The sequence below is a fragment of the Mobula birostris genome, chromosome 19, assembly GCF_030028105.1.
Source record: "Mobula birostris isolate sMobBir1 chromosome 19, sMobBir1.hap1, whole genome shotgun sequence".
Taxonomy (NCBI): Eukaryota; Metazoa; Chordata; class Chondrichthyes; order Myliobatiformes; family Myliobatidae; genus Mobula; species Mobula birostris.
In genome coordinates this window covers 68,712,445-68,784,533 of record NC_092388.1, presented here as the reverse complement: position 1 = coordinate 68,784,533, position 72,089 = coordinate 68,712,445, and the positions used below count along the sequence as shown (strand labels likewise).

The window sequence follows — 72,089 nt, the reverse complement described above, 5'->3', positions numbered from 1 at the left end:
TACGTACCCCGTAACTGGGTTGCCAAACCAGCAGAAATGGACCACTCAGTTGGAGTCTGGATTACTGGAACTAAGAAAGTTTTATTAAAGAAATAAGCAACACAGTACTCTAATAGTAAGGATATAAATGCAACAGGTTAGCAATGAATAAACACACATGTACACAGAACTAGGATAATAGGATCAATCAAGCTCTATCGCCGTCTAGGGGTAAATGACCAGTTTCAAGTGACGCAAAGTTCAGTTCAGTTCACAGTAATCACTGTTGTGCCATTGGGGGCGGGTGGGGGGAGAGAGAGAACGAATGAATATTCAAATCGGATTCCAAACAGACCTTCGATATTCCTCGCAGTCAGCTTTCGGGCGAGCCCTTTGTAATGTCTTCTGAGGTCACCGACTGTGACCCCTCCGTTCCAGACACGCTCGTTCTTCAGCGGTGAACCCGGCACCCAGGCAAAGGCGGACACACACCAGGTTCCCGCCGACCGTATCTGTCCACCCTTTGCGTCTATGGCTGGTCCCGCAACCAGACCTCCAAAACTCCCACCGACTTGTGGGGGGGGGGCACACCACTTCCAGGGTCTCATTACCTCGTGGTGTCGTGTGTGTTGTCTTAGCGAACCTGCCCCTTTTTATCCCCCTGCTGGGGTATCGCCTGTCCATCACACTTCAAACAGTTCAGGGTTCAAAAGGAGCCGGTCTTGACAATACTCAGACCGGTGTCTCCTTCCGTTAAACTCTCTCGTCTCTTCATTAACATTTCCAAATGCTGCTCCATTGTCTTACTTACCTCTCTCTCCTGAAGACAGGTGGCAGATCAACTGATGATCCCACTGGTGATAGCGCAGGACAGTTAACATCTTAGTCTATGTGTACTTTTGTCACCCTCTTTCGTCACACCCCTCCCCTTTAAGAATTTTTACCAAGGTAAAAATTATAAGCATGAATACATTATTAGATACATACAAATATACATCTTCAACAGCTATTTGGCTAATACAGAGAATTTTAAGTTGTCAGCACCTGGACAGACAGTCAGCAATCACACTTTCCATTCCTTTTATATGTGTTATTTTAATAATCCTCTAAACCAGGCTCCAACTTAGCAAACTTCATAGTGGCCGAAAACACTGATGAATTGTGATCAGTGTAACCTCTCATTGGGTTTCATCCCAGACCACGATAACAAGGGTCGTCCCATCCCGACTTAGTTTTCTCTCGCAAGGGCTTAGTAGGAGGGGAGGGGTAGTAACCACAGAGTTATTGCAAGACTTCCTACAGTACCCCACCAGTACTCCAAGAGCCTTCTGAGGGCCCTCTTGTCCGTCGGGGTTGGGATGTCAGAGATAGACCGCTGCCAGCTGCCCCTGTGTTACCACAATTCCCAGATAAGTGACCTTCGCGTGGCCGAGCTCAGTTTTTTCAAGGTTCGCTATCAAGCTGGCTTCATTCAGCCGTATTACATCGCCAATATACACTTCTGTGTTCCTTAGCCCGTTTGTCACTGAATTAATCATTCTATAGGGGTGTTGCTCACTAGGTTGACCTGATGCGACAACAGCCCCATGTCCCAGCTCTTTGCATCGCCTCGGGACATCTAGACCTACGTACGCGTGCCAGTTAATTAGCCTTCCCATTGGCCCGCTTTGTTCGGGGGTTAGGTGAGAGACCTTATCAGCAAAACAGGGTCAACACAATAGACATCTCCCATCTGGTCGGCACCACACCTATCTTTTCAAAATGGGTCCTCCCCTTATCAGGTGGCAGCTTGGCCTCATTAATTTTCATGATATCACCAGCTAGATCTGTTCTCTGACCGTGGTGGGCTTTTAACATGTTAATAGCCTCTAACTGTTTTAACTCACGTCTGCAATAGTCAATAACATCCTTCCTCCTGTGCAACCAGTAAACCTCTTTCATGATTCCGCCGACTGTTTCCCTCCCCCCAAAATGTCCACCGAGGGGTATCTTGTGGGACAGGTTAAGAATCTCATCCCTATAAATTTTTGGCACCATCCCCCATTCCTCATCTGCAGGTACGGTACTTGGTCTCCCTTTCTTCCTTAGCACTCCCTCCTCCACACAATAGCCTACTGGCCCTCTTTGTAATCCTGCTTCAGAGAGAGCTGTTTCCTCGTCTCGCTCCTGTGCCTGTATAAAGTCCTTCTTTTCTAATGATAGATCTACCTTAATTTCCCCACTTCCTCCTGTTTCATTATGCTCCTTCTTTTCACTTTCTACCCCCTCCTCGTACAAGGCTGGTAGAAACGTCTCAGCAGTCTCTCTGGACATACAGCGAGTCACTGCGCAAACAGGATGAACCTGTGAGTCCATGGGCGGGGCCTCAATGCTGGCAGGCTGACCTGTCAATCTCACTGCCGTGAACACAATTCCCCCGGCGAGGTCATTACTGAGCAAGACTTCCACGCCTTTCATCGGTAATTCGGGCCTCACCCCGATCGTGACTAGTCCAGAGACCAAGTCGCTTTGTAGGTGTACCTGGTGCAAAGGCACTGCTTCTGTCCCTTCCCCAATACCTTTGACCCTGACCTCCCCAGTCTGGGTCTCTGAGCTAAACTCTAATACACTCTTCAGTATCAATGACTGACACGCTCCCGTGTCTCTCCAGATCCGCACTGGAACTGGTTTTAACCTCCTTCACCGACACCAATCCGGCCGAGATAAACCTCTGGCGCCCTTCCTGAACTTTGGCAGACCTGTCCTCTCCTAGCGGTTCATTTACCAGCTCGATACAGCCAGTCAAAATCGCCGTTTTTCCTTTCCCCGTCTCCTTCTTTGTGGCAAAGCACCTGGACGCAAAGTGTCCGACTTTCCCACAATTATAACAGACGACCCCAGGAGACTTCCTACCACTCTGCTCCTGGTCTACCTTATCCTTCTCACTAGTCCCCGGCTTACTTACTGACTTTTCCGGCGAACTCTCCCCGCCGTCCTGACTACCCTTCTGGTAGCCTTTACTCGGGGCAAACTTCATTTTATGCGTCAACGCGTACTCATCCGCTAACTTAGCAGTTGCGGCTAACGTGGCTGCCTCTTTCTCATCTAGGTAGGGTCTCATACCATCAGGGACACAACCTTAAAACTGCTCAATCAGGATCAGCTGTAGCAGTCTGTCATAATCCCCATCTACCCCTTTCGAGACGCACCAACGCTCACAATATGTCTGCATCTCACGGGCAAACTCTAAATACGTGCGGTCCCACTGCTTCCTCGCATTTCGGAACCTCTGTCGGTATGCCTCCGGGACCAACTCATAAATCCTGAGGATGGCCTCTTTCACCACCTCATACCTCTGGGCATCTTCCACAGACAAAGCTGAGTAAGCTTGCTGGGCTTTCCCTTTAAGTACGCCCTGAAGCAAAACAGCCCACTTATCCCTCGGCCAGTCCTGACTTGCAGCAACTTTTTCGAAATGGAGAAAGTACTGATCCACATTGGTATCGTCAAATGGGGGAACCAGCCTAACCTCCTGGGTCGCCCTGAACCCTCCACCTTGGTTCGGCATGGGCCCCTGCTCTGCCATCATCTTTAACCTCTCCAGCTCGAATTCCCTTTCCCTCTGTTTCTCTTCGTGTCCTAGCTGCCGTACCCGGAACTCGTGCTCGAGTCTCAGTTTTTCAAGCTGCACCTGTACTACGTCTCCACCAGGTTTTCCCATTGATACCACCTCCAGCTCCCCTTGGGGAAACACACCTTTAGATACATAGTGCTCTACGATAGCTCTGTGTATCTCCTCTCTCCTCATTGTCGACTTCCCCTTAACAAGATTTAACCGTTTGGCCACAGCTGCCAATTCCGCTTTCCTGGCATCCTTTAATGCCTCCAAGGTCGGCGCCTTTATAAATTCCTCAACCTCCATTTCTGCTGTTTGTCTTTTCTTTCTTTCAGGAATTTTAACCCAATCAATTTACCCCGTCCCAAATTTAGCGTTCGAAATCGCGGACGAGAACCCCACTTATGTTACATACCCCGTAACTGGGTTGCCAAACCAGCAGAAATGGACCACTCATTTGGAGTCTGGATTACTGGAGCTAAGAAAGTTTTATTAAAGAAATAAGCAACACAGTACTCTAATAGTAAGGATATAAATGCAACAGGTTAGCAATGAATAAACACACATGTACACAGAACTAGGATAATAGGATCAATCAAGCTCTATCGCCGTCTAGGGGTAAATGACCAGTTTCAAGTGACGCAAAGTTCAGTTCAGTTCACAGTAATCACTGTTGTGCCGTTGGGGGCGGGTGGGGGGGAGAGAGAGAGAACGAATGAATATTCAGATCGGATTCCAAACAGACCTTCGATATTCCTCGCAGTCAGCTTTCGGGCGAGCCCTTTGTAATGTCTTCTGAGGTCACCGACTGTGACCCCTCCGTTCCAGACACGATCGTTCTTCAGCGGTGAACCCGGCACCCAGGCAAGGGCGGACACACACCAGGTTCCCGCTGACCGTATCTGTCCACCCTTTGCGTCTATGGCTGGTCCCGCAACCAGACCTCCAAAACTCCCACCGACTTGTGGGGGGGGGGCACACCACTTCCAGGGTCTCATTACCTCGTGGTGTCGTGTGTGTTGTCTTAGCGAACCTGCCCCTTTTTATCCCCCTGCTGGGGTATCGCCTGTCCATCACACTTCAAAAAGTTCAGGGTTCAAAAGGAGCCGGTCTTGACAATACTCAGACCGGTGTCTCCTCCGTTAAACTCTCTCGTCTCTTCATTAACATTTCCAAATGCTGCTCCATTGTCTTACTTATCTCTCTCTCCTGAAGACAGGTGGCAGATCAACTGTTGATCCCACTGGTGCTAGCACAGGACAGTTAACATCTTAGTCTATGTGTACTTTTGTAACCTTCTTTCGTCACACGGTATATTGTGAACACGTTCAGAAGTATCATGGATTCTTGCACCTGACAGTCAAGCTACCATCCATGTTTCTTTTTCACGTCCACAGAATTGGTTATCTGTCCCCCTAACAATCCATATCCCTATTACTCCTGCCATCCTCTTCCGTTCCCTACCTTTCTGAGCCACAGGGACAGACTCGGTGCCAGAGGCATGGCCGCTATTGCTTCCCTCAGATAGGTTGGCCCCATCAACAGTACTCAAAATGGAGTACATATTTTTGAGGAGAAGCATTGCATCTGGGAATCTCATTTTTGCCCCCAAAACCTCCTGTCTATTCCCCTATCACCACAGCATGCATCTTTTGCCCCATTCCCTTCTGAGTCACAGAGGCAGACTAAGTGCCAGAGACCTGACCACCATGACTTTCCTCTGTTAGGTCAACCCCTCGACAGCATCTAAGGTTGAGGGGTTGGCCTCAGGGGTGCTCTTCACTGGCTCCTTAACCCCTTTCCTCTTCCTGACTGTCACCCAGTTTCCTGTGTCCTGCACCTTGGGTTTAACTATATGTCATATCTACCATCCCCTCAGCCTCCCAAATGATCTGGAGTTCATCCATTTCCAGTTCCAGCTCCGGCAATCGAGAATCTCCGGAGGGAAGGCCCCAAATCCTTGGCTTTGCCTGTTGCTGGCGGCCGGGGTTGGGGTTGAAGCGCTCGGCAGAGATGGTGCTCGGTGCTCGGTGTCGGAGGGTTGGTCGGAGGCTCGAAGTTTTTGGACGGACTCAGAGCCGGACTGTGGTCGGGTGCTTCCAGGATGCTGCATCGGCAAGTTTGCGGAGCTGGAAGCTCATGGCAGAGAGAGTTTTCTTCCTTCTACTGTCTGCGTGAGATGTTGGAAATTTCGAGAGACTTTGAGACTTTTTTTTTTACGGTGCCCATGGTTTGTTCTTCTATCAAATTACAGTATTGCTTGCACTGTTGTAACTATGTTATAATTATGTGGTTTTTGTCAGTTTTTCAGTCTTGGTCTGTCTTGTGTTTCTGTGATATCAAAATGGAGGAACATTGTATCATTTCTTAATGCATGCATTACTAAATGACAATAAAAGAGGACTACGTGACCTCATAATCTAATCTAATATAATCTAAAAACTCCTTAATGCAGCTGGATGTACTTCTTGCAGTTGTGGTGGTCAGGGACACTAGCCAACTTCCCTCCCTTTCCACATCCTGCAACAGGAGCATTCAGCTATCATGCCTGACAGTTCTACTGTCCTAGTTGAGCAGATATAAAGAGAAGGAAAAAGACTTGACGAAGGATCTCTGCCTGAAACGTCGACTGCACCTCTTCCTAGAGATGCTGCCTGGCCTGCTGCGTTCACCAGCAACTTTGATGTGTGTTGCTTGAATTTCCAGCATCTGCAGAATTCCTGTTGTTTGAGCTTTTCTTTCCTTTGCTTTCTCTGTGTGAAGCCTCTCCTTGATGAAACCTCAAAGAGTTAAAGCCTCAAGATCACCACTCTGAATATGTCCACTCCAACAATGGCCGCTGTGCTTCCTGCAGCCTTCCTATAATTTGCTCTTACGAATCAATCCCAAACGCAGAGTGGTCGCTGGTCAAAGCTCTTTTTCTCTGCTGCCATCTGCTGCTGCATTTTTATCTTGGGGCAGTGGATCTGATTGAAGTCCTCTCCTCTCCAAACTTCTGATGTCTGGATTGGCCGCTGGTGAAAGCTCTTTTTCAATCGACATTGTTTTCAAACCTATCAATTCACACAGTTATCTTGACGATACCTCTTCCCACCCTGCCTCCTCTAAAAATACTCATCCCTTTTCTCAGCTCCTTTGTCTACACGGCATCTATTCCCAGGGTGGGGGCTTTCCTTTACAGGACATCAGAGATGTCCCTCTTCTTCAAATAACAGGGTTTCCCTTCCTCCACCATCAATGCTGCCCTTGTTAATATTCAAACAACAAAAACAGGAACTTATTTCAGTTTAACAATTTTACTTTCTCCATTCGTGCTTAGTACACTTGGCTGCCGTTTTCTTACCCCCATTCCCCTCCCTCCAGTATCTCCATTAGTGAAATTTCCAAGCCATTTTTCTCCACACTGCGTGCGTGCATGCATGCCGTAACAATAACAGCAGATCCTAGAGATTTTAGCATCACAATCTTTGCATCAGATGTTTGTGCATTAGTAAGTGATTCATTTGTAAACAATGTTATATGGCATGCTTTTACATCTTCAAGTTTGTTATTTTCTTCAGTTGGCTTAACTTGCTCAGACAGTAGTTTGCTTTAAATACTTTGACAAGCAGCACATTTCAGTCTCTGGCCGCACTTGTGCCAGGTAATGATGCCCTCGTCTGGTCACTCTGGAACCTTCGCTTGCCACTCTCACTTCTGCTCAGAGAAGTATGTGCTTTCCTGACTCAAACTAATTCCAGCTGTGTCCTGGGGGCCTTTTCTCCAAAATTCCTCTTCAGTGCTGATTTCACAGGTGCAAGGGTAAGTTCTGTGCAGGGAGGTAACACTAGCTGTCTGTCCTTAATCTAGACTAGCAGTGTCCAGCAATTTAAAACTAATACTACATCTGGAAGTTCCATTTTGTATTTACACATGCGACTGTATTGTGTTCAAAATCAATAATATAATCAGCCATGTAAGTAGAATTGCCTCTAGAAATTGTGTCAAAGTATGAATATGCCTTATAAATTCGACCCTTTTCTTTCTTCAGAAAACTGAGTCAGAAGCAGTAATTAGCGAAGTCAACTGCCACCTTAGTTCAAGTCCTCCACTGAAATTCTCACCCCAGTCTCTTGCACTTTTCCTGAAAGTGACAGTACAAATGCAAGGGCTTGTTTCTTCTTCTCAAGCTCCGTAACACGAGTCTATATTTCAATTTCACTTTTCCAGATTTTGTAAGGCTTGCTCTCGTCAAATGCCAGTGGGATCCTTTCATTGGAAACCATCCTCTGCTACCACTGTCAACGCTCAAACAACAAAGACAAGGTTTTCTTTCATTTTAACAACTTTAATTTATCCATTCATGATTCATACACTCCACAATTCTCCCCACCACCCTGGTGCACATGCATAACCTGGAAAGTGAACATCCCAGCTAAATGTTTGCTTTGCCCAAATGAACAGAACTCAGCAATCTCCCATCCTCTTTATATATTTAAAACAATTAAATGCCTAGATATATTAATTTTACCTCTAATTGTTAGGCATGATTAATTTGCTAAGATTCCCTTTACCCTTAATTAGTGTCTTCAGAATACTAAAAAGTAAAAAAAGTTTTTATATGTCAGCTCAAAGGTCATTTAGGATATGGGAATTAATTCCAGCACTTGAATGTCCTTTAGGATATGGGGATTAGTTCTAACCCTAGATGTTGATACAGTTCTTTAGGTACCAAATATTATTAACCCTGTATTAACCCTGGATGTTGATACAGTTCTTCAGGTACCAAATGTTATTAACCCTGTATTAACCCTGGATGTTGATACAGTGCTTCAGGTACCAAACGGCCTTCAGCAGCACAAGAGCTGGTGCTCCCTTCTTTGTGAGACTGTCAGCCAGCTGTTCCTTTCTGTTTGACCATTTCAATTGATGAGTTTTTGGTGCTTGGATTAGTATCCTGATCCTGTTTATCTCTAGATGAAGCCTCTTCTCTGCAACTGACCTAGTGGATTGATGGCATCAACCAGAGAGTATTAGACTGTAACACGAGCTACTTGTCGAATGATCTTCTATGGGTCACCATGGACAAGCTCAGAATAGAGTGTGTCCAGATAAATAGCACTGACAATACCTTCAGACATTGCAATAGTTTCCTCTGCTAGCGTACTACGTACAGCTCTTCAGATCCTTTTTGATTACCAACAGAGAGGTGAAAATCTTCCCTCTTCTCCCATTACTATGATTAAATACCACCTCCCCGAGTACCTCTGTCAGTGAGGTTTCTAAGCGAGCTATCACTGAAGACCATGAACCTCAGTGAGCCATCTTTCCCAAGTGTTGAAACTTCAAGATTACTTTTGCAGAATGAATTTTCCACACTATCTCGTTTGCCTCATGTAAAGTTTTTACTGGGCATTGCCTGTGCTGGATGCCAAGTTGCAGGTATCAAACATGATGTCAGGTCTGCTTGGCCTTGCCACCCACACAATCTGACTCTTTGATCTGAGTTTCTTCACTGAGGGGTGCATCCTGCTGGCGGGCACGTGAGGATTCTCGGCGGATTGTCCGGAGATTCCTTATGTAGCTTCCTTGGTGCAGTTGTACTGTTTCATCAACAGCAGGGATGTCTTACCCTAAACAGCAGAATCTGTCACGCTCCCCCCGCCCAACCTGACAAGCTCACTCTAGCTGAGGGATAACTGTTGTGACAAAGTTTTGTGAGCCTCCCATATGAAGTTATCTACACGATAGGCAAGTATTCCAATCGCATGATATTCTGAACCTTGCCAGTAAAAATCAGTTGGACCCACTTGTGACATCTTGCCACCTGTTTTCAACATTATTTCATTGATGTTTTTATACCAGTAGAGTGATGCATCTGCTAGACCATACAAACACTTTTCGAGTTTCCCCAGTGTTCCCTCATTTCCGGCTTCAGTTGGGAGTTGAATGTAAATGTCTCAGGACAACTCCATTCCTTGTAAGAATGTGGATTTTATGTCTATGGGATGGGGTTGCCAAAGCTTTCGGCATATCGCTGAGAGAGGTTGTCGGAGAGACTCTGATGCACATGTTGATGAGTCTTTTTGGAGTTCTTTTATGTTCAGTTCCTCTTGCCACTCGGCATGCCTTTGGAGTAATTCCTGTCAGGGTTTCTTTCAGGGTGCACACCATCTAGTAGACACCATGTTTTTGTCAATGTCTCTTCTGACTTCCTCAAACACTCCAACTACTGATTTCGTCCTGTTTTGCAGATTCAAATGACACCTCCTTAGTTAATAGGACATCTTCATCTCGGCATTTCTTGAACTTTGGGCATATTGCTGGTGTCTTGCACAGTGAAGATTGATGTAAAATACTTACTGAGGTCATCCACCATGCCTTTTTTCCCCTAATACTACCTCTCCAGTATCATTTTCCAGTGGTCCGATATCTATTCTCACCTCTCTTTCACTCTTTTATATTATTGGTTAGCTTACCTTCATATTTCATCTTTCCTCTCCTTTTTAGTTGCCCTCTGTTGGCTTTTGAAAGCTTCCTACAACCTTTTGCTATATTGTATGTCCTCTCCTTTGCTTCTATGCCGTCCTTGACTTCCTTTGTCAGCCACAGTTGTCTCAACATCCTTTTAGAATACTTCTGCTTCTTTGGGATGTATCTATCCTGCACTCTCAAAATTGCTTCCAGAAACTCCAGCCATGGCTGTTCTGCTGTCATCCTTGCTAGTTTCCCTTTCATTCAGTTTAGGTAAGCTCTTCTCTCATGCACTGTTTCTTTTTACTCCACTATAATACTGATACATCTGATTAGAGCTCCCACACCCCCCTCAAACTACAGGTTAATTATGATCATTGTTCCCTAAGGGTTATTTCACCCTTTTTTCCCTGGTTAATTTCCCTTAATCTGGTTCATTACACAACACCCAGTCCAGAACTGTCTTTACTCTAGTGGGCTCAACCACAAGCTGCTCAAAAAGCCATCTACAAACCAAGCACCAAGCTGCTTTTCCCATTCTACCTACATATTGACATCCCCCATGACTATTGTAACATTGCTTCTTATACATGCCTTTCTAACTGCCCTAGTAAGTTGTACCCACATTCTGAATATTGTTTGGAGGCTTGTTCAAAAGACCCATCGGGATATTTTTACTCTTACAGTTTCTGTAACTCTACCCACAAGTATTCTACATCATCTGATGATATGTCATTCCTTTCTAAGAATTTGATTTCCTTATCACAACTTGACTCCTCTTCTCCCCCCTTCTTTTCTAAGCTCCAGAGCCAGACTCAGTGCCGGAGACCTGGTCACTGTGGCTTTCCCCTGGTAGGTTCCCCCTCTCCCAACAGTATCTAAGGCAGTGTACCCATTATTTGAGGGGCACTCTGCACTACCTGCCAATTACCTTTCCCTCTCCGGACAGCGACCCAACTACTGGTGTCCTGCAGTTTAGTGGTGACTACTTCCCTGTAGTTCCTACCTATCACCTCCTCATTCTCCTGCGTGAGCCGAAGGTTATCCAGCTGCAGTCCCAATTTCCCCAGCAAGGTTTGCAAGGAGTTACAGCCGAATAGATTGGGTGAAGATATAGTTGTCAGGGAGGTCTCCCAGAGTCCCTCATCTCACACAAACAACACAAATAGAACTGAAAAAATACCAAATCCATTTTAGTGCAAAGTGATCAAGGTGATGCGAGCGTAGATAAACCGTAGTGACTAGGGTTATGTCAGTAGGTTCAAAAAGTGAATGGTTGAAAGGAAGTAGCTGTTCTTGAAGCCAGTGGTGTGGGACATCAGGCTTCTGTACCTTCTGCCTGATGTAGCTTTGTGGAAATAGCACGGTGTGAGTGGAGGAGATCATTGATGTTGGCTGTTGTTGCTTTGAGGCAGTCCCTGCCGTAGATACTAGTGAAGGTGGGGAGTGATGAGCCTGCGATGTATTGGGCTGAGTCCACTGCTCTCCGCAGCTTCTTCACTCTGCATATTTGAATTGCCATTCCAATCGGGGACTTTGTAAGAAAGGTTTTTGAATCATTGATCTGGAACAGGATTAATGGTCACCAGGAGGAAAATGGATGAGTAAGGCAAGCCAATGTGGATTTGTTGAGTGCAGATGGTGATTAACTCTGAGGCAGTGATTAGAACACTTGAGTTGATATGGTTTACATGGACATCCAAAAGGCTTTTGATAAATGGTGCATTACAGGCATATCAACACAGTTAAAAAATGTGCTGCAAATGAGACAAAGTTGGCAAGGTAACAGCCTACAGAGGATTGTGGTGAATTATAAACATGAGAGTTTGTGGATGATGGAAATCCAGAGCAACACACTCAGAATGTTGGAGGGACTCAAGTACGGAAATGAATAAACAGTCAACATTTCAGGCTCAGACCCTGTGCTAGTTGATTCATGAATTTGATGAATTGTTTTTTTCAGATTGGAGGAAGATGAATAGAGGTTTTCTTCAAGGACAGTTTTAGGTACATTTTTAACAATCTGTGTAAATTATAATTACCTAGACCTGCAGGAGCAGATGATAATTTCTAAATTTGCAAATATTCCAAATCTATTGTGACCTGTGAAGATGACAGTGATAGATTACGGCAGGATATGAACAGGCCAGTGGGATGAGCAGACACATGACAAAAGAAGTTTAGGGTAGAGAAATATGAGATGATTCAGTGTGGTAGGAAGAATGAGTTGAAGTAATATACACTAATGGCCATTTAGTTAGGCACAGGTACCTTCTGTACCTGGCAAAGTGGCGACTGAGGGTAGGTCCATGCACCTCTGCTGCTGTACACATTCACTTCAAGTTCCAACCTGTTGTGCATTCATGGATGCTCTTCTACACACCACTGCTGTAATGCATGGTTATTGGATTTACTCTCAACTTCCTGTCAGCTTGAACCAGTCTGGCCATTCTCCTCTCTCATGAACAAGGCATTTCCACCTACAGAACTGCCTCTCACTGGATGTTTTTATAAAATTGCACCATTCTCTATAAACTTGAGAGACTGTTGTGCTTGAAAATCCTAGGAGATCAGCAGTTTCTGAGATACTCAGATCATACTGCCTGGCACCAACAGTCAAAGTCACTTAGATCGCATTTCTTCCCAATTCTGATAAATGCCTGAACAACAGCTAAACCTCTAGACTATGTCTGTATGCTTTTGTGCTTTAAGCTGCTGTCACGTGATTAGCTGATTAGACAGTGCATTAACATACTGGTGTGTCTAATAAAGTGGCCACCTAGTGTTTGTGGAATGATACTTCCATGCACTCTGCCAGAGGAGATGGTTGAGGCAGGTACAATAATAACTTTTAAAAGACAGTTGGACAGGAAGATGGAATGGAAACATTTGGAAGGTTATGACCACATGTGGGCAAGTGGTCAGTGAGGCAACTTGGATGGCAGTTGGGCAGGAGGGCCTGATTCGTGCTGTCTGACACTTTGACTCTCTAGTCAGAGGGTTTCCTGTGGTTTTTCCTCTCTAAAAATAGGTACACCGCGTTGGATGCTTCAAGGACCAAGCCTGTGATACCTCAGATGGCTCTACTGGATGGCAAGGGGAAGGAAAGACTGGCGAGCTATAGTGTTGGTGTCTCGATGGTGAGAGGAGCCGGCAGGCATTTCTATGGCCATGAACAAGAGCCCCAGAAGGTCTCTTGCCTCCTTGGAGCTGCAGGCCACGCTGAAAGGGGATGAGCCAGCAGTCATGCTTCATGTTGGTACTAACAACAAGAAGGATGAGACCCTGTAAAGTGAATTTAGTGAAATAGACTGTTGAAGATCAGGACCTTCAAGCTAGTAATTATTTGGGTTACCTCCAGTGTCACATGCTCGTGAGGTCAGAGGAATGTGTAGTTGAAGGGTCGAGGCAGAAGAGAGAGCTTTGGATACTTGTTTCATTGGGACCGCTTCAGGTGAAGGTGGGACTTGTAGAAGCAAGACTAGTGCACCTGAAGTGGAAGGGGACCAATATCATTACAGGGAGGTTTGCTCAAGCTGTTGGGGAAGCTTAAACTAATTTGGCAGGGGAATGTGCCATAGAGCAGTAGTAGAGGCAGGTGGGAAGCTGTTGTCAAATATAGAGTACAAACCAGACCAATATACGAGTAGATGGGAGCATGATAAGGTGGACAAATTAAAATGCATTATTCTCAAATGCAAGGGCACTGAAGGCAAGACTGCTGATCTTAGCGTGTCAATCAGCACATGGAAATACAGTAATTTTATCAGCTACAATTTTATCAACATGGCTGAAAGCAGGCTCAGTTTTCCATGGTAATAAAGTTTCGGGTGTGAAGAAGCATCAGGAAGCAAGAGAGGAGAGGTAATCACAATATTGATCAAGGACAGCATTACTGCAGTGTCCAGGGATGATGTAAGGCATCTATCATTGGGCAGGAGTCCCACACCATGAATTTTATATATTCAGTTCTTGAACAAAACAGAACAACACATCCCATTTTGATCACTTTGCACTAAAGTAGACTTCATTATTTTTCTAACTATATTCTTTCTTGTAAAGTTGTAGGTATGTAATTTATGTTTAATTTATGTGTTTCTTGTAAATGTTCTTTATGTGTTGCTCTTTCCTGTTATGCTGCTGCAAATAAATTTTTCATTGCACCTGTGCTTGAGGTATTTGTGCTTATGACAATTGGCCCAACTTCCCTTGAAGTCTTGGAAGGCTCTTCCAATGAAGCCAAGTGATAACTTTGGAAATAAGAAATGGAGCTTCACTTTTCTGGACACCATCCAACAGTAAGTGGGAGTTAAAGGAGCAGATATGTAGACAGCTCACAGAGAGGTGCAAGAACAATAGGGTTATAGTTCTGGGGGATTTTAACTTCCCCTAAATTGATGGCAAATGCCTTACAGCGAGGGGTTTAGGTGGGGTGGAAATTGAAAGTGCATTCAGGAGTTTTCATGGTTGAAGAAGGAGAAAAGGGAACATGTCAGATCTGGGTGACTGAAAAGAGGAGAAGGAAATGAGTAAAGCAAAGAAAAGCTTTGAAATATCACCGATAGACAGATTGAGGAGAATTTGGAAGTTGCCCTCCAAGTCATATACCATACTGACTGAAGTAAATCACATTCCTTCACCAGCATTCAAAGTCCTGAATGCCTCTCACTGAAAGCATTGTAAGTATTTCACACCTCAGTGTCCACAGTGGTTCAATAACACAGCTTAATGCCACCTTCTGTGTGAAATGGGTTGAAAAATGTCTACATTAATGTGAGAAATATCAGGCTGATGAATTTAGAGCATGGATCAATACATGAAACTACAACATTGTGGCCATTATGATGACAGAGATGGGGTTGACTGATGGATGTTCTGAGATTTAGATATTTGAAGAGGGACAGCAAGGGAGGTAAAAGAGGTGGAGGGAGTGGTATTGCTAATCAGGAATAGTAGCACAGTTGCAGTAAGGGAGGACATTGTGGAGGGATCATCTCTCAGTCAGTGTTGATGAAAGTCAGAAACAGGACGGGAGCAATCACTCGATTGGGAGTTGTACTGTATAGCCTACAGTATAATAGGGGACTACCTTATGTTTTAGTAACACGACATTGAATGCACTATTAGGTGCAAATTGAGCATGCACTATTAAGCGCGTATTGATCTGTACGTGTGTGCCGAGTTCAGTTTCTACCAGTAAAGAACCATGAACCTTAGCTCCCGTCTCCAGTGTTTTTATTAATAGCATTGTTGTGTAACCAGGCCACATACACAATAAATTGACGACGAGGTAAATGAACCTACATCTTATCAGTACGCCAGGTCTTAGTTAATAATGACACTCAGAAGAAGAGCGCAAGGAATGAGCCAAGGAGCGGGAGAAGGAGGCAGAGCGAGGCCGCGAGTCTGAAAGGAAGCAGGAGCACAGCCGGGGTCGGGAACGTCGGGAGACCAAGAGTCACAGTCGGAGCCGCAACACGTCCAGCCGAGACCACAGCCGGCTCTGACCCCCAGGGGCTGAGGGTCTGCCTGCCCCAGAATGGAGATAAAAAGGAGTGACAGACACATCTAGATAGACTATGGTATTAATGAATTTGTGGCTAAGTTTGCTGATAATATAAAGAAAGGTGGAGGAGCGGGTAGTGTTGAGGAAACAGAGAGTCTGCAGAGAGACTTAGATAGTTTCAGAGAATGGGCAAAGAAGTGGCAAATGAAATACAATGTTGGAAAGTGTATGGCAGCTCATGGGCTGTATTCCCTACAGTTCAGGAGAATGAGAGGGGATCTCAATGAAACATTCCAAATGTTAAAAGGCCTGAACAGATTAGATACGGCAGAGTTATTTCCCATGGTAGGAGATTCGAAGACGAGAGGGCACGATTCAGAATTGAAGGACGTCCATTTAGAACTGAGATGTGGAGAAATTACTTTCGACAGGGGGTGGTAACACTGTGGAATTTGTTGCCGTGAACGACTGCGGAGGGCAAGTCATTGGGTGTATTTAAGGCAGCGATAGATACGTTCTTGATTAGCCAGGGCACCAAAGAGTATGGGGAGAAGGGAGGGGAGTGGGGATGACTGGAGGAATTGGATCAGCACATGATTGAATGGTGGAGCAGACTCGACAGGCCAAATGGCCTACTTGTGCTCCTATATCTTATGGTCTTATGGTCTCCGCAGCCTTCTGTGGCAATGAATTCCACAGATCATCCCTCTGACTAGAGAACCTCATCTACATCTTTGTTCTAAAGAGACGCCCCTCTATTTTGAACCTTTAAGACGACGGAGGCAAAGGATAGGGAATTATAAGCTATTGAACTGACCAGTGTTTGGAAGGATGTTAGGGTCCATTATTAAGGATGAGGGTTTGGGGTACTTTGATACATGATGCCAGAGTGGATTCCTTAAGGGGAAATCTTGCATGATAAAGCTGTTGGAATTCTTTGAGGAAATAGTAGGCAGGATAGACAAAGGAAATCAGTGGATATGTTTACATGGTTCTTCAGAAGACCTTTGACAAGGTGCTGTACCTGAGGCTGCTACATAAGGTAAGAGCCCATGGTATTAAGGGAAGTTATTAGCCTGGACAGGAGATAGTCATAGCCATACTTTATTGATCCCGAGGGAAATTGGTTAAGTTGGCTGACTGGCAGGAGGCAAAGAGTGGGAATAAAGGGAGCCTTTATGAGTTGGCTGCCAGTTACTAATGATGATCTGTGGTAGTTGGTTTTGAGACCATTTCTTTCACGTTGTATGTCAATGATCCGGATAACAGAATTGATGGCTTGCAGGCAGAATTGGTAGTAAGGAAAACAAATACAATATTAGCATTCATTTCAAAAGGACTAAAATTTAAAAGTAATTCATTGATCAGACTGCATTTGGAGTACTGTGAGCAGTTTTGGCCCCTTATCGAAGAAAAGATGTGCTAGCTTTGGAGGAGGTTCACAGGAATAATAATAGGAAAGGAAGGTTTAACGTATGTTTGATGGCTCTGGGTCTGTACTCACTGGAGTTTGGAAGAATGAGGGCTTATCTGATTGAAACTTATTGAATATTGAAATGCCTAGATAAAATAGATATTTAAAGGATCATTTCTATAGTGAGGGCACAGTCTCAGAATAGATGGATGTCCCTTCAGAACAAAGAGGAGGAGAATTTCTTTAGCCAGAGAGTGCTGTATCTAGGGATAGTCAGCTTGTCTCAGTCTCACTGCTTGGATCAAATCTTTTGAAGTGATAACTAACTGCATTGATGAGAGGGGTGCAGTGGATATTGTCGATATGGACCTTTGACCAGCTTCATAGCTAATCCACTCCAGAAGATTATAGCCCATAGGATCTGGGGCAGGCTGCAAACTCGCTTGGTCACAGGGGCAGCTGAAGGATTAGAGGGGATATGGGGGGGGATGGGGTAGCGATTGGAGTTTGGAAAACACTGCCTGAGGGTGAGTGGAGACAGAGGCTCTCATAAACTTTAAGAAGAAGTTGGATGAGCACTTAGGTCACCAAGACATACATGGTTGCAGGTCAAATGTAGGTAAGCAAATTTAATGTAGATAGGTGCAATGGTCAGTGTGTTCATGGTAGGCTGAAGGCTATGGTCCATACTGAGTCCAGGAATCAGTCCCTTTCCTTTGCCTCCGTGTAGTGTATTGTCTATGTCATGTCAATCATCTCCTGTATTGGCACCAGCCCTAATCCCCTCTACGCCTACACTGCAGGCAATTTACAGAGGAGTGCATCAACTGGAACAGCTTTGTGATTTGGGATGTGTCCAAGGCTAATTCCTGCAGTCACAAGGGAACGTGTAAACTCTGCACAGACTGGATCAGAGATCAGGCTCAAACCTGGAGTCTACAGCTGAGACTGAGTAACAGAGGCCAATGTTCATGATAGATTACCAAAGCTTTATAGATAGTTTCTGTTTTGCTTCTTTTATTGAGATGTACTAAATATTGACAGATGAGCAATTAAATTATTTCAGCCTTGTAACATTACTGTTTATAAGAAATTGGCCAGAATTAAAGGCAAATCTGCAAAGTCCTGTGTGTATATTGCATTATACAATCTTAGAAACCAATTTGCATTATTTACCATAATAAATAGAATTCTAAACAGTGACACAAATTAAATTTTCTGTACAGAATCTGATACATTTGGGTTATAGTTATATTTTATGATGAATATTCATATTCTTCAGCACTGCGTCGACCAAAATCCATCCATCCCATGTAATCTCTATCAGTTATCCTGTGGGGCAGGTCCTGTTTCTGCAGGGCTCCCAGAGAACCTGACAAAGACAAAGACAATATTACATATGCAGGATATTGTACTTACTCTAAATTCGCTTCATTTATTGTCAGAATCAAACATTGAAGGACTGGAGGCTAACACATGCTGAGCTAGATTTCCCATGATGCCGGGGAAACTGAAGCCTGGAGGAATTTTGGGAGTCTAAACCAATCGGTGTTCCGAGTTACTGGTGAATTTAGCTTCATTTACCTTGTCTCAAAATAATGATCTTAGTTATAAGTCATAAGGGGAAGGAAATAGAGAGTTCCAACTATTTCTGAGGAAGAATAAAAGACGTTAATTTGAGATCATTGAGTCTGAAAGAAAATACGGAGAGCTGGTATATATTTTAATTCGTAAAGGATTGAAGATGTATGTGTTCAGATCAGTCTTTGTGGTTTTGTATTAAATCATGCAAAGTTAATATGCAGATACAGCAAACAGTTGGCCAGACAAATTGTATGGTGACCTTCAATACAGTGAGATCTTACTACAATTTATAAGCCCCCAGGGTCTTCCTGCACTATATAGGCCCCTGGTATGAGAGTGCATCTGGAATATTGTGCAGAGATGTGTTCTCCTAATGCAAGGAAGGGTAACATTGAGATGGATAGAGTGCCGCCAGGATGTCAGACTTAACCTGTGAGGAGAGATTAAGCAGTCAGAGCCCACACACTCTCCTGAGGTGAGAAGAATGAGATGCTATCCTCATGAAATGTTCAAGATCATTGCTAGGTGTTTCTGTGTGGAGTGTTTATGTTCTCCTTGTGACTGCAGGGCTTCCCCAGAATGTTCCGGTTCCCACCCACATCCAAAAGGTGTGTGGGTGCCAGGCTCGACAAGAAGCTCAGAGACCTCGGCCTTCACCCTGCCTTGTGTAGCTGGATCCTGGACTTCCTGTCAGATGGCTGGCAGGCAGTAAGAGTGGGCTCCCTCACTTCTGCCCCTCTGCCCCTCAACACAGTTGCCCCTCAGGGCTGTGTCCTAAGCCCCCTCCTTTACTCTCTGTATACCCATGACTGTGTCGCCACCCACAGCTCTAATCTGCTAATTAAATTTGCTGACGACACTACATTGATTGGCCTAATCTCAAATAATAATGAGGCAGCCTGCAGAGAAGAAGTCATCACCCTGACACAGTGGTGTCAAGAAAACAACCTCTCCTTGAATGTCGCAAAAACAAAGTAGCTCACTGTGGACTACAGGAAGAATGGAGAAAGGCTAACCCCTATTGACATCAATGGATCTGGGGTTGAGAAGATGAACAGCTTTAAATTCCTCAACATACACGTCACCGAGGATCTCACGTGGTCTGTACAAACCAGATGTGTGGTGATAAAAGCACAACAGCACCCCTTTCACCTCAGATGGTTGAAGAAGTTTGGTACGGGCCCCCAAATCCTAAGAACTTTCTACAAGGGCAGAACTGAGTACATCCTGACTGGCTGCATCACTGTCTGGCATGGGAACTGTACCTCCCTTAATCACAGGACTCTGCAAAGAGTGGTGGGAAGTGATGTGAACTTCCCACTATTCAGGATATTTACAAAGACGGGTGTGTAAAAAGGGCCCGAAGGATCACTGGGGACCCAAATCACCCCAATCACAATCTATTCCAGCTGCTACCATCCGGGAAACGGTACTGCAGCATAAGAGCCAGGACCAACAGGCTCCAGGACAGCTTCTTCCACCAGGCCATCAGACTGATTAATTCATGCTGATACAATTATATCTCTATGTTATATTGACTGTCCTGTTGTACATACTGTTTATTATAAATTACTATAAATTGCACATTGCACATTTAGACAGAGACATAATGTAAGAATTTTTCTTCTGCTACTGAGGCCTGCATCGGTCAGGGTCAACCATGCATACTGCCCAAGCCAGGGCAGTACGATATAGGGAGCAAGCTGTTGCCCATGTAGCAAGCTTCCTCTCTTCTCCCTGCTGGTGAACCCGTACAGTTTGGCAGGAACTGCCAGTCAGCACTGAACTCAGTGTAGGACTGCCTTAGTGACTCCAACTCCAGATTTTTCCTTCGGGGTTTACTCCCAAAGCCTTCCCCGTGAGTAGGCATAGCTGCTAGGCAGCGGAGGTTTGAGATCAGAGTTTTCCTTCTCCTAGATGAGCAGCCAACCACAGCTGACAATTGGGTCCTCCCTCTGCAATTGGATCCTCGACTTCCTAACTGGAAGACCACAATTTGTGCAGATTGGTGATAATATCTCCACCTTGCTGACCTCAGGGGTGTGTGCTTAGCCCACTGCTCTACTCTCGCTATACCCATGTCTGTGTGGCTAGGCATAGCTCAAATACCATCTGTAAGTTTGCCGATGATACAACCAATTTTGGTAGAATCACAGATGGAGACTTGAGGGTGTACAGGAGCGCGATATGCCAACTAGTAGAGTGGTGTTGCAGCAACAACTTGGTACATCAGTAAGATGAAAGAGCTGATTGTGGACTTCAGGAAGGGTAAGACGAAGGAACACATACCAATCCTCATAGAGGGATCAGAAGTGGAGAGAGTGAGCAGTTTCAAGTTCCTGGGTGTCAAGATCTCTGAGGACCTAACCTGGTCCCAACATACCGATGTAGTTATAAAGAAGGCAAGACAGTGGCTAGACTTTATTAGGAGTTTGAAGAGATTTGGTATTATCAACAAAAACTTCTATAGAAGTACCATTTAGAGCATTCTGACAGGCTGCATCTCTGTCTGGTTCACTGTCTGGTATGGGGAGGGGGGCTACTGCACAGGGCTGAAAGAAGCTGCTGAAGGTTGTAAATTTAGTTTGCTCCATCTTGGGTACTAGCCTACAAAGTACCCAGGACATCTTCAAGGAGTGGTGTGTCAGAAAGGCAGTGTCAATTATTAAGGACGTCCAGCACCCAGGACATGCCCTTTTCTCACTGTTACCATCAGGTAGGAGGTATAGAAGCCTGAAGGCACACATTCAGCGATTCAGGAACAGCTTCTTCCCCTCTGCCATCCAATTCCTAAATGGACATCGAACCCGTGAACACTACCTCAGTTTAAAAATATATATTATTTCTGTTTTTGCATGATTTTTAATCTATTCAATATGCATATATTGTAATTTATTTATTTATTGTTATTATTTTTTTCTTTTTCTTCTGTATTATGTATTGCATTGAACTGCTGCTGCTAAGTTAACAGATTTCAATAGACAATAGACAATAGGTGCAGGAGTAGGCCATTTGGCCCTTTGAGCCAACATCGCCATTCACTGTGATCATGGCTGACCATCCACAATCAGTATCCAGTTCCTGCCCCATCCCCATAACCTTTGATTCCGCTATCTTTAAGAGCTCTATCCATCTCTTTTTTGAAAGCATCCAGAGACTTGGCCTCCACAGCCTTCTGGGGCAGAGCATTCCATATATCCACCACTCTCTGGGTGAAAAAGTTTTTCCTCAACTCCGTTCTAAATGGCCTTCCCCTAATTCTTAAACTGTGGCCTCTGGTTCTGGACTCACCCATCAGCGGGAACATGCTTCCTGCCTCCAGCGTGTCCAATCCCTTAATAATCTTATATGTTTCAATAAGATCCCCTCTCAGCCTTCTAAATTCCAGAGTATACAAGCCTAGTTGCTCCAATCTTTCGACATATGACAGTCCTGCCATCCCGGGAATTAACCTTGTGAACCTACACTGCACTCCCTCAGTAGCAGGAATGTCCTTCCTCAAATTTAGAGACCAAATTTCACGGCACATGCCGGTGATAATAAACCTGATTCTGATTCTGACGAGCCCCATCCGCCTGAAGCGACTGGTTTTAAGATGCCAGTAACCCGCCTTTGCCCCTTCACCCATCAGTAGAAACGGTTCCACCGGGCTTAGTAGCTAAGCCACATATGAAGGCCAGGAGCCGGACTTGGTTGTCAGAGGCTATTTGAGGTGCACACCACTGGGAGTATTTAATAGGTAGTGGGAGCTTGTCCGCATTACTACCCCTGATTATAACAACCTTAAGGAACCAAGGATTTTTACTCCTCATGTATATGAAGGATGTAAGTTATAAATTCAATTCAATTCAATTCAATTTAGAGTTCAATCCCAGCATCCTCTGTAAGCATCTCTATACGTCCTGCCCGTGGAATGCCTGGGTTTTACGCAGGTGCTCCACTTTCCTCCCACACTCCCAAGATGTACCGAGTAGGCTCATTGGTCATTGTATATCATCCCATGATTAGGGTAGGGTTATATCAGAGCTGCGGGGGTTTGCCGGGCAGTGAGGCTTGAAGGGCCAGAAGTGAATTAAGTGATTTCATTAAGTGAATCAAGAGACAAGGGGGTCAGTGCCGGAACTTGATAGTAGGGTGAAGATCAGCCATGATCATATTGAAGAGGGGTGCAGGCTGTAAGGCCCATTTTGTATGTTCTTACAAGACCCCAAATGTTTAAGCATGTAGGTGCCAGCTTTCCTGAAGGCTGACAGTGGAAGATAGACCAGCTGTTTGCAAAGATGTATTATATGACAAACCAGGCCTTTGTAAATGTCTGTGCAAGTGAAGTCCACAAATTTTCAGAACATTTGTTTCCAGTGGAATGTACCAAGAATTGGGCAATGAATTTCTAGTTTACTCTCTGTTGATAAATTAATAATGAGCGGTAAAAGCAGAAGGTTCTGGGAAATACTCAATGGGTCAGGCAACATCTGTAGACAGAACAGAATTCATAGTTCATGACCTTTCAGCAGGACTTTGATCAGAATGCAAATGGACCTCAAATCGTATATACTGCCTGACTTGTTGAATATTTCCAGCACTTTCTCTTTATATTCACAGATTTATAACTTCTGTAGTATTTTCCTTTTCAATCATGAGCCAAAGTTTATTTGAAGAAATATTAGAAATGACTTTCTCCTCAGTTCTTCAATGCTCAAGTAACTAATCCATATTTTTCATCATCCTTACTCTCTAAGTCTGATCCCACTTCTGTATTCAGTATTAATCCTGTGCCTATAAAACAGAAGTGGTTTTTGAATTAACTGCCTTGAGCTTAATGCTATGGATTTTGTCTGCAATCCTTATGCAGGTTTGAATGGAAATAGTCAAAGTTTGCCAAAACAGGCTGCCTGACGTTCCAAGAACAAATTAGTTTTTAAACATGTTAACTTTTTTAGTTGAAAGGTTTTCCTTAAATTTGATATTTTTGTGGGTTTTGAAGCATGCATTCCCTTACAGCAGGAAAAGAGGCTACTTAGCCCATTAAGTAGGTGCCAACTCTCAGAGTATTCCCATCAATCCCATTCCCCCAGTTATTCTGTATCAAAGGACTATCAACTCTTTGATTCTCCTACCAATCACCAATCATCATCATCATCATCATCAGGTACTGTGCCCAGTTTGAGCTTTGACTGCCGTGGCCCACACACTCCTGTTTTGGGTCAAGTGGATCAATTCATGGGTATTCATTTCCAGTTCTCTGGCTGCTGTCTCCATCATCATTTGTCTTTGCCTTCCTTTTGCTTTCTTCCCTTCAATCTTTCCCGTAATTCCCAATAATCACCAATACAATGGGGATAACATACAGTGGCCAATACACCTACCAACCTAGAGGTATACAGAAATTGCTGGAGGAACTCAATCAATGGAGCAAACTGAAGAATCAATGTTTCAGGTTGAGATCTTTCATCTTGTGTGCACCCAAAATGTTGACTGTCCATTGCCTCCCACTGAGTTCCTCCAGTGTTTTTTTTGTGTTGTTCCAGTTTGCGGTATCTGCTCTCTGTTGTGTCTCCAACTCACCAAGCCACACGCCGTTAGGATGTGGGAGAAAACCTGAGCGCCCAGGAGAACCCACACGGTCACTGGGAGAAGTTGCACATCCCACACAGACAGCACCCAAGATCAGAATCGAACCCTAATCTTTGGCATTGTGAGGCAGCAGCTCTACCGAGTCTACGACTGAGGGAACGAAGATTCTAAGGGTCTGCTCATTTCAGGCTGATGAGGCCAAACGTTCTCTCTCAAGATAATGGTGAGCCTTTGTAACTCTCTTCCTCAAGGGATGATGGAAGCAGAGCCTTTTAAGGTTAAACCAGGAGTGCAAGGTTACTGCGGTGGGGGTACGTAGATTTGATATTCTATCAGATCCTTTTGCTTCCATCTCGTATATTCACAGTTTAGGCAGAGAGAAACTTTTTACTCTATAAAGTTTCCAGCCAGAATGCTACCACAATTCCGAGATGGATTAGTAATGTGTTGTCATCTTAGCTAAACACATTCATGATTTACTGAGGAATTAAACAAAAATTACTTTCTTCTAACCAGATGGTACAAATGCAATTTTATTCCCCAGGCACAAAACACTTCTTTTGTCCTTCCAATGGGAGAGATAAATGATGGCAAATTAACCTTGAAGATGGTGTAACATTCCATATAAACATGATTGACATTTTAATTTCCTTTAGAAACATGCTCTTGTAAATTGGGTTTCCTGGCTATTGCAGAGGTTGAAAGCAGAGACTCTTTCTTACAAGGTGCAGAAGACAGGAGCGTTTGCTGACATTATGATACTTCTCCACAGGTGCAGTTTGGGAAATGTAAGTGAGCACTTAGTGTCTGTGCTCAGTTTGCTAAGTGAAGAGGAGAGGGTGGTAACGGGGAACAGAGGGTGTAAGGTTAGTGAGCGAGAGGGTGCTGCAGACTCGAGCCCATTCGACTGTTTGGACGTCAGGAGGGCACTTACTACTTCACTTAGCTCCTGCTCCTCAGAAGTCTCTTAAAGAATGCCTGGTTAGTCCGCTGTAGGCTGGAGAAGCTGTGCCTGTGCCAGCAGGAGCACACTTGGGACTAAGCTCTTCTGCTTTAAGCCTGAAGGCAGATGTCTCATACCCTGTAAACTTTGGGAGCCAACACTCATTGGAGGGAAAACGAGTGGGTGGGTGGGGGGGCTGCAAAATGTATCCCTTAAAGTGTGATAAATGCACAGAAAAGGAGAAAAGTGTATGGGACCTCCAGTTCCTCCAGTCCCAGCATAACACTGCCAGTGCTCCCTCGGAGAACCTGTCCCCCAGTGACACCAAAATATGTTGGCTCTGATGTCCAAGAACACAGACCATTTGGTGAGAATGATTCAACCTAATCTGAGGCCCCAAGCAATTTTGGAGCAGAAGAGGAACCGGGCCCAGGCACTTCACCCATTCAAGCCTGTACTTCCATTCAATGAGATTACTTCAGTCTGTGTCTATGCCCTCCTTTAAACTAAATCCCTGAATACCCTCAATGTACAAAATTCAACAGATATGGAGTTAACAACCGGCCTGGGAACAATTTCAAATTTCTGTTCACTGTCCCAACCCCCATCCCCCAACTCAATATTTAGTTGTGTTTCCAAACCTTGGTCCTGAATGGTGAACCGCTCAGTTTTACATTCTGTCCTCTTGGTCCAGCTCTCTCAATTGTTTCCACTCTACCAGCTGCCCTTGATATCTTGGAAACCTTCATCAGATCACCTATGAGTTCCAGAGAGGATGACCCTAGTTCGTTTGACCATCCCATTGAGATCCTGCTTTTTAGAGTGCTTTGGAGGGCATGGCTGGGGGGAAAGTTTGTAAATTGGCAATGGAACACCAAGGTCAAAGAGAAAGTTCATTTTGGTATTACTTGCAAGGTTACGATCACAGAACTGACCCATTGTACCAGACCAATAATACTAGCACATAACAATTAGTCCATTTTCCTCTTACATTGCACCCAATTTTTCTAGTCTATTATAATCATAGTTAAAGTGGCAGCATAAAATGTTTACCCAATCATATTTAATCAAATTTGGCTTTGGGTTTCAATTTCTATGCTTAGAGAAAGATTCTACTTGCCCACATCATTTTAAGGTTCATCATTCTTTACTGAAGTCCCTTGTCTGGGTGTTACATGTCTGCAAGAAGCAAGCAGCCACCTTCTCACCTGTAAGCATCTCTAATCCTGGGATATTGTCAACCCTTGGATCATGGCTCTTCCACTTTGGTCAAGAACTCATTGACACTCCAAGATGGTTAAAATCCCTCCCACAAGGACATCTCAAAGTCTCCTAACCAGAAAAACTCACTGAAGAATGAATTTGCCTTTGAAATTCCCAGCCTTACTGCATGAGAGATGCCTAACCCATCAGCACCTGCAGTTATAGCTCCTGCCTGCATCATTTCATTGACAGCTGATCCTTCTGAGACTTCCAAGGTTTCATGGAATGGAAAATTCAGGATCAAAAGAAGAATGCTGGATACTTCCTGAGGCAGTATCATACGGGAGCAGGAAACTGAAGAATTCATTACGCAATTTGGTGATAACATTTAGTAGGAGCCAGAGTAATGTGCCAGACTAAAATTTCACAAGCAACAAGATCCCAGTGGTTGCTTAGAATACCAGAGTCCACCTACAACTGGACTGAGCATAGAACATAGAAGAGTACAACCTAGCAACAGGCGCTTTGGCCCATGGTATTGTGCTGAACTAATTAAACCAGTAATTAAATGCCTAACTAAATTAATCGCCACAACGTTCAAGTCCCTCCATTATCTATTCATGTACCTATCTATCATATTTACCTCCATTGCTCCTATGGCAGCATGTTGCAGGCAGCCACTATACTCCAGGTAAAAAAATTGTCCTGCACCTCTCCTTTGAACTTACCCCCTCTCAGCCATAATGCATATATTGGACATGTTGATTGGGGAAAAGATACTAGATGTCTTTTCTATCTATGCCTCTCATAATTTTAGAACCCTCTGCTCCAGAGGCAAAAAAAAATCCTAGTTTAATCATGTCCAGCAGTCCCAGAAGGGAGAGAAAGCAAAACAGATCAATTGCTGTGCATGCGTAGTCATAGGCACTATAAGCTCACAACGTTAATAGATTAAAGTCGACTTTGACGAGGGAGAATAAAACTACAGATAACATGGATAACACTCAGGAGATTCCAAGGAGGAACAAAAGATGATTGAAGATAAGGGAAGAGGCAAAGTAAATACAGTTTCACCAGAGGTACATGTAGAATGTGCCGAACAAGTCCACAATCTCTCAGCAACGTACAAAATCCTATTGGGCTTAACAGAGTGGGTGTGGATGTGAAGTTTTTTCAATGTGATGGAATCAGGGTCACAGTTGGCCATTAGGAAATCCTCTCACCAGTGGCTGGTGTATCTTTAGAGTTCTCACTCTAGGAGAGTTGGGGAGGCTCAGTCACCGAATGTATTTGAGACAGCTATTAAGCTGAATGATGAAATCTGGGTTAGTGCAGGGTTATGATCAGCCATTGTTTTATTGGATGTTGGAACGTGTACACCCTCTCCAGCTTGTTATGTTACAGAGTGATAGTCAAGGCAGAAACAGGTCTATTGGCTCACCATGAACATGCCAACCATCAGAAACCCATCTATACTAAGCCCATTGATCATCACTTGGTCTGTGAGAGACTCCAAGTGAGTCTCACTTTGCCAAGTGAGAGACTCCATCATCTTCTCAGACTGTGAGTTCCAAATTGCAAACACCTGTGTGAAAAAAAATTATTTTACAAAACCTCTTAAAGCTCTTACTGAAGAAGCCCTCAACTCCAAGTGGAATCATCGGGATGACGTCATGATGGCGTTTTTTAAATCAGGCTTTCTTTATTTTTACGAGGCTGAGTTACTAGCTTGACACTCAAACCAGCACGGATGGAAAGCGTGTAAGGCAGCCAGCTGGATTCGAACCCGGGAGCCTTCGCTCCGAAGTCCGGAACTGATGCCACTATTCCACCAGCCAGTCTAAAGCTCTTACTATTCACTTAAATCCAAGGGCCTTCTGTCTTAATTGCCTTCACCATGGAAAAAAATGATTCTGACCAACCATTCTGTCTATCATTTCCGAATGTTGTGCACCTTATTGGTTCACCCCTCAGCCTCATCTGCTCCATGGAAAACAAAGCCAGCTGATCCAGTCTGTCTCCTATTAAATGAAGCATTCTGTCTCAGGCAACATCCCGGTGAATCTCCTCTGCCTCTTTTTAGTGTAACACATTCTTCCCATAGTGTGGTAATCAGAGCTCTACACAATATTACAGATGTGGTCTAGCCAATATTTTAAAAAATTGCACCACAGTGTCCTTGCTATTATATTCTATGGTCCATGTTAATGAAGAAAAGCTTTCCATATCCTTTCCTCACCACCTTTGCTGACATATTCACAGATCTTTGGATACGTATGTCAAAGTTCCATTGTTCCTCAGTACTCCCGAAGGACGACTATACACTCTATATTTTCTAGCCTTATTGACCTCCCAAAGTAGATCACTTCACACTTACCAGAATTAAATTCTATCTGCTATTGCCTGTGTAACTTACCAGCTGAGCAGTATCATGTTGTAGCCTAAGATTATCTTCCTCTATCAATAACAGCAGCGATTTTTCACATCATCTGCAAGATTTGCATACCTCCTACATTCACAGTTGGATGTCGTGTTTTGTGAACATAAAGCTTACTAATCTAGACCTGAAGGGGCTAACAACAACAAGCAATTAAGTTACAGCCTCGATGTTTGCTTATTGATTCCTATCTTGTCAAGGAACTGTAAAGTAGGAGATGATGTCCAAGCTATTTAATACTCTTTACATAGATGAACAGAAACAGTAGGGTTGCTCAGCCCAGGACTCTGTGATTGGGAATAGTGGAACTGTGCTATTCGATCCACCTGCCTTCCTCATCCTGTCTGCCTATTGCCCTGTTTCTTCCCCATCCTCCACCCACTTCATCAGCCCATTGTCCACACACTCCTCCCAGAGGGTACCCTCTTTCACTGTTCACACTGCATTCCCCAACTCCCTAATCTGATCCTATGCCCCACCTTCCTTTCCTATCACATTCAATCATCTTCAGCCCTTTGTCATTTCCATCCAACCACTTTCACTGTTCCCATTCTCAAGATTCAAGATTGTTTGATGTCATTTCCACTACACAAGTGTAAAGGAGAATCAAATAATTCTTACTTTGAATCCGATGCTGCACACAAAGTAAAACATAATAAGGTAAATAACACAACAATAAATAAAAATACATTTGGCAGTTTATATAGACTGATTGTGTGCACATAAAGTTACGCTAGGCACAGAAGTGTCTCTACGTAATGTGTGACTGACAGGAAAGGATAAAGCAGCGGCGTTTGGGGTGTGGAAGGGTGAGCTGGTGGGTAGAGGTTTTGATTAGCCTTACTGCTTGGGGAAAGTAACTGTTTATGAGTCTGGTGGTCTTGGTGTGGATCTATGTAGCCTCCTCTCTGATGAAAATGGGAGAAACAGTCCATGAGCAGGGTAGATGGGATCTTCATGATGTTACTGGCCCGTTTCTGCATTTATGTCCTTGATGACTGGTAGACTGGTGCCAGTGATGTATGGGGGCAGTTTTGACTATCTGTTGTGGAGCTTTCCTGTCTGCTGTAGTGCGGTTTCTGCACCATGCAGTGATGTAGGATGCTCTCTGCTGCACAGCTGTAGAACATGAGTATAATGTGCACAGTCCAGCTCTCTTCAACCTCCTTTTAAAGTAGAGGTGTTGGTGAGCTTTCCTGATTGTGTAGCATGTGCTCTGGGACCATGTGAGGTTGTGCGAGCTGTGCATTCCCAGGAGTTTGAAACTGCTCAGTTTGCACCGCTGTGCTGCCGATGTAAAGAGGGTGTGAGTGGTGTGAGTTCTCCTGAAGTAGATAACACCTCCTTCAGCTTGTTGACATTGAGGAAAAGGTTACTCTCAGGACTCAGTACACAGCCCTGTGAAGGGAGGTGTGGTTGCGCATCCTGACTATCTGAAGTCCTTTCCTCCACTTGCCTACCAACTGTCCTCACGTGGATCCATCTATCACTTGCCAGCTCTTGCTCCACCCCTTCCCTCCACTCTTTTATAACAGGTTCTTTCCCTCTCTCTTTCCGTGCAGACAAAGCATCTCAACCCAAAACAGTGACTGCCCAATCCCGCAGCCCCCCTCCACACACACTTGCTGTCTGACCCCCTTGGTGTCTCCAGCAGATCATTCTGTGCTTCAGATTCCAGACCTTCAGTCTCCTAGGCCTGCTTTCTTTACCTACTGATCTACAAAATCAAATCATCAAAAATTTCAATAATTCGCCTATTAAGTTCAGTAACAAATGGCAGAAATGGTTGAATGATGAAGTATATCATTGTCTATGGTTGAATTGTTGTACTCACCAATCCTGATTCTCTGGAGGTATCTAGTGAGCAAGCTTCCCAAGCTGGCTTTTTGCTCACTGTTCAGAACTGGCTTCACCTGGCCAGTGAAGTAAGGCTGTTGAATCTTCCCTGGGTGCATGGGTGCACTTTGCTGTAGCTCACCATCTGCGGGGCCAACATCAGTCCCACTGCTGAGCCGACCAAAGCAGCCCGAGGACAGAACAGCCAGAAATGCACACAAGTAGATCCCGCTGATCATAGCTGTAATTAGAGGAAACACATACAGAACTATAAAACCTGGTTACCCAAACTAAGCAGTCATGACTCTTCAGTAGTTTATCTCACAACCAAACTAATGTGGAACACTGATGGCAATGAGCGAACAAGACTAACCATATATATGCAGTTACAACTATCAACCACCCTATTTGAGTATCTATTCAACTCGATACAACTAACACCATCTGACTAAGGATCAGAGTTCCATTTTCTATAAATTAAAATGTGGATCCATTGTTAAAACCTGAATCACTATTTGAAAATTCCCTGTGATAGATCCACACCTTGGCCCCAGGGATTCCTTGTTCTGTCCCATCTAACACTACCTCCAACTTTATAGTGACATGCACCCATCTTTCTTTTCTTTTTCAATCCTTTAATTAGTTTCATAAAATATAAACATAAGATAGCAATAATACAAATAGTTGGAGATACATTGTTGTTCTTAAAATGAAGTTATAAGACCAAATAGTATAAATTGACAAAACTCCCAATCGTGTAGGATAACAATGAATAATACAGGACAAAAAAAACTGGAGAAAAATCATGAAAAAGAAAAGAAAATAGAAAAAAAACAAACCCCACCCCCCAAAAAAAACTAAATTAAACTAAACAGAATAAGTCAACTAAACTAAAAGACTTGGGCAATTCTAACAATGTAAAAATGGAAGAGAAGAAAACCTTAGTGTCGACGACTCCGTTCCTCTCAACCAACAGTACAGAGAAGTAAAATAAGTTTGGAAATGGTCAAATTACATCAAATGAAAATGCTGAATGAATGGCCTCCAAGTTTTTTCAAATTTAATGGAAGGGTCATAATCCACACTTCTAATTTTTTCCAAATTCAAACACAACATAGTTTGTGAAAACCAGTGAAATACAGCAGGAGGGTTAATCTCTTTCCAATTCAACAAAATGGACCTTCTAGCTATTAAAGTAAGAAATGCAATCATCATCAGCCGGTGTGCTGTAAGAAGTTAAATAATTTGAGTCTATCATTGGTTATCCAAAAATAGCAGTAATTGGATGAGGTTGTAAGTCTGTATTCAAAACCGTTGAAATAATATCAAAAATATCTTTCCAATATTTTTCCAACAAAGGACATGACCAAAACATGTGAGTTAAAGAGGCTATCTCAAAATGACATCTATCACATATAGGATTAATATAAGAATAATAACGAGATAGTTTATCTTTGGACATATGAGCCCTGTGCACTACTTTAAACTGTATCAACACATGTTTAGCACATATAGAGGATGAATTAACCAATTGAAGAATTTTTTACCATTTTTCAATCGGTATAATAATCTTAAGTTCTCTTTCCCAATCAGCTTTAATTTTATTGGAAACATCAGGACATAAATTCATAATTATATATAATTGCTACAACACTTTTCTGAGAGAGATTTAGATCTAAAATTTTTTCCAAAGTATCCATTGGATATGAGTGTGGAAAATTAGGAGAAACAGTAATTAAAAAGTTTCTAATCTGTATATATCTAAAAAAGTGAGATCTGGGTAAGTTATATTTATTAGAAAGTTGATCAAAAGACATGAAACAATTATCCAAAAATAAATCATGAAAACGTACAATACCTTTGGTTTTCCAATCAAAGTAAGCTTGATCCATAATGGAAGGTTGAAAAAGGAAATTAGATGTAATAGAACTTGCTAAAATAAATTGATTAAACCCAAAAAATCTTCAAAATTGAAACCGTATACGTAAAGTATGCTTAACTATTGGATTATTCATTTGTTTATACAATTTAGAAGAAGTCAAAGGAAGGGAAGTTCCTAAAACTGAACCTAAGGAAAAGCCATGTAATGAATTACATTCAAGATTTACCCAATGTGGATTTAAAGATACATCCAAATCTCGTAACCAAAATTTTAAATATCGAATATTATTTGCCCATTAATAAAATCTAAAATTCGGGAGGGCGAGCCCCCGCTCCTTTTTAGAATTCTGTAAATACCTTTAACCTAACCTAAGATTTTTGTTCTGCCATATATATGAGGAAATTTTTGAATCAACATTATCGAAAAAAGATTTTGGGATAAAAATTGGAACTGATTGAAATACATATAGAAATTTGGGCAAAATAATCATCTTAATAGCATTAATCCGCCCAATCAAACACAAAGTAATTGGTGACCATTTAGTAAACAAAAGTTTAATCTGATCAATTAAAGGCAAAAAATTAGCTTTAAATAAATCTTTATACTTTTTCATAATTATTATCCCTAAATATATAAATGAATCAGTAACCAATTTAAATGGTAAACGTCCATAAATAGGTACCTGCTTATTTAGGGGAAATAATCCACTCTTATTAAGATTCAATTTGTAGCCAGAAAAATTACTAAATTGAGCCAACAAAGCTAGAATAGCAGGAATTGACTTCTCCGGATTAGAGATGTATAACAACAAATCATCTGCATATAGTGATAATTTATGTATTTTGTTTCCGCGGGTAGTACCAAAAATATTGGGCGAGACACGGATAGCAATTACTAAAGGTTCAAGGGCGATATTAAGTAGTAAAGGACTAAGAGGGCATCCTTGCCTAGTCCCACGAAATAGACGAAAAAAGGGAGATCTTTTATTATTAGTACAATCCGAGGCTACCAGGGAGTAACAATTTAATCCAAGATATAAATGTCAAACTAAAATTGAATTTCTCAAGCACACTAAATAAATAAGGCCATTCAACTCTGTCAAAGGCTTTCTCAGCATCTAATGAGATAATACATTCCGGGGAAATAAGTGAAGGGGTATAAACAATATTCATTAACCTCCTAATATTAAAGGATGAATAACGATTTTTAATAAATCTGGTTTGATCCATAGATATAATTTGAGGTAATACCTTCTCTAACCTAGTTGCTAAAATTTTTGAATCTACATTCAAAAGAGATATTGGTCTGTATGATGCACAATCAGTAGGATCTTTATTCTTTTTAAGAATTAAGGAGATAGAGGCTTCATAAAACGATTGTGGTAATTTACCTAAACTGATTGTTTCTTTAAATATTCTAGACAACCTCGGAGAGAGAATAGAGGAAAAGAATTTTAAAAATTCCACTGTAAACCCGTCTGGACCGGGTGCTTTACCAGAATTCAATGATGAGATTGCAGTTATTATTTCTTCCTCTGTAATAGGAGTTTCTAATGATAAGTAATCTTTGGGTGATAATTTCCGAAAATTCAGTTTGCTTAAAAAATCATGCATGATATTAAAATCATGAGGAAAATCAGAGTGATATAAAGAGGTATAAAATTCTTGAAAGGTTTTGTTTATCCCATCATGATCAACTGTCAAAGTATCATCGTGTTTGCGAATCTTAGTAATTTGACGTTTAACCGAAGCGAATTTCAATTGATTAGCCAATAATTTACCTGATTTATCACTATGAATATAAAAATCACTTCTAGTTCTCATTAATTGATTTTCAATCGAGGATGTTAATAATAAGCTATGTTCCAATTGAAGTTCAACTCTGTGTTTGTACAGCTCCTTACTGGGAGAAATAGCATATTTTTTTTATCGATTTCTTTTATTTTATCAACCAACAAAAGTATTTCATTCTTAGCACGTCTTTTCAAACCAGCCGAATAGGAAATAATCTGACCACGGATATAAGCTTTAAAAGCATCCCAAACTGTTCCATTGGAAACTTCTTCCGTAGTATTAGTTCAAAAGAAGAAATCAATCTGTTCCTTTATAAACTTGACAAAGTCCGAGTCTTGAAGCAAAATAGGGTTAAATTGCCATTGTCTATTAGTACAAGAAGTATCCATTAACTTGATAGAAAGTTTTATTGGAGAATGATCTGAAATGGCGATAATGTCATAATTACTGTCAACTACAGATGGGATTAATCGAGAGTCAATAAAAAATAGTCAATTCGAGAATAAGAATGATGAACATGTGAAAAGAATGAGAATTCTTTATCGTTTGGGTGTAGAAATCTCCAAATTTCTGAAATCCCAGAATCAAACATAAAAAAGTTAATAAGAGTAGCTGACTTATTCGGTAAAGCCGGACTACCTATAGACCTGTCCAACAGGGGATTCAAACGTAAATTAAAGTCACCACCCATTATCAACATATATTCGTTTAATTTAGGAAAGGAAGTGAATATGTGTTTAAAAAATTCAGGATAATCCACATTCGGAGCATAAACATTAACCATAGCAACCTTTTTATTAAAAGTAACCCAGTGATTAACAAAAATCTGCCATTAGGATCTGAGATAATGTCTTGATGAATAAATGTAATTGAGAGATCTATAAAAATTGAAACGCCTTTAATTTTGGCTTGGGACATGCACCCATCTATCGACGTATTCCTCCCTGAATCACTATCCCCCATACCTTTCTCCTTGGTGGGTACAGATGAGCAGAATCGATTTGGGATTTGCCTACATTCCCTCATACTGCCCCTTTGGACCCTAAGTTGACACACTTTTTCCACAGCCACCTCTTCTCTCCTTATTTTCCTATAGGATATCTTTGGCCAAATAAAGTTTTTAGTTACATTCACCAAGGATATTTCATGACTCTTGTTGCCCTCCTAATTTTTATCCTTAGTTCTTTCTTCCACCCTCTAGATTGCTCAGGAGTTGTAGTTGAAGCAGATAGGATAGTGAAATTGAAGGAGTGTTTAGACAGACATGTAAATGTATAGGAAATGGAGTGATGGATATAGATAATGCAGAAATGATTGCTTTAATTGTGCTTGGGACAGACATCATGGGCCAAAGGGCCTCTTCCTGTTCTATGTTCCTGTGATGTACTGTTCTATATTCCTGTGATGTACTGTTCTACATTCCTGTGATGTACTGTTCAATACTGTTCTATATTCCTGTACTGTTCTATATTCCTGTGATGTACTGTTCTATATTCCTGTTCTGTTCTATATTCCTGTGATGTACTGTTCTATACTGTTCTATATTCCTGTGATGTACTGTTCTATGTTCCTGTGATGTACTGTTCTATATTCCTGTACTGTTCTATATTCCTGTACTGTTCTATATTCCTGTGATGTACTGTTCTATATTGTTCTATATTCCTATACTGTTCTATATTCCTGTGATGTACTGTTCTATACTGTTCTATGTTCCTGTGATGTACTGTTCTATACTGTTCTATATTCCTGTGATGTACTGTTCTACGTTCCTGTGATGTACTGTTTTATACTGTTCTATATTCCTGTACTGTTCTATATTCCTGTGATGTACTGTTCTATACTGTTCTATATTCCTGTGATGTACTGTTCAATACTGTTCTATATTCCTGTACTGTTCTATATTCCTGTACTGTTCTATATTCCTGTGATGTACTGTTCTATACTGTTCCATATTCCTGTGATGTACTGTTCTATATTCCTGTGATGTACTGTTCTATACTGTTCTATATTCCTGTACTGTTCTATATTCCTGTGATGTACTGTTCTATACTGTTCCATATTCCTGTGATGTACTGTTCTATACTGTTCTATATTCCTGTGATGTACTATTCTATACTGTTCTATATTCCTGTGATGTACTATTCTATACTGTTCTATATTCCTGTGATGTACTACTCTACCTTCTATTCCCTTCCCGTTCCATCTATCCCTGTCCTAATCCCCCTTTTATTACAGATCGAGCCTTCAATATTCTTTGTTAGCTAAGGTTCCTTAGTCTTGCCAGCTTTTACTTTCATCGTTATCAGAACATCTAGTTCCTGAACTCTTACTAACTCTCCTTTAGTTGTCAGATTTATTTTACATCTGTCCCCAGTCTACTTTTGCTAGGTCCTCTCTAATACTGAACCTTTTCCCAATTTCAGATGACTTGAAGACCAACTTTATCCCTATCAATAACTACCTTGAAACTTACAAAGTTATAATTGCTGCTCCCAAAGTATCCCCTAACAGTATTTCCACCAGCTGCCCAGTTCTATTTCCTAAGATAAGGTTGAGAAATGTCCTGTCTCTGGTAGGACTCTATATATTGTCTCAAAAAACTTCCTTGGACATACGTAACATACTTTGCCCCGTCCACTAAGGTAATTCCAGTCAATGCTGGGAAAAGTTAAAATTCCCCATGACTATAACCCTATTATTCTTACAGCTTTCTGTGATATATTTACATACCTGTTCCTCTAATTTCTGTGGACTGTTAGGGTGCTGCGCCTATAACCAGGAGAAAGTGACTGACCATCTCTTACTCCTGAATTTAATCAGTGCAGTAGTTATATTTGGGAGTGGGCACGCAGAAATACCGGTGTAGAGATGCTGAGGTGCAGTGGTAAGGTGCTGAGGTGTAGGTGTCGAGGTGCAGTGGTACAGGTGCTGAGGTGTCGAGGTGCCGAGGTGCAGTGGTACAGGTGCAGAGGTGCCAAGGTGCAGTGGTACAGGTGCAGAGGTGTAAGTGTCGAGGTGAAGTGGTACAGGTGCAGAGGTGTCGAGGTGCAGTGGTACAGGTGCAGAGGTGTCGAGGTGCCGAGGTGCAGTGGTACAGGTGCAGAGGTGCCAAGGTGCAGTGGTACAAGTGCAGAGGTGTGGAGGTACCAGTGGTACAGGTGCAGAGGTGCCGAGCTGCAGAGGTACAGGTGCAGAGGTGCTGAGGTACCGGTGCGGAGGTACAGTGATACCGGCGCGGTAGTATCGGTGCAAAGATACCGCCGCTATGGAGCTGAGGTACTCTAGTAATGTAATATATTCAGTATCAGACCCTGGTGAAGAAATATGATATGTGGGTTATTCTTCCATTTATAAGTTTTCCTTTACAGATTTGTAATCCAGAATTGCCAGGAATTTAAATAAATCCAGTCCCGTACTGTCCGGGGCGTCCACGATCAACATTTTCTTTCCACTCATTGTGTAGCTTTAATATCTAATTTTACAGTAAAGATGGAAAAGGCTGAGTCGAGTGAATTATCGCTGTAGGATTGACCGGGTGCGCTCTGTCCCAGAGTCCAGCTCCATCGACAGGGTCAAGCTGTTTTTACAAGTCAGCAAGATCTCCGCATAATTACAATAATGCACGGTGATGAAAAAACAAACAACACATTTTCTACTATGCAACCCTTTGTAAAGCAGACTCAACTCTCTACCGGTTTATTGAAATATTGTCCGCTCGGGAGGACACTGACTTTAAAAACTTAATTTGACAAATGCGCACACAGCATCAATTTAAGCCGAGCGAGTGCGAACAAAACCCGCGCACATTGCAACAAATATGTCAGGATTGGGTACGTTGCCTGTGAGCTTACCAGGGAATATTTTCTTGGGTAAACGTCCCTCAGCCTTCACATCGGGTTGTTGTACGCATTGAATAAGCGTGTTCTCATGTAACTGTGCACTACACCGCAGAGCTGAGCGCAGCCACCTGCAGTCCATCGGAGTAGGGAGCGATTGTCGGGCACTGGACCACTGACTCGGCTCTGCACTGCCCATTCTGAGACAGGAGTTGCTGGCATTTTAAATTCAATCACTGAAATAAAACTCTGCGATCAACAGATCTGGATGGCCGAATGGGCTCTTTAGGGGCCGTTTGGTTCCTGAGTCTAATATCACCTGTAGAAGCATGTTGCGACCGCTGGCAATGCCGACAATCCTGCTCAGAAGGAACCAGAGCAACCCATACCTTAACCGGTAAGGCCGACGTCTTGACCAATTAATCCACCTCTCGACCAGTCCGGTTAACTTCTTGACCAGCAGGAAGATCCATCTCCTAGCCAGTGGAGTTCTCCTCCTGACCAGTAGGTTCCCCCTCCTTACCAGTAGAAGGGTCCCGCCCAGACTTGCTAAGACCACCTCAGTGACACGGTTCCTGCGAGATATGGGCAAGCTGGAGCGACCCTATCTCCCTACCCACCCACCCAACCTCTGATTGGCCGGGTCCTCTTAGCTGTCTATGTGATACAGAGAGCAAGCTGTTGCCCGTACAGCAACCTCCCCTCTCCACGCAGCTGATGAATCGAAAGGAACGGCAGAGACCGACACAGTCTGGCACCAGCGGAGTCGCAGGAGTTGCCAGTCAGCGTTGAACTCAACGCAGGACTGTCGGAGCGACTCCAGCTCCGGAATTTTTACTCCCGAAGCCTGCCTCATGGGTGGGTGTAGGCGCAAGGCAGCGGAGGATCTCCACTGAGCTGCCAACCACGGCTGACTAGCCCAGTCTGCCCGAAGCGACTGGTTTGAAGACGCCAGTAACCCGTCTTTGCCCCTTCTCCTGTCGGTAGAAACGGTTCCGCGGGGCTCAGTAGCTAAGCCACACGTGAAGCAGCCTCATCAGTCCCGAAAGAAGATCGTAGTCGTCCGGCTTTGCCTGACTTGCTTATTTCCAGTTTATGCTTCTGTATGTTTGGTCCCGATGCCCCACCGTTCGCTACACTTCTCCCCATCGCCAATGAAAGGGCATTCAAGGTACACCAGAACTGGCGCAGTCAGACAGGCGCGGCCACCGGTTCGAACCCTCAGATCCCCAAAATAACCTCCGAACTCACGTAACCATCCCACCTTTGAAATATTTTTCTTTGGCAAAACTATCCAAAAATGTGAATTGGTCTCATGCTAAATAAACCATCCTTAAATCCACATGCAAATACTCACGGAAAGAATCCAGTGACTAGTTTTAGTGGAGATGTCCAGTATTGTGATCGGCTGGGTGGAAGTTCTGTCTATCAGGGCGCCCCGAGCGCCGGGCACCAGTTTACTCTCCGTAGGATTTAATTCTGCCTGCGTTGCAGCAGGGGGAAGCGAAGGTAAAATCCCTTCCTGGGATAGATCTGTGTTACAGGAACACCGAGCCACCTCCCCCGTGCTGGACTTCACCTCTCTTGCAAAAAGATAGGCGATACTTTTAAGCTCCGCTCCGGAGGCAGATTCCCTGAAAAGATATAAAAACGCCAGAAAGAGTACACAGTTCTTACCCGCTCGTGTCGGGAGACCTTGCACAGTCAACGAGTTGTCGATGAGCCCGCAGACGCACAGTGGGTTGCCGGAGCACTATTTATAAGGGAAGCGACGATGGCAGGCACTGACGTGGTGGAGTTGGGCGAGGTGGGGCAGTGGCGAGAGCTGATAGCAGAGGGAGGTGCAGGCAGCCGACCACAATCTCCGCGATGTCAGATGTTTCCTTTATCTTGTGACCGTCTCCCAGCATTGTCCAGTCCTTGGGATTAGCAGGGGTCGCTGTTCTCATATAGGTCAGTCAAACGGTTGGGAGAAGGATTGGTCATTGTACACATTCATTGTACGCAGTTGGTCCGCTGTTTTTCCATTTACTATCCCGATGGCATGATCTATCTGGACAGCACTCACACTGTAACCGAGTCATTAATAAATTAATATCAACACCCTGTGCCTCTGGGAAATCACGGCTGCACGTGGAGACTACGTTGACTTGGAGGAGACTAGAGGCTGCAGAATTTGCCAACTGCGGTTCAGTGGGCACTGTTACCGAAGGTCGAAGGATCGAACCCTACCCCAGTGGTTTATACTGAAGGAAGTGCTGTCCCGGGTGAATGCAATATGAAATTCCAGGCACTCTGTTGAAGCAGGCCAGGGGAATTCTGTCCAGGAACCTCCTCACCCCCAAAGAGCACCATGCAAGATTATATGCCATGGCCGCACACAAGCCTAGGGCTCTTACTGTGTGAACACTTGCGTGTCCTACATATACAGTACTGTGCAAAAGTTTTAGTCACATATATATCGCTAGGGCGCCTAAGACTTTTGCACAGTTCTGTATTTGTCCACGTGAGTTTGTAAACCTGGCGGGAGTAGAAGGTGTTGGGAAAGGTGAGGACAGAGCCCCGCGGGAGGGGTGTGGGACAGATGGCAGAGAAGGGGTGCGGGGGGCAGTTGGAGTTGCGGGTACAGACACACCAGCCCCTGAGACACCAGGCAAGGTAATCTGATTCCAAACAACTGGTTTATTGATCTCTGGTGATTCCAGATCCATCCCCTCACCTTTTCCCTTTTCCCAAACATGCTTCTCCTCTCTCTGGCCCCTTCCCACTCCCTCAGTCCACAACAGACTCATATCAGAATCAGGTTTATCAACACTCACGTATGTCACGAAAATTGTTTATTTTTGCAGCAGCAGTACAGTTCACGACATTAAATTATACAGTCCTGTGCAAAAATCTTAGGACCCTAAAAAAATATATATGGCTAAGACTTTTGCACATTATTGTAGATACTCAACTGGCTGCAAAGTGCTCTGCGACTACAAGTGTTGCTGCAACGGCTGGAGGAAGCAGACCCAAGTGCAGGACACAGGCACGGAGACAGACTTGGACTTGACTTGGAACTTGGAACCAGGACCTGGACTCGACTCGGAACTCGGAGTCTGGACTTGGACTCGGAACTTGGAACTTGACTTGACTTGGACTCGGAGCCTGGAATTGTAACACAGAGCCTGGAACTGGAACACAGAGATGACAACAGCAAACAAAGACAGATGATTCATATCTTGGCTTGGAGGAGCGGCAAATGGTCAGCAATCCTCAGCTAGACACAAAGAGACAGAATTCCCAGCTCAGAGTAGTGGCAAATGGCCGGACCTACTCAGCCGGAAATGAAATGACTAAACCAACCAATGACTGACAATATGAATCTTGACACGGAATAGCTCATGATGCAGCAAACGGCCGGCAATCCCTTAGCTGGAAATGAAGAGACAGAATTCCCAACTCGGAGTAGCGGTAAATGGCCAGACCTACTCAGCCGGAAATGAGATGACAGAAACCAAACAATGACAGTCCACTTGTATCTAGACATGGAAAAGCTCATGAAGATGGTCCCTTATTTTTGGCGGCTCGGAAGATGGTCCCTTATTCTTGGCGGCTCGGAAGATGGTCCCTTATTCGTGGCAGCTTGGAAGATAGTCCCTTATTCTTGGCGGCTTGGAAGATGGTCCCTTATTCTTGGTGGCTCGGAGTGGCAACAAGCAGCCAGCAACTCTCAGCTGAACATGAAAACGACAATTCGCACCTTAGCTCGGAGTAGTGGCAAATCGGCCGGCAACTCAGCTGGACACGAAAATGACTGAATTCACTAAGCAACCACAGGCACCGAAGCAACTTAGAGTCCACGATTCTCAGCGTCTCCTGGACGAGCATGGCCTCACTGGCTACGGTGATGAACCAGCCATGAGTAGATGAAAGCTGGAGTTTTTATGCTGCCAGTTCGAATGAGAATCAGGTGCCCTAATCAAGGAGCCCAGTGGAACACAGGGAAAAGGAAATTAACTGAAATGAGTAGTTAACAGACCAGATCATGACAATATGATATTCAAAACTAAGACACTTCTTCAATAAGCGTCCCTCTGCAGTCCCTGCACATAAAATGTGCAACTCCAATCGAGCCAGGATTGATTTGGACCTGATCAATCTGGTCCTTGCCACCTCACACCACCCCAACCCTATGCCAGGGAACTCTTCCCTCCTCAGGTCGAATAGGTACCGAAAGTACCTCCTGTCCTGGAGAATGAGTCTCCCAAGGAAATGGATCCCTCCATGTGTACCCAACCCTGGATAATTGCTCTCCCTATGCAACCCCTAACCTAGTGAATGGGTCTTCTTTTCCTGGGGCCATTTACCTCATCCTAGTCAACTTACCACTGAGGAAAAATATCTGACATCCAGGGCAATCACTTGGGTCTTTCACTCAAAGTGAACATGCACTCACCCCAGCTTCAACACAATAACCTGAGTGTGTTCAGTGCTTCAGACATTCCAGTGTTTAAACATCACCACTCGTGCAAATCCTATTATCACCCACGTGGTTGCAGTGAGACTCCCTCAGGATAGGATGGTGCCCAGGGGTCCCCACTGGCTCTTTGAAGGCAGTGCTCAGTTAAACTAGTCAATTATCTGACAATCATCTCAGCCACATTTTAGTTATTTGGGTCATCTAATATATATTCAGCAAATGGTCGTGAACTTATGTCACCTTGTGGTGCAATTTCTTGAAAACGATAACACAGATAGATAGAGTTGTGAAGCAGACATCTAGCTTGTTTGCTTTCTTAGGCAGAGGCATTGAGTATCATATTGTAGCAATATCAAACACTTGGAATTTTGTGTGTCGTTCTGGTCACCAGACCAGAGGAAGGATGTGAGAACAGGGGAGATTCACCAAGTTGTGGCTTGGAATGGAGTACTTTAGTTGCAAGCAGGTATTGGATAAACTGGGATTATTGTCATTGGTGCGCAGGAGGCTGAGGGATGAAATTATAAAGTTTTATAAAATGATCAGAGGATAGACAGGGTAGGTATTCAGAGTCTTTTTCCAGTGGTAAGATAGACTAACAGTAGAGGACATAGGTAAGAGGGGAAGGATTTAAGGAAGGTCTGAGAGGGTATCTGTTCACACATGGGGTGGTGGGTATGTGGAACATGCAGGCCCTAACTCAGAAAGCCATTGACCTTGACAGCGTCTTCAGCAGGAATGAGGAAGATTCAGCCCACCGATACAAAGCTACATATTAGGGTTGGTAATCAGGAGTTTGGTCAAAGAATGCCAACTCAATGAAAAGAGAGGTGGAGACGTTTTCAGGGTAGTGCAGAAGAAGGTAGACTACAGGAGTTGGAGCAGTTACATTTGGAGATTGTTACAAAGTCAGAACTGGTGGTGTGCTCTGATCTCGTAGGATTCAGGGCTCCAGGAGATTGCAAAGATGGATGGGAGAGTTTTAAATTCTGTTCCAGCCAGAACCAATGTAAGTTGTCAAACTGTGGCAAGTGTAGGGGACAGTGTGAGATAGGAAATGGAGAACCTCGGGTTTACAGAATTGAACCTAATGAAAGGGTTAATTGGATAGAGGAGAATGATTTAATTCTGATGTGGAGGTGAATAAGGATCATATATCCACATATATTTATGGGGAACGATGTATCAGAGGCCTGAAAGTAAATAGAAACACACAGAAGCACAGAAAACCCAAAGCACAATACAGGCCCTTTGGCCTATAAAGCTGTGTCGAACATGTACTTACTTTAGAAATTACCTAGGCTTACCCATAGCCCAGTATTTTTCTAAGTTCCATGTACTTATCTAGGAGCCTCTTAAAAGACCCCATCGTATCCGCCTCCACCACTGTCGCTGGCAGCCCATTCCACGCACTCACTACTCTCTGCATAAAAAACTTAACCCTGACATCTCCTCCGTACCTACTTCCAAGCACCTATCGTGTTAGCCATTTCAGCCCTGGGAAAAAGCCTCTGACTATCCACATAATCAATGCCTCTCATCATCTTATACTCCTCTATCTGGTCACCTCTCATCCTCCGTCGCTCCAAGGAGAAAAAACCAAGTTCGCTCAACCTATTCTCATAAGGCATGCTCCCCAATCCAGGCAACATCCTTGCAAATCTCCTCTGCACCCTTTCTATGGTTTCCACATCCTTCCTGTAGAGAGGTGACAGAACTGAGCACAGTACTCCACGTGGGGTCTGACCAGGATTTTATATAGCTGTAACATTACCTCTCGGCTCTTGAACTCAATCCCACGGTTGAAGAAGGCCTTCTTAACCATACAGTCAACCTGCGTAGCGGCTTTGGGTGTCCTATGGACACAGACCCCAAGATCCTTCTGATCCTCCACACTGCCAAGAGTCTTCCCATTAATGCTATATTCTGCCATCATATTTGACCTACCAAAATGAACCAACTCACATTTATCTGTGTTGAACTGCATCTGCCACTTCTCAGCCCAGTTTTGCATCCTATCGATGTCCTGCTGTTACCTCTGACAGCCCTCCACACTATCCACAACACCCTCAACCTTTGTGTCATCAGCAAATTTACTAACACATCCCTCTGCTTCCTCATCCAGATCATTTATAAAAATCATGAAGAGGAGAGATCCCAGAACAGATCCCTAAGGCACACCACTGGTCACCAACGTCCATGCAGAATATGGTGCAATTACAAAACTTGCATGCACAAGATCACAAAATAAAGAGGGTGCATGATAAATACAATAAAGATGACAAGCAGCAGAAATGGTGCAAAATTGTACACACTTATCAAACAGTAGAGTTCAGTGTAAGGGAATAACAATAAACGACAAACTTGTCAGTGTTACATACATTCCAAAATTAATAAATAAAACTTTTTAAAATATAAAAGATGGAATGGAGGAGCAGAACTAGAACACTGGACCCATCGTGTCTGCTCCACCATTCCACCGTGGCCCCAACAACCTCACTCTCCTACCATTCTCCCCTGTAACCTTTGACACCCTGACTAACCAAGAACCTATCAACCTCTGCTTTGAATATAGCCAATGACTTGCCCTTCACAGCCATCCATGGCAATAAATTCCACAGACTCACCAACCTCTGGTTAAAGAAATTCCACTTCATCTCTGTTCCAAAGGGACATCCTTCTATTCTGAGGCTGTGCCCTCTGATCTAGACTCACCCACTATAGGAAACACCCTCTCCACAGACACTCTACCTTGGCCTTTCAATGCTCGATGAGTTTCAAACTTCAGTGAGTACAGGCCCAGAGCTATCAAACACTTCTCATACATTGACTCTTTTATTCCCAGAATAATTCTTGTGAACCTCCTCCAATACCAGCACATCTTTTTTTAAAAAATAAGTGCCAAAACTGTTTACAATGCTCCAAGTGCATTCTGACCAATGGTTTTCAAAGCCTCAGCATTACATCCTTGCTCTTGTATTCTAGTCCTCTCAAAATGAATGCTAACATTGCATTTGCCTTCCTTACTACCAACTCAACCTGCAAGTTAACATTAGGGAATCCTGCAAAAGGTCTCCTAAGTCTCTTTGCACCATGGATTTTTGAAGTTTCTCCTCATTTAGAAAATAGTCCACACCTTTATTCCTTCTACCAAAGTGCCTGACCACACACTTCCTGACATTATATTCCATCTGCCACATCTTTGCCCATTCTCCTAATCTAAGTCCTTCCGTAAACATCTTGCTTCCTCAAAACTACCTGCTCCTCCACCTATTTTCATATCATCTGCAAACTTGGCCACAAAATCATCAATTGCTTCATCCAAATCATGAAGAATTTATTTTAATATTAAAATGAAGTGTAGATTCTAGAAATTTGAAATTAAGCTAACAAATTCAAAAATTAAGTTTTGCATTGCATCTGAACAGTTAATTTGATACCTTAAGATCTAGAGGCATCAAAAGATTGAACAGGGTGCAACTAAAAACCTGAGCTACATACATTTTAATGCAAGAAGTATTGTAGGAACACCACATGAGCTCAGGATATGGATCAACAACCTGGAAGTATGACGTTGTAGTCATTAGTGAGACTTGGTTGCAGGAGGGGCAGGACTAGCAGCTCAATATTCTGGGGTTCCATTGTTTTAGACATGACAGAGAGGCGAGGTATTAATCAGTGTGTTACTAATCATAGAAAATGTCATCTCAATACTCAGTCAGGACAGACTGCAGAGCTTGTCTAGTGACGTGTTATGGGTGGAAATGAGGACTAAGAAAGATATGACTATGTTAGTGAGACGATATTACAGACCACCCAACAGTCTGCAGGATTTAGAGGAACAAATTTGTAGAGAGATCGCAGACTGTTTCAAGAAACATAAGTTTGTTATAGGTGATTTTAACTTTCCACATATTGACTGGGACTCCCAGACTGTAAAAGGACTAGATGGGATAGTTTGTGAAATGTGTGCAGGAAAGTTTCCTTAATCAGTATGTAGAAGTCTCAGTTAGAGAGTGTGCGATACTAAATCTGCTGTTGAGGAATGAGACAGGGTAATTGACAAAAGTTTGTGTAGGTGAGCATTTTGCATCTAGCAATCATAATGCCCATTAGTTTCAAAGTAAATATGGAAATAGTTTGGTCTGGTCCAAAGGTAGATTTTCTAAATCGGAGAAAGGCCATTTGTGATGGTTTCAGAAAGGATCTAGGAAGTGTGAATTGAGACAGGCTGCTTACTGGCAAGGATGAATTTGGTAAGTGAGAGGCCTGCGAAAGTGAAATTTTTGGAGTACAAAGCTTGTATGAGTTTGTCAGAGTAAAGGGTAAAGAATAAATCAAGGAAGGTAGTGCTCCCGTGGCTGACAAGAGAAATTAGGGATAGTATCAATTCCAAAGAAGAAGCATACAAATTAGCCAGAGAAAGTGGCTCACCTGAGGGCTGGGAGAAATTCAGAGTTCAGCAGAGGAGGACAAAGGGCTTAATTAGGAAGGGGAAAAAAGATTATGAGAGAAAACTGGCAGGGAACATAAAAGCGGACTGTAAAAGCTTTTATAGATATGTAAAAAGGAAAAGACTGGTAAAGACAAATGTAGGTCCCCTGCAGACAGAAACAGGTGAATTGGTTATGGGGAGCAAGGACATGGCAGACCAATTGAATAATTACTTTGGTTCTGTCTTCACTAAGGAGGACATAAATAATCTTCCAGAAATAGTAGGGGACAGAGGGTCCAGTGAGATGGAGGAACTGAGCGAAATACATGTTAGTAGGGAAGTGGTGTTAGGTAAATTGAAGGGATTGAAGGCAGATAAATCCCCAGGGCCAGATGGTCTGCATCCCAGGGTGCTTAAGGAAGTAGCCCAAGAAATGGTGGATGCATTAGTGATAATTTTTCAAAACTCGTTAGATTCTGGACTAGTTCCTGAGGATTGGAGGGTGGCTAATGTAACTCCACTTTTTAAAAAAGGAGGGAGAGAGAAACCGGGGAATTATAGACCGGTTAGCCTAACGTCGGTGGTGGGGAAACTGCTGGAGTCAGTTATCAAGGATGTGATAACAGCACATTTGGAAAGCGGTGAAATGATCGGACAAAGTCAGCATGGATTTGTGAAAGGAAAATCATGTCTGACGAATCTCATAGAATTTTTTGAGGATGTAACTAGTAGAGTGGATAGGGGAGAACCAGTGGATGTGGTATATTTGGATTTTCAGAAGGCTTTTGACAAGGTCCCACACAGGAGATTAGTGTGCAAACTTAAAGCACATGGTATTGGGGGTAAGGTATTTGTGTGGGTGGAGAGTTGGTTAGCAGACAGGAAGCAAAGAGTGGGAATAAACGGGACCTTTTCAGAATGGCAGGCAGTGACTAGTGGGGTACCGCAAGGCTCAGTGCTGGGACCCCAGTTGTTTACAATATATATTAATGACTTGGATGAGGGAATTAAATGCAGCATCTCCAAGTTTGCGGATGACACGAAGCTGGGTGGCAGTATTAGCTGTGAGGAGGATGCTAAGAGGATGCAGGGTGACTTGGATAGGTTGGGTGAGTGGGCAAATTCATGGCAGATGCAATTTAATGTGGATAAATGTGAAGTTTTCCACTTTGGTGGCAAAAATAGGAAAACAGATTATTATCTGAATGGTGGCCGATTAGGAAAAGGAGAGGTGCAACGAGACCTGGGTGTCATTATACACCAGTCATTGAAAGTGGGCATGCAGGTACAGCAGGCGGTGAAAAAGGCGAATGGTATGCTGGCATTTATAGCGAGAGGATTCGAGTACAGGAACAAGGAGGTACTACTGCAGTTGTACAAGGCCTTGGTGAGACCACACCTGGAGTATTGTGTGCAGTTTTGGTCCCCTAATCTGAGGAAAGACATCCTTGCCATAGAGGGAGTACAAAGAAGGTTCACCAGATTGATTCCTGGGATGGCAGGACTTTCATATGAAGAAAGACTGGATGAACTGGGCTTGTACTCGTTGGAATTTAGAAGATTGAGGGGGGATCTGATTGAAACGTATAAGATCCTAAAGGGATTGGACAGGCTAGATGCAGGAAGATTGTTCCCGATGTTGGCCAAGTCCAGAAGGAGGGGTCACAGTTTGAGGATAGAGGGGAAGCCTTTTAGGACCGAGATTAGGAAAAACTTCTTCACACAGAGAGTGGTGAATCTGTGGAATTCTCTGCCACAGGAAACAGTTGAGGCCAGTTCATTGGCTATATTTAAGAGGGAGTTAGATATGGCCCTTGTGGCTATGGGGTCAGGGGGTATGGAGGGAAGGCTGGGGCGGGGTTCTGAGTTGGATGATCAGCCATGATCATAATAAATGGCGGTGCAGGCTCGAAGGGCCGAATAGCCTACTCCTGCACCTATTTTCTATGTTTCTATAACAGGTGCAGGGAACTTTCAAGAGATAATCAGGCTCTGGTTAAGAAAAAAAGGTGTACAGTAGGTACAGGCAGATAGGAATAAATGAGGTGCTTATGCAGTACAAGCAATGCAAGAGAACACTTAAGAAAGAAATCAGGAGGGTGAAAAGAAGGCATGAGGTTGCCCTAGCAGACAAGGTGAAGGAGAATCCTAAGGGATTCTGCAGATATGTTAAGGACAAAATGATTGCAAAGGAGAAAATTGGAAGATCAGAATGGTAATCCATGTGTGGAGCCAAAAGAGATGGTGGAAGAACTTAAATAGATTATTTGCATCTGTATTTACTCAGGAGACAGACACAGAGTCTACAGAAGTGAGGCAAAGCAGTATCAACTTCATGAACACTATACTGATTACAGAGGAGGAGGTATTTGCTGTCTTGAGGCAAATTAGGGTGGATAAATCCCCAGGGCCTGACAAGGTGTTCCCTCTACTCTGAGGAAAGCAAGTGCAGAAACTACAGGGGCGCTAGCAGAGATAATTATATCATTCTTAGCGACAGGTGACATACCAGACGATTGGAGGATCGCTGAAGTCGTTACGCTGTTTAAGAAAGGCTCTAAAAAAATAGCCAGGAAATGATAGGCCGTTGAGCCTGACGTCAGTAGTGGGAAAGTTATTGGAAGGTATTCTAAGGGACTGGATATATATGTGTTTGGATAGACGCTGGTCGATTAGTTAAAGTCAGCATGGTTTTGTGTGTGTTAGGTCCTGTCTTACCAATCTTATAGAGTTACCAGGAAAGTTGATGTTGGCAGTGGATATTGTCTACATGGACTTCAGCAAAGCACTTGACAAGGACTTGCATGAGAGATTGGTCAAGATGTTTCAGTCGCTCGGCATCAAAGATGAGGTAGTAAATTGGATTAGACATAAGCATTATGGGAGAAGTCAGAGAGTGGTGTGGATGGTTGCCTCTCTGACCGGCATTCTGTGAGGAGTGCAGTGCTGCAAGCATTGGTGCTGGCTCCGTTGCTGTTTGGCATCTATATCAAAGATCTGGATGATAATGTGGTTAACTGGATCAGCAAATTTGTGGATGATATCAGGATTGGAGGTGTGATGGACAATGAGGAAGACTATCAGAACTTGCAATGGGATCTGGACCTGCTGAAAAAATGGGCTGAAAAATGGCAGATGGAATTTAATGCAGACAAGTGTGAGGTGTTGCACTTTGGTAGGACCAACCAGGGTAGATCTTACACAGTGAATGGTCGGGCCCTGAGGAGTGCTGTAGAACAAAGGGATCTGGGAATACAGGTCCATAATTCATTAAAAGTGGTGACAAAGGTAGATAGGGTTGTAAAGAAAGCTTTTGGCATATTGGCTTTCATATATCAAAGTACTGAGTACAGGACATAGGATGTTAAAGTTATATAAAATGTTTGTGAGGCCTAATTTAGAGTATGGTGTGCAGTTTTGGTTACCTACCTACGGGAGAGATGTAAATAAGGTTGAAAGAGTAAGGAGAAAATTCACAAGGATATTGCTGGGACTGGAGCACCTGAGTTATAAGGAAAAATTGAATAGATTAGGACTTCATTCCTCAGTATGTGGAAGATTGAGGGGAGATTAGACAGAGAAATTTGGATAGGTACATGGAGGGTAGGGGCATGGAGGGCTATGGTCCCAAGAGCAGGTCGATGGAAGTAGTTTAAATGATTCAGCATGGACTAGATGGGCTGAAGGGCCTGTTTGTGTACTGTATGTTTCTGTGACTCAACATATCTTTGTCAACATCTTGTTTACAATGATCACAATAAATGATATAAAATTATACTAGCAGTGATAGGTTATATAGTTTCCATGTGTTAGTATGACGGTACTATTGCTTTATGACTCTGTCAGTCAGTGAGAAAGACGGTGAACAGAACAAGTGTCAGTTTAGGTTCACCTGCAGTGACGAAACAACGACCCAGACTTGTTCAATTCTGCTGCAGGTTCCGTGTCTGTATCCTTCCAAATGTACTAACCGGAGATATTTTCCTTAACAGACAATTAACCCCATCTTTCAACAGCTGAACATCGTTTTTAATTTTTGTGATGAATCTGATAAACACTTGCTGTCTTTAATTATGCTTTCAAGCACTGCAGATTTGACAGCATGATACGATGCAGTGAAATGTGGAAAGATCAGGCACTACTCAGGATTTTGTTCTCTTGGACAAATTTGTGCCAAAAAAGATTTAGATCTGAAATGTTTTCAGCTTCTGAAATTCAATCCAAACCCCCTGTGGTGGGAGAAAGAAACAAATATTGGACAGTAAGAGAAGACCGAAATGCTTTCCTTAGTACAGTCATCTTACCATTGCTGCAGAGTCATTTTTAAAGATTTTGTTTTTATTCTCATACATGATTTCAATCATTTATCATCGGGCTGGGTATCCTTGTGTATTCTAATAATAACTTTATTTCTCTGATCATGCAAAACCAACTGTTGCAATCCCATTGTAACCATTTGTCTTTCTTCTCCAAAGCTCCATCATTATTCCATGTTTTCGTGTTTTCTGAGGGACCCCCTAGGTTTCTTTAATCACAATGCTGAACAGTGTTAACACATAACACCATAAGATACAGGAGCAGAATCAGGCCATTTGGCCCATCGAGTCTGCTTTGTCATTTCATCATGGCTGATACAATTTAGCTCTCAGTTCCAATCTCCTACCTTCTCCCCTTATCCCATCATTTCCAGCCCAATGGAGAATTGGTCAACCTCTGCCTACACAACGACTTGGCCTCCACAACTGCCTGTGGCAAAGAATTCCACAGATTCACCACTCTCAGGCTAATCTCTGTTCTAAAAGGATGCTCCTCTATTCTGAGGCTGTGTCCTCTGGTCTTAGATTCTCCCACCACAGCAAACCTCCACATCTATTCTATTAGGATCTAACATCATTCAATAATTTTCTGTGAGGCCACCCCTCATTCTTCCGAGTTCTAGTGATACAGGCCCAGAACCATCAAACGCTCTTCGTATGACAAGCCATTCAATCCTGGAATCATTTTTGTGAAACCCTTTGCACCCTTTCCAATGTCAGCACATCCTCACTAAGATGAGGGGCCCAAAACTGCTCACAATACTGTTAGTGAGGCCCCATGAGAGCTTCATAAAGTCTCATCATCACATCTTTTCTTTTATATTCTCGTCCTCTTGAAATGAATGCTAACATCAGATTTGCCTTCCTAGACTTCTACCACAAAAGTGCATGATAATGCATTTTCCAACATTGTATTTCATTTACCACTCTCTCACCCATTCTCCTAATCTATCTAAGTCCTTCTGCAACCCTACTGTTTCCTCAACAGTACCTGCCCCCCACCAATCTCCATATCTTCTGCAAACCTGGCACAAAGCCATCTATTCCATCATCCATATCATTGGTATACAGCATAACAAGAAGTAGTCCCAACACTAACCCCTGCAGAACACCCCTAGTCACTGGCAGCCAACCAGAAAAGGATCATTTTATTCCCACTCGCTGCCTCTACCAATCAGCCAATGCTCTAACCATGTTAGTAACTTTCCTGTAATACCATGGGCTCTTAACTTGGTAAGTCACCTCATATGTGGCACCTTGGTAAAGGCCTTCTGAAAGTCCAAATATACAAATATACTGCATCCCCTTTATCTATCCTATGTGTAACCTCCTCAAAGAATTCCAACAAGTTTGTCAGGCAAGATTTTCCGTTAAGGAAACCATGCTGTGTCACCATGTACTCCATAAGCTCATCCTTAACAATTGACTCCAACATCTTAGAACAGAGTTGAGGAAAAACTTTTTCACCCAGAGAGTGGTGGATATACGGAATGCTCTGCCCCAGAAGGCTGTGGAGGCCAAGTCTCTGGATGCTTTCAAGAAAGAGATGGAGAGAGCTCTGAAAGATAGCGGAATCAAAGGTTATGGGGATAAGGTAGGAACTGGATACTGATTGTGGAAGATCAACCATGATCACAGTGAATGGTGGTGCTGGCTCGAAGGGCCGAATGGCCTACTCCTGCACCTATTGTCTATTGTCTATTATCTTCCCAACCACTGAGGTCAGGCTACCTGGTCTATAATTTCCTTTCTGCTGAAGGTCATCCGGCTGTTTCTCCAGATCCCTAACACAGTCTTCATAGAGCTACAGCCGGATGCACTTCACACAGAAGAAGTTCCCTGGGAAAATATGGGTATCCCAGGACTCCAATACCCGGCATGAAGAACACACAACAGCCATTTACTATACTCGGTACAGTAAGAGAGTGAGAGTGAAAAAGGGAACCTTAATAGAAGAGCCAACCCCTCTTTTGAGCCAAAGCCTGAAGCTCCCACTCTCACCACTGGCCCACTCCCAAGGATGGCTCTTCTGTGCTCTTAAACAAACATCGCTAACCTGCGACAAACTTTGTTGCTGTGGCCTATTCCTGCCACTGACTGGGCCGTTGAAATGAGCCTGAACACCCGCGAAATGCTCCTTTTTCAACAAACGTTGGTGACCTGCGAGAAACCTCATCGCTCTGCCCTGTCCCTGCCGCTGAGTGGGCTGTCAACCCTTCTGAAAATCCAAGTACACAGCATCATCCGATTCTCCTTTGTCTATCCTACTTGTTATTTCTTCAAATATTTCCAACAGCTTTGTCAGGCAAGGTTGTCCCTTGAGGAAACCGTGCTGACTATGGTCTATTTTATCATGTGCCTCCAGGTACCCTGACACCTCATCTTTGATAATCAAATCCAACATCTTTCCAACCATTGAGGTCAGACTAACAGGCCTACAGTTTCCTTTCTTCTGCCCCTCTCCCTTCTTTAGAGAAGAGACATTTGCAATTTTCCAGTTGTTTGGAACCATTTCAGAATCTAGTGATTCTTGAAAGATCCATTATTAATGCCTCTACAATCTCTCCAGCCACCTCTTTCAGAACTCTGGGTTGCAGACCATCTGGTCCAGGTGACTTACTTACCTTCAGCCCTTTCAGTTTCCCAAGAAGCTTCTCCAGAGGTTTGAAGGTTATCCTTTAACTTGAAATAAAAATGGAAATCCAGCAAGGTAAATCAAGTTTTGTTGCTTGGTAGTAATGGAGAAATGCACCTGAAGATCAAATAACAAACCTCCTAAAGTTATCACAGGTCCACTTGCAAGATATTGGCTGGAGAACATAACTGCTTCCCAACACAAATGTGGGCTCCTCCTGGATATTTGCAGTGCTTGCACCAGCCTCAATTCTCCTAGTGGGAATTTGTTGAGTTTGACCTTGCCACTCATTCAATGTTTTAGCCTCCCTCTGTTTGACCTGTAGCTCTTGGAGCCAATCGCAGAGCACTGCTCTAGCCAGGTGATTTTGCGGAGGGTCCAGCCTGGTCAGCTCCAATAGGGTCCTTCCTCCCAAGGGTCTTGTTGTAAGTGATCTATTAGTCCCACTTGAATGCAAGGATTTTGCTGAGCAGGTCAGTTTCCAGTTCTGCCTGGTGTGTGACCCATCTTTCACAGCCTTAAGGAATGGTACTAAGGACACTTGATAAACGCCTGGGTTCAGTCTGTTTCCACCCCAAGGATAAGTGATCTGATATGAATAATAAACAGAGTTATCCATTTTGTCTGGGGCTCCATTATCATGGAGATTTGAGGGATATTGTGTCCAGTAACAGGGTAACCTTGATCTTGATGCTAGAGAATATGACCATTTGACTGGAATTGGTATGTTGGGTCATTGAATGTAAGGGCTTAGTAATTGTTCACTGGTGACTGCATCAGATTACCAGGCATTTTATCAGGGAATATTTTTCTGTTAGTGATGGGGTGGTTTAGGATGAAATTTAAGACTGGTCATTTAATACTGTACTAAGTGAATCTGATGATTTAATGTCAATATTGTGGGCCTGACTTTATATTGGTGTCCCCCAAGACATAGGATCCTAGGTTGTGAGAGTGATTAACTTTCATCTGAATCTAATCTGCCATAATCTGCTGCAAGTATGATAATGGAAGTGAAAGGTTAATTTAGATGCAAATTTCAGATTCTCAGTTGTTTATCGCACGTGCGTTAAAACCTACAGTGAAATACGTCAAGCAACACACATCAAAGTTGCTGGTGAATGCAGCAGGCCAGGCAGCATCTGTAGGAAGAGGTACAGTCGACGTTTCAGGCTGAGACCCTTCGTCAGGACTAACTGAAGGAAGAGTGAGTAAGGGATTTGAAAGTGGGAGGGGGAGGGGGAGATCCAAAATGATAGAAGAAGACAGGAGGGGGAGAGATGGAGCCAAGAGCTGGACAGGTGATCGGCAAAAGGGGATACGAGAGGATCATGGGACAGGAGGTCCGGGAGGAAAGACATGGGGGGGGGACCCCAGAGGATGGGCAAGAGGTATATTCAGAGGGACAGAGGGAGAAAAAGGAGAGTGAGAGAAAGAATGTGTGCATAAAAATAAGTAACAGATGGGGTACGAGGGGGAAGTGGGGCCTTAGCAGAAGTTAGAGAAGTCGATGTTCATGCTATCAGGTTGGAGGCTACCCAGACGGAATATAAGGTGTTGTTCCTCCAACCTGAGTGTGGCTTCATCTTTATAGTAGAGGAGGCCGTGGATAGACATGTCAGAATGGGAATGGGATATGGAATTAAAATGTGTGGCCACTGGGAGATCCTGCTTTCTCTGGCGGACAGAGCGTAGATGTTCAGCAAAGCGGTCTCCCAGTCTGCGTCGGGTCTTGCCAATATATAAAAGGCCACATCAGGAGCACCGGACGCAGTATATCACCCCAGCCGACTCACAGGTAAAGTATCACCCCAGTCGACTCACAAGTAAAGTACGTCGTTTGCATTAAACACCAGCACACCGAAGGATGTGCTGGGGGCAGCCCGCAGGTGTTGCCACACGTTCTAGCATGAACATAGCAATCCCACAATGTTCAGTGGAACAACACCAAAAACAACAAGCAACAACATATCGACAGTAGAACAAGACCCTTTCCTCTCTGCCAATCACTCACATGCATGAACAGTCCTCCAGTTCCAGCTCAGGCCTGCAGTCTCCAGGCTTTGGCCACAGGGCTTCAATTTCCACACTTCCAATCATCCTTCAGGCTTTGATCTTTAAAGTTTGTGAAAATGCAAGTAGTTCATGCAGATACATGGCAACAATACGGTAAATCTACAAATACTGGAATTCTTTTAGATGTTGCTTTTCGATCAGGAAATCACTTTTATATTTCATTATATCATTAATTATGGTTGGTGTTTCTTTAAGATTCTTCAAAATAATGTATGCTGCATGCTCTAAAGTATCAATTAGTTGATAAATCTGCATGGAAAAAGAGCATGCAATCAATAATTATCTTAATAATGTTGTGCTTTGTACTGACAGGATCGAGAATAACCATTTCAGAAGACTATTACAAAGAACAGATGGTGTATGTGAAGGATTTAGAGCTTATAAACGATATGTGAAATGATTCAATGGCGAACAAAATGAGGGTAGACAAAATATAACCGTTCATTTTGAATGCAATTCAATCATATCAAAGTAAATTCTGAGTAACAATCACATATTACTTCTATCGAATACATACAACATATTGAGTAATCTCATTTGCAAATGTAGCGAAAATAAAGATTCAACATTTTTGACTTATCTAAACCTTACAATCATGCTTGCCATTTGTCAGACATTGTATAAAGCAGTTGTTCAGACACTGTGTACAGGAGTCGGTGAGACACTGTGTACAGGAGTCGGTGAGACACCGTGTACAGGAGTCGGTGAGACACTGTGTGTAGGAGTCGGTGAGACACTGTGTACAGGAGTCGGTGAGACACTGTGTACAGGAGTCGGTGAGACACCGTGTACAGGAGTCGGTGAGACACTGTGTGTAGGAGTCGGTGAGACACTGTGTACAGGAGTCGGTGAGACACTGTGTACAGGAGTCGGTGAGACACTGTGTGTAGGAGTCGGTGAGACACTGTGTGTAGGAGTCGGTGAGACACTGTGTACAGGAGTCGGTGAGACACTGTGTACAGGAGTCGGTGAGACACTGTGTGTAGGAGTCGGTGAGACACTGTGTTCAGGAGTCGGTGAGACACCGTGTACAGGAGTCGGTGAGACACCGTGTACAGGAGTCGGTGAGACACCGTGTACAGGAGTCGGTGAGACACCGTGTGTAGGAGTCGGTGAGACACCGTGTACAGGAGTCGGTGAGACACCGTGTACAGGAGTCGGTGAGACACCGTGTGTAGGAGTCGGTGAGACACCGTGTGTAGGAGTCGGTGAGACACTGTGTACAGGAGTCGGTGAGACACTGTGTACAGGAGTCGGTGAGACACTGTGTGTAGGAGTCGGTGAGACACTGTGTGTAGGAGTCGGTGAGACACTGTGTACAGGAGTCGGTGAGACACTGTGTGTAGGAGTCGGTGAGACACTGTGTACAGGAGTCGGTGAGACACTGTGTACAGGAGTCGGTGAGACACTGTGTACAGGAGTCGGTGAGACACTGTGTGTAGGAGTCGGTGAGACACTGTGTGTAGGAGTCGGTGAGACACTGTGTACAGGAGTCGGTGAGACACTGTGTACAGGAGTCGGTGAGACACTGTGTACAGGAGTCGGTGAGACACTGTGTAGGAGTCGGTGAGACACTGTGTGTAGGAGTCGGTGAGACACTGTGTACATGAGTCGGTGAGACACTGTGTAGGAATCGGTGAGACACTGTGTGTAGGAGTCGGTGAGACACTGTGTACAGGAGTCGGTGAGACACTGTGTAGGAATCGGTGAGACACTGTGTACAGGAGTCGGTGAGACACTGTGTAGGAATCGGTGAGACACTGTGTACAGGAGTCGGTGAGACACCGTGTACATGAGTCGGTGAGACACCGTGTACAGGAGTCGGTGAGACACCGTGTACAGGAGTCGGTGAGACACCGTGTGTAGGAGTCGGTGAGACACCGTGTGTAGGAGTCGGTGAGACACCGTGTGTAGGAGTCGGTGAGACACCGTGTGTAGGAGTCGGTGAGACACCGTGTGTAGGAGTCGGTGAGACACCGTGTGTAGGAGTCGGTGAGACACCGTGTACAGGAGTCGGTGAGACACCGTGTACAGGAGTCGGTGAGACACCGTGTGTAGGAGTCGGTGAGACACCGTGTACAGGAGTCGGTGAGACACCGTGTACAGGAGTCGGTGAGACACCGTGTACAGGAGTCGGTGAGACACCGTGTACAGGAGTCGGTGAGACACCGTGTACAGGAGTCGGTGAGACACCGTGTACAGGAGTCGGTGAGACACCGTGTGTAGGAGTCGGTGAGACACCGTGTACAGGAGTCGGTGAGACACTGTGTACAGGAGTCGGTGAGACACTGTGTGTAGGAGTCGGTGAGACACCGTGTACAGGAGTCGGTGAGGCACTGTGTACAGGAGTCGGTGAGACACTGTGTACAGGAGTCGGTGAGACACTGTGTGTAGGAGTCGGTGAGACACTGTGTACAGGAGTCGGTGAGACACTGTGTACAGGAGTCGGTGAGACATTGTGTACAGGAGTCGGTGAGACACCGTGTACAGGAGTCGGTGAGACACTGTGTACAGGAGTCGGTGAGACACTGTGTGTAGGAGTCGGTGAGACATCGTGTACAGGAGTCGGTGAGACACGGTGTGTAGGAGTCGGTGAGACACTGTGTACAGGAGTCGGTGAGACACCGTGTACAGGAGTCGGTGAGACACTGTGCGTAGGAGTCGGTGAGACACTGTGTACAGGAGTCGGTGAGACACTGTGTACAGGAGTCGGTGAGACACTGTGTACAGGAGTCGGTGAGACACTGTGTGTAGGAGTCGGTGAGACACTGTGTACAGGAGTCGGTGAGACACTGTGTGTAGGAGTCGGTGAGACACTGTGTACAGGAGTCGCTGAGACACTGTGTACAGGAGTCGGTGAGACACTGTGTACAGGAGTCGGTGAGACACTGTGTACAGGAGTCGGTGAGACACTGTGTGTAGGAGTCGGTGAGACACCGTGTACAGGAGTCGGTGAGACACTGTGTGTAGGAGTCGGTGAGACACTGTGTACAGGAGTCGGTGAGACACTGTGTACAGGAGTCGGTGAGACACTGTGTACAGGAGTCGGTGAGACACTGTGTGTAGGAGTCGGTGAGACACTGTGTACAGGAGTCGGTGAGACACGGTGTACAGGAGTCGGTGAGACACCGTGTACAGGAGTCGGTGAGACACCGTGTACAGGAGTCGGTGAGACACCGTGTACAGGAGTCGGTGAGACACCGTGTACAGGAGTCGGTGAGACACCGTGTACAGGAGTCGGTGAGACACCGTGTACAGGAGTCGGTGAGACACCGTGTGTAGGAGTCGGTGAGACACCGTGTGTAGGAGTCGGTGAGACACCGTGTGTAGGAGTCGGTGAGACACCGTGTGTAGGAGTCGGTGAGACACTGTGTACAGGAGTCGGTGAGACACTGTGTACAGGAGTCGGTGAGACACTGTGTACAGGAGTCGGTGAGACACTGTGTACAGGAGTCGGTGAGACACCGTGTGTAGGAGTCGGTGAGACACCGTGTGTAGGAGTCGGTGAGACACCGTGTACAGGAGTCGGTGAGACACCGTGTACAGGAGTCGGTGAGACACCGTGTACAGGAGTCGGTGAGACACCGTGTGTAGGAGTCGGTGAGACACTGTGTGTAGGAGTCGGTGAGACACTGTGTACAGGAGTCGGGGAGACACTGTGTACAGGAGTCGGGGAGACACTGTGTACAGGAGTCGGTGAGACACTGTGTGTAGGAGTCGGTGAGACACTGTGTACAGGAGTCGGTGAGACACTGTGTACAGGAGTCGGTGAGACACTGTGTACAGGAGTCGGTGAGACACCGTGTACAGGAGTCGGTGAGACACCGTGTGTAGGAGTCGGTGAGACACCGTGTACAGGAGTCGGTGAGACACTGTGTACAGGAGTCGGTGAGACACTGTGTGTAGGAGTCGGTGAGACACTGTGTACAGGAGTCGGTGAGACACTGTGTACAGGGGTCGGTGAGACACTGTGTTCAGGAGTCGGTGAGACACTGTGTGTAGGAGTCGGTGAGACACTGTGTACAGGAGTCGGTGAGACACTGTGTGTAGGAGTCGGTGAGACACTGTGTACAGGAGTCGGTGAGACACCGTGTACAGGAGTCGGTGAGACACCGTGTACAGGAGTCGGTGAGACACCGTGTACAGGAGTCGGTGAGACACTGTGTGTAGGAGTCGGTGAGACACTGTGTACAGGAGTCGGTGAGACACTGTGTGTAGGAGTCGGTGAGACACTGTGTGTAGGAGTCGGTGAGACACTGTGTACAGGAGTCGGTGAGACACTGTGTACAGGAGTCGGTGAGACACTGTGTGTAGGAGTCGGTGAGACACTGTGTACAGGAGTCGGTGAGACACTGTGTACAGGAGTCGGTGAGACACTGTGTACAGGAGTCGGTGAGACACCGTGTACAGGAGTCGGTGAGACACTGTGTGTAGGAGTCGGTGAGACACTGTGTACAGGAGTCGGTGAGACACTGTGTACAGGAGTCGGTGAGACACTGTGTACAGGAGTCGGTGAGACACTGTGTGTAGGAGTCGGTGAGACACTGTGTACAGGAGTCGGTGAGACACTGTGTGTAGGAGTCGGTGAGACACTGTGTACAGGAGTCGGTGAGACACTGTGTGTAGGAGTCGGTGAGACACTGTGTACAGGAGTCGGTGAGACACTGTGTACAGGAGTCGGTGAGACACTGTGTGTAGGAGTCGGTGAGACACTGTGTACAGGAGTCGCTGAGACACTGTGTACAGGAGTCGGTGAGACACTGTGTACAGGAGTCGGTGAGACACTGTGTGTAGGAGTCGGTGAGACACCGTGTACAGGAGTCGGTGAGACACTGTGTGTAGGAGTCGGTGAGACACAGTGTGTAGGAGTCGGTGAGACACTGTGTACAGGAGTCGGTGAGACACTGTGTACAGGAGTCGCTGAGACACTGTGTACAGGAGTCGGTGAGACACTGTGTACAGGAGTCGGTGAGGACACTGTGTGTGGAGTCGGTGAGACACTGTGTGTAGGAGTCGGTGAGACACTGTGTACAGGGTCGGTGAGACACTGTGTACAGGAGTCGGTGAGACACTGTGTGTAGGAGTCGGTGAGACACTGTGTACAGGAGTCGGTGAGACACTGTGTACAGGAGTCGGTGAGACACTGTGTACAGGAGTCGGTGAGACACTGTGTGTAGGAGTCGGTGAGACACTGTGTACAGGAGTCGGTGAGACACTGTGTGTAGGAGTCGGTGAGATACTGTGTACAGGAGTCGGTGAGACACTGCGTGTAGGAGTCGGTGAGACACTGTGTGTAGGAGTCGGTGAGACACTGTGTACAGGAGTCGGTGAGACACTGTGTACAGGAGTCGGTGAGACACTGTGTGTAGGAGTCGGTGAGACACTGTGTACAGGAGTCGGTGAGACACTGTGTACAGGAGTCGGTGAGACACTGTGTGTAGGAGTCGGTGAGACACTGTGTGTAGGAGTCGGTGAGACACTGTGTACAGGAGTCGGTGAGACACTGTGTACAGGAGTCGGTGAGACACCGTGTACAGGAGTCGGTGAGACACCGTGTACAGGAGTCGGTGAGACACCGTGTACAGGAGTCGGTGAGACACCGTGTGTAGGAGTCGGTGAGACACTGTGTACAGGAGTCGGTGAGACACCGTGTACAGGAGTCGGTGAGACACCGTGTACAGGAGTCGCTGAGACACTGTGTACAGGAGTCGGTGAGGCACTGTGTACAGGAGTCGGTGAGACACCGTGTGTAGGAGTCGGTGAGACACTGTGTACAGGAGTCGGTGAGACACTGTGTACAGGAGTCGGTGAAACACTGTGTGTAGGAGTCGGTGAGACACTGTGTGTAGGAGTCGGTGAGACACTGTGTACAGGAGTCGGTGAGACACTGTGTACAGGAGTCGGTGAGACACTGTGTGTAGGAGTCGGTGAGACACTGTGTACAGGAGTCGGTGAGACACCGTGTACAGGAGTCGGTGAGACACCGTGTAGAGGAGTCGGTGAGACACCGTGTACAGGAGTCGGTGAGACACCGTGTACAGGAGTCGGTGAGACACTGTGTACAGGAGTCGGTGAGACACTGCGTGTAGGAGTCGGTGAGACACTGTGTACAGGGGTCGGTGAGACACTGTGTGTAGGAGTCGGTGAGACACTGTGTACAGGAGTCGGTGAGACACTGCGTGTAGGAGTCGGTGAGACACTGTGTACAGGGGTCGGTGAGACACTGTGTGTAGGAGTCGGTGAGACACTGTGTACAGGAGTCGGTGAGACACTGTGTGTAGGAGTCGGTGAGACACTGTGTACAGGAGTCGGTGAGACACAGTGTACAGGAGTCGGTGAGACACTGTGTACAGGAGTCGGTGAGACACTGTGTACAGGAGTCGGTGAGACACTGTGTGTAGGAGTCGGTGAGACACTGCGTGTAGGAGTCGGTGAGACACTGTGTACAGGGGTCGGTGAGACACTGTGTGTAGGAGTCGGTGAGACACTGTGTACAGGAGTCGGTGAGACACTGTGTGTAGGAGTCGGTGAGACACTGTGTGTAGGAGTCGGTGAGACACTGTGTACAGGAGTCGGTGAGACACTGTGTGTAGGAGTCGGTGAGACACTGTGTGTAGGAGTCGGTGAGACACTGAGTGTAGGAGTCGGTGAGACACTGTGTACAGGAGTCGGTGAGACACCGTGTACAGGAGTCGGTGAGACACCGTGTACAGGAGTCGGTGAGACACTGTGTGTAGGAGTCGGTGAGACACTGTGTACAGGAGTCGGTGAGACACTGTGTACAGGAGTCGGTGAGACACTGTGTACAGGAGTCGGTGAGACACTGTGTGTAGGAGTCGGTGAGACACTGTGTACAGGAGTCGGTGAGACACTGTGTGTAGGAGTCGGTGAGACACTGTGTGTAGGAGTCGGTGAGACACTGTGTACAGGAGTCGGTGAGACACTGTGTGTAGGAGTCGGTGAGACACTGTGTACAGGAGTCGGTGAGACACTGTGTACAGGAGTCGGTGAGACACTGTATGTAGGAGTCGGTGAGACACTGTGTACAGGAGTCGGTGAGACACTGTGTACAGGAGTCGGTGAGACACTGAGTGTAGGAGTCGGTGAGACACTGTGTACAGGAGTCGGTGAGACACTGTGTACAGGAGTCGGTGAGACACCGTGTACAGGAGTCGGTGAGACACCGTGTACAGGAGTCGGTGAGACACTGTGTGTAGGAGTCGGTGAGACACTGTGTACAGGAGTCGGTGAGACACTGTGTACAGGAGTCGGTGAGACACTGTGTACAGGAGTCGGTGAGACACTGTGTGTAGGAGTCGGTGAGACACTGTGTACAGGAGTCGGTGAGACACTGTGTGTAGGAGTCGGTGAGACACTGTGTACAGGAGTCGGTGAGACACTGTGTGTAGGAGTCGGTGAGACACTGTGTGTAGGAGTCGGTGAGACACTGTGTACAGGAGTCGGTGAGACACTGTGTGTAGGAGTCGGTGAGACACTGTGTACAGGAGTCGGTGAGACACTGTGTACAGGAGTCGGTGAGACACTGTATGTAGGAGTCGGTGAGACACTGTGTACAGGAGTCGGTGAGACACTGTGTGTAGGAGTCGGTGAGACACCGTGTACAGGAGTCGGTGAGACACCGTGTGTAGGAGTCGGTGAGACACCGTGTGTAGGAGTCGGTGAGACACTGTGTGTAGGAGTCGGTGAGACACTGTGTACAGGGGTCGGTGAGACACTGTGTGTAGGAGTCGGTGAGACACTGTGTACAGGAGTCGGTGAGACACTGCGTGTAGGAGTCGGTGAGACACTGTGTACAGGGGTCGGTGAGACACTGTGTGTAGGAGTCGGTGAGACACTGTGTACAGGAGTCGGTGAGACACTGTGTGTAGGAGTCGGTGAGACACTGTGTACAGGAGTCGGTGAGACACAGTGTACAGGAGTCGGTGAGACACTGTGTACAGAGTCGGTGAGACACTGTGTACAGGAGTCGGTGAGACACTGTGTGTAGGAGTCGGTGAGACACTGCGTGTAGGAGTCGGTGAGACACTGTGTACAGGGGTCGGTGAGACACTGTGTGTAGGAGTCGGTGAGACACTGTGTACAGGAGTCGGTGAGACACTGTGTGTAGGAGTCGGTGAGACACTGTGTGTAGGAGTCGGTGAGACACTGTGTACAGGAGTCGGTGAGACACTGTGTGTAGGAGTCGGTGAGACACTGTGTGTAGGAGTCGGTGAGACACTGAGTGTAGGAGTCGGTGAGACACTGTGTACAGGAGTCGGTGAGACACCGTGTACAGGAGTCGGTGAGACACCGTGTACAGGAGTCGGTGAGACACTGTGTGTAGGAGTCGGTGAGACACTGTGTACAGGAGTCGGTGAGACACTGTGTACAGGAGTCGGTGAGACACTGTGTACAGGAGTCGGTGAGACACTGTGTGTAGGAGTCGGTGAGACACTGTGTACAGGAGTCGGTGAGACACTGTGTGTAGGAGTCGGTGAGACACTGTGTACAGGAGTCGGTGAGACACTGTGTGTAGGAGTCGGTGAGACACTGTGTGTAGGAGTCGGTGAGACACTGTGTACAGGAGTCGGTGAGACACTGTGTGTAGGAGTCGGTGAGACACTGTGTACAGGAGTCGGTGAGACACTGTGTACAGGAGTCGGTGAGACACTGTATGTAGGAGTCGGTGAGACACTGTGTACAGGAGTCGGTGAGACACTGTGTGTAGGAGTCGGTGAGACACCGTGTACAGGAGTCGGTGAGACACTGTGTACAGGAGTCGGTGAGACACTGAGTGTAGGAGTCGGTGAGACACTGTGTACAGGAGTCGGTGAGACACTGTGTACAGGAGTCGGTGAGACACCGTGTACAGGAGTCGGTGAGACACCGTGTACAGGAGTCGGTGAGACACTGTGTGTAGGAGTCGGTGAGACACTGTGTACAGGAGTCGGTGAGACACTGTGTACAGGAGTCGGTGAGACACTGTGTACAGGAGTCGGTGAGACACTGTGTGTAGGAGTCGGTGAGACACTGTGTACAGGAGTCGGTGAGACACTGTGTGTAGGAGTCGGTGAGACACTGTGTACAGGAGTCGGTGAGACACTGTGTGTAGGAGTCGGTGAGACACTGTGTGTAGGAGTCGGTGAGACACTGTGTACAGGAGTCGGTGAGACACTGTGTGTAGGAGTCGGTGAGACACTGTGTACAGGAGTCGGTGAGACACTGTGTACAGGAGTCGGTGAGACACTGTATGTAGGAGTCGGTGAGACACTGTGTACAGGAGTCGGTGAGACACTGTGTGTAGGAGTCGGTGAGACACCGTGTGTAGGAGTCGGTGAGACACCGTGTGTAGGAGTCGGTGAGACACTGTGTGTAGGAGTCGGTGAGACACTGTGTACAGGAGTCGGTGAGACACTGTGTACAGGAGTCGGTGAGACACTGTGTGTAGGAGTCGGTGAGACACTGTGTACAGGGGTCGGTGAGACACTGTGTACAGGAGTCGGTGAGACACTGTGTGTAGGAGTCGGTGAGACACTGTGTACAGGAGTCGGTGAGACACTGTGTACAGGAGTCGGTGAGACACTGTGTACAGGAGTCGGTGAGACACTGTGTGTAGGAGTCGGTGAGACACTGTGTACAGGAGTCGGTGAGACACTGTGTGTAGGAGTCGGTGAGATACTGTGTACAGGAGTCGGTGAGACACTGCGTGTAGGAGTCGGTGAGACACTGTGTGTAGGAGTCGGTGAGACACTGTGTACAGGAGTCGGTGAGACACTGTGTACAGGAGTCGGTGAGACACTGTGTGTAGGAGTCGGTGAGACACTGTGTACAGGAGTCGGTGAGACACTGTGTACAGGAGTCGGTGAGACACTGTGTGTAGGAGTCGGTGAGATACTGTGTGTAGGAGTCGGTGAGACACTGTGTACAGGAGTCGGTGAGACACTGTGTACAGGAGTCGGTGAGACACTGTGTACAGGAGTCGGTGAGACACTGTGTACAGGAGTCGGTGAGACACCGTGTACAGGAGTCGGTGAGACACCGTGTGTAGGAGTCGGTGAGACACTGTGTACAGGAGTCGGTGAGACACCGTGTACAGGAGTCGGTGAGACACCGTGTACAGGAGTCGCTGAGACACTGTGTACAGGAGTCGGTGAAACACTGTGTGTAGGAGTCGGTGAGACACTGTGTGTAGGAGTCGGTGAGACACTGTGTACAGGAGTCGGTGAGACACTGTGTACAGGAGTCGGTGAGACACTGTGTACAGGAGTCGGTGAGACACTGTGTGTAGGAGTCGGTGAGACACTGTGTACAGGAGTCGGTGAGACACTGTGTACAGGAGTCGGTGAGACACAGTGTACAGGAGTCGGTGAGACACTGTGTGTAGGAGTCGGTGAGACACTGTGTACAGGAGTCGGTGAGACACTGTGTACAGGAATCGGTGAGACACCGTGTACAGGAGTCGGTGAGACACCGTGTACAGGAGTCGGTGAGACACCGTGTACAGGAGTCGGTGAGACACCGTGTACAGGAGTCGGTGAGACACCGTGTACAGGAGTCGGTGAGACACCGTGTACAGGAGTCGGTGAGACACTGTGTACAGGAGTCGGTGAGACACTGCGTGTAGGAGTCGGTGAGACACTGTGTACAGGGGTCGGTGAGACACTGTGTGTAGGAGTCGGTGAGACACTGTGTACAGGAGTCGGTGAGACACTGCGTGTAGGAGTCGGTGAGACACTGTGTACAGGGGTCGGTGAGACACTGTGTGTAGGAGTCGGTGAGACACTGTGTACAGGAGTCGGTGAGACACTGTGTGTAGGAGTCGGTGAGACACTGTGTACAGGAGTCGGTGAGACACAGTGTACAGGAGTCGGTGAGACACTGTGTACAGGAGTCGGTGAGACACTGTGTACAGGAGTCGGTGAGACACTGTGTGTAGGAGTCGGTGAGACACTGCGTGTAGGAGTCGGTGAGACACTGTGTACAGGGGTCGGTGAGACACTGTGTGTAGGAGTCGGTGAGACACTGTGTACAGGGGTCGGTGAGACACTGTGTACAGGAGTCGGTGAGACACTGTGTGTAGGAGTCGGTGAGACACTGTGTACAGGAGTCGGTGAGACACTGTGTACAGGAGTCGGTGAGACACTGTGTACAGGAGTCGGTGAGACACTGTGTGTAGGAGTCGGTGAGACACTGTGTACAGGAGTCGGTGAGACACTGTGTGTAGGAGTCGGTGAGATACTGTGTACAGGAGTCGGTGAGACACTGCGTGTAGGAGTCGGTGAGACACTGTGTGTAGGAGTCGGTGAGACACTGTGTACAGGAGTCGGTGAGACACTGTGTACAGGAGTCGGTGAGACACTGTGTGTAGGAGTCGGTGAGACACTGTGTACAGGAGTCGGTGAGACACTGTGTACAGGAGTCGGTGAGACACTGTGTGTAGGAGTCGGTGAGACACTGTGTACAGGAGTCTGTGAGACACCGTGTACAGGAGTCGGTGAGACACCGTGTACAGGAGTCGGTGAGACACTGTGTGTAGGAGTCGGTGAGACACTGTGTACAGGAGTCGGTGAGACACTGTGTACAGGAGTCGGTGAGACACCGTGTACAGGAGTCGCTGAGACACTGTGTACAGGAGTCGGTGAGGCACTGTGTACAGGAGTCGGTGAGACACCGTGTGTAGGAGTCGGTGAGACACTGTGTACAGGAGTCGGTGAGACACTGTGTACAGGAGTCGGTGAAACACTGTGTGTAGGAGTCGGTGAGACACAGTGTGTAGGAGTCGGTGAGACACTGTGTACAGGAGTCGGTGAGACACTGTGTACAGGAGTCGGTGAGACACTGTGTACAGGAGTCGGTGAGACACTGTGTGTAGGAGTCGGTGAGACACTGTGTACAGGAGTCGGTGAGACACTGTGTACAGGAGTCGGTGAGACACTGTGTACAGGAGTCGGTGAGACACTGTGTACAGGAGTCGGTGAGACACTGTGTACAGGAGTCGGTGAGACACTGTGTACAGGAGTCGGTGAGACACTGTGTGTAGGAGTCGGTGAGACACTGTGTACAGGAGTCGGTGAGACACTGTGTACAGGAGTCGGTGAGACACTGTGTACAGGAGTCGGTGAGACACTGTGTACAGGAGTCGGTGAGACACTGTGTGTAGGAGTCGGTGAGACACTGTGTACAGGAGTCGGTGAGACACTGTGTACAGGAATCGGTGAGACACTGTGTACAGGAGTCGGTGAGACACTGTGTACAGGAGTCGGTGAGACACTGTGTGTAGGAGTCGGTGAGACACCGTGCACAGGAGTCGGTGAGACACTGTGTGTAGGAGTCGGTGAGACACTGTGTACAGGAGTCGGTGAGACACCGTGTACAGGAGTCGGTGAGACACTGTGTGTAGGAGTCGGTGAGACACTGTGTACAGGAGTCGGTGAGACACCGTGTACAGGAGTCGGTGAGACACTGTGTACAGGAGTCGGTGTGACACTGTGTACAGGAGTCGGTGAGACACGGTGTACAGGAGTCGGTGAGACACCGTGTACAGGAGTCGGTGAGACACCGTGTACAGGAGTCGGTGAGGCACTGTGTACAGGAGTCGGTGAGACACCGTGTGTAGGAGTCGGTGAGACACTGTGTACAGGAGTCGGTGAGACACTGTGTACAGGAGTCGGTGAAACACTGTGTGTAGGAGTCGGTGAGACACTGTGTGTAGGAGTCGGTGAGACACTGTGTACAGGAGTCGGTGAGACACTGTGTACAGGAGTCGGTGAGACACTGTGTACAGGAGTCGGTGAGACACTGTGTACAGGAGTCGGTGCGACACTGTGTGTAGGAGTCGGTGAGACACTGTGTACAGGAGTCGGTGAGACACCGTGTACAAGAGTCGGTGAGACACCGTGTACAGGAGTCGGTGAGACACCGTGTACAGGAGTCGGTGAGACACCGTGTACAGGAGTCGGTGAGACACTGTGTACAGGAGTCGGTGAGACACTGCGTGTAGGAGTCGGTGAGACACTGTGTACAGGGGTCGGTGAGACACTGTGTGTAGGAGTCAGTGAGACACTGTGTACAGGAGTCGGTGAGACAGTGCGTGTAGGAGTCGGTGAGACACTGTGTACAGGGGTCGGTGAGACACTGTGTGTAGGAGTCGGTGAGACACTGTGTACAGGAGTCGGTGAGACACTGTGTGTAGGAGTCGGTGAGACACTGTGTACAGGAGTCGGTGAGACACAGTGTACAGGAGTCGGTGAGACACTGTGTACAGGAGTCGGTGAGACACTGTGTACAGGAGTCGGTGAGACACTGTGTGTAGGAGTCGGTGAGACACTGCGTGTAGGAGTCGGTGAGACACTGTGTACAGGGGTCGGTGAGACACTGTGTGTAGGAGTCGGTGAGACACTGTGTACAGGAGTCGGTGAGACACTGTGTGTAGGAGTCGGTGAGACACTGTGTGTAGGAGTCGGTGAGACACTGTGTACAGGAGTCGGTGAGACACTGTGTGTAGGAGTCGGTGAGACACTGTGTGTAGGAGTCGGTGAGACACTGAGTGTAGGAGTCGGTGAGACACTGTGTACAGGAGTCGGTGAGACACCGTGTACAGGAGTCGGTGAGACACCGTGTACAGGAGTCGGTGAGACACCGTGTACAGGAGTCGGTGAGACACTGTGTGTAGGAGTCGGTGAGACACTGTGTACAGGAGTCGGTGAGACACTGTGTACAGGAGTCGGTGAGACACTGTGTACAGGAGTCGGTGAGACACTGTGTGTAGGAGTCGGTGAGACACTGTGTACAGGAGTCGGTGAGACACTGTGTGTAGGAGTCGGTGAGACACTGTGTACAGGAGTCGGTGAGACACTGTGTGTAGGAGTCGGTGAGACACTGTGTGTAGGAGTCGGTGAGACACTGTGTACAGGAGTCGGTGAGACACTGTGTGTAGGAGTCGGTGAGACACTGTGTACAGGAGTCGGTGAGACACTGTGTACAGGAGTCGGTGAGACACTGTATGTAGGAGTCGGTGAGACACTGTGTACAGGAGTCGGTGAGACACTGTGTGTAGGAGTCGGTGAGACACCGTGTACAGGAGTCGGTGAGACACCGTGTACAGGAGTCGGTGAGACACTGTGTGTAGGAGTCGGTGAGACACTGTGTGTAGGAGTCGGTGAGACACTGTGTGTAGGAGTCGGTGAGACACTGTGTACAGGAGTCGGTGAGACACTGTGTACAGGAGTCGGTGAGACACTGTGTGTAGGAGTCGGTGAGACACTGTGTACAGGGGTCGGTGAGACACTGTGTACAGGAGTCGGTGAGACACTGTGTGTAGGAGTCGGTGAGACACTGTGTACAGGAGTCGGTGAGACACTGTGTACAGGAGTCGGTGAGACACTGTGTACAGGAGTCGGTGAGACACTGTGTGTAGGAGTCGGTGAGACACTGTGTACAGGAGTCGGTGAGACACTGTGTGTAGGAGTCGGTGAGATACTGTGTACAGGAGTCGGTGAGACACTGCGTGTAGGAGTCGGTGAGACACTGTGTGTAGGAGTCGGTGAGACACTGTGTACAGGAGTCGGTGAGACACTGTGTACAGGAGTCGGTGAGACACTGTGTGTAGGAGTCGGTGAGACACTGTGTACAGGAGTCGGTGAGACACTGTGTACAGGAGTCGGTGAGACACTGTGTGTAGGAGTCGGTGAGACACTGTGTACAGGAGTCGGTGAGACACCGTGTACAGGAGTCGGTGAGACACCGTGTACAGGAGTCGGTGAGACACTGTGTGTAGGAGTCGGTGAGACACTGTGTACAGGAGTCGGTGAGACACTGTGTACAGGAGTCGGTGAGACACCGTGTACAGGAGTCGCTGAGACACTGTGTACAGGAGTCGGTGAGGCACTGTGTACAGGAGTCGGTGAGACACCGTGTGTAGGAGTCGGTGAGACACTGTGTACAGGAGTCGGTGAGACACTGTGTACAGGAGTCGGTGAAACACTGTGTGTAGGAGTCGGTGAGACACTGTGTGTAGGAGTCGGTGAGACACTGTGTACAGGAGTCGGTGAGACACTGTGTACAGGAGTCGGTGAGACACTGTGTACAGGAGTCGGTGAGACACTGTGTGTAGGAGTCGGTGAGACACTGTGTACAGGAGTCGGTGAGACACTGTGTACAGGAGTCGGTGAGACACTGTGTACAGGAGTCGGTGAGACACTGTGTACAGGAGTCGGTGAGACACTGTGTACAGGAGTCGGTGAGACACTGTGTGTAGGAGTCGGTGAGACACTGTGTACAGGAGTCGGTGAGACACTGTGTACAGGAGTCGGTGAGACACTGTGTACAGGTGTCGGTGAGACACTGTGTGTAGGAGTCGGTGAGACACTGTGTACAGGAGTCGGTGAGACACTGTGTACAGGAATCGGTGAGACACTGTGTACAGGAGTCGGTGAGACACTGTGTACAGGAGTCGGTGAGACACTGTGTGTAGGAGTCGGTGAGACACCGTGTACAGGAGTCGGTGAGACACTGTGTGTAGGAGTCGGTGAGACACTGTGTACAGGAGTCGGTGAGACACTGTGTACAGGAGTCGGTGAGACACTGTGTGTAGGAGTCGGTGAGACACTGTGTACAGGAGTCGGTGAGACACTGTGTACAGGAGTCGGTGAGACACTGTGTACAGGAGTCGGTGAGACACTGTGTACAGGAGTCGGTGTGACACTGTGTACAGGAGTCGGTGAGACACCGTGTACAGGAGTCGGTGAGACACCGTGTACAGGAGTCGGTGAGACACCGTGTACAGGAGTCGGTGAGACACCGTGTACAGGAGTCGGTGAGACACCGTGTGTAGGAGTCGGTGAGACACAGTGTACAGGAGTCGGTGAGACACTGTGTACAGGAGTCGGTGAGACACTGTGTGTAGGAGTCGGTGAGACACTGTGTGTAGGAGTCGGTGAGACACTGTGTACAGGAGTCGGTGAGACACTGTGTACAGGAGTCGGTGAGACACTGTGTACAGGAGTCGGTGAGACACTGTGTACAGGAGTCGGTGAGACACTGTGTGTAGGAGTCGGTGAGACACTGTGTACAGGAGTCGGTGAGACACTGTGTACAGGAGTCGGTGAGACACTGTGTACAGGAGTCGG

General features: G+C 45.9%; 1 protein-coding gene across 1 annotated transcript; it reads right to left on the bottom strand.

Moving 5' to 3' along the window:
- Positions 1-18,186: 18,186 nt before the first annotated feature.
- ccka (cholecystokinin a) lies at positions 18,187-39,739 on the bottom strand. Its single transcript, XM_072283149.1, has 3 exons — positions 39,713-39,739; positions 30,523-30,765; positions 18,187-18,319 (listed from the first exon to the last, which is right to left on the bottom strand). Exons 2-3 carry the CDS (start codon positions 30,761-30,763, stop codon positions 18,204-18,206), a joined length of 357 nt encoding a protein of 118 aa, XP_072139250.1. The 5' UTR covers positions 30,764-30,765; positions 39,713-39,739; the 3' UTR covers positions 18,187-18,203.
- Positions 39,740-72,089: the final 32,350 nt, after the last annotated feature.

What these genes read in the sequence shown, in the direction of transcription:
- ccka (XM_072283149.1), bottom strand. Translation starts at nt 30,763, where the DNA reads ATGATCAGCGGGATCTACTTGTGTGCATTTCTGGCTGTTCTGTCCTCG. An exon ending in CCTCCAGAGAATCAGGATTG is followed by an intron (nt 18,320 to 30,522) that starts GTGAGTACAACA and finishes TGTCTTTGTCAG; the next exon opens with GTTCTCTGGGAGCCCTGCAG.